Here is a 72,089-nt window from a genome sequence, read left to right as displayed (position 1 = left end):
TACATCTGATTCACACTCATATATTTATTCAATTGGAGAAAGGGGTGTTGCAACAGTGTTAATGACTAGTGGTATGTTTCCATAACTTGTTGACCCTTATTCTATCACCGAGGCTATGTCATTTTCGCGAATAAGAGGTTTTGGTCTCTTGATGCTTGAATCATTGGCAGGTGCAATGCCAATCTCTATTGGTACCCTGGGTCTCTCTTCTATCATTGAGATAGTAGCCATTTCTTGAATAAGGGGTTCAAATCTACGGACACTCGATTCATTAGCAGGCGCAACACTGGTCTCTATTGATATGTTGGTATGAGATGATGACACGAAAAATCATCATTGATGAGTTACTTTGATTTGGGGATTTTGGATCAGTACTTCTACCGACAGAATGTGGTGTTGTTGGAGTAGGCATATTCAATATAACTGGGGTACTTGTCTAGGTATTGGTCTTTATGCCACATTTCCATATCCCACGCCTCGATTTCTTGGATTCCTTGAAGGTAAAATCGGTTTTATAATCCCTTGACCTTGTGCTCCTAGGCTTGTTGTACCATTGTAACCATGCCTTTGCAACATTTTAAAACCTTTTCCATACTGATATAAGGGTATTTGATTGGTGGATTGTCTTCCTCCTTTGTGTACAACCATTTGTTTACATCTTCATCAAAATATTCCTCATTTAATTCTTCCCATCTAATGAAAGTGCATGAGGAAGAATATCTAACCACTTATTTTCCTTTGTTTTGGTTAGCAGGATTGTGTAGTGGTCTCTCGAAAGATCTCGGAGAGAGAGATAATTGCCCAACAGAGTGCGTCCGAATAGGAATATTCACCACGTCCTTCTTCTTTGATTTGTAATGGTGGTGTAGTAGGTGTGTAAGATGAAGATTCTTGTGTATCTACTATTGTCAAAGATTCCAGTTGGGAGGTGAGAGGATTTGCTTGATTGCTAGGGACTTGGTTATCAGTGCTTTCTCTTAGGTTATTTCAGTGTTGAAATGGGTTTGGATCACCTTGTATTGTGATCTCAATGTCGTTATATGGAAATTTAATGCATTGATGAAAAGTTGACGACACGGGCTGCATGGAATGTATCCATGAGCGACCTAGCAGCATGTTATCCTAATCCTCTATCCAGCACTTGGAATGTGACATTTGTAGTGACAGGTCCTACTTGCATAGGTAGAGTAACCACACCTTTTGATGGGAGTTCTTCATCATCGTAGGCTTTAATATTTATCCTTTTGGTAGGATCGATGTGGGGATGTGAATATCCCAATGCTTTGATCAGATTGAGAGTGCATATATTCAGACTAGCTCTGCCATCTATCAACACTCTCCTAACTTTTCTCTTATGAACAAAAACCTCTAGATGTAGTGGGTCATTATGCAAAGGTTTGTCTACTGGAACATCTTGCTCTGTGAAGGCAATATGCGGATCAACAACTAGATTTTCAACCATGACTTGGAAGGTGTTCTCATCTATGTCTCTGGCCACAACGGACTCATGAAGAGATTTGTCTAGGATTTCTCTATGATTCGAGGAAATGTTGAGCATCTCAAAAAGTGATATTTGTGCTAGAGTTTTCTTCAATTTGTCAACAACATTGTAGGTTCCCATTGGCGAAGTAGGATTAGAAGGAATGTAACTTTTGAGCGGTGGGTGATGACTGCACAATCTCAATTTCTTGGGTCGACAGTAATTGTGGCCAGTGTCTCATCACCTGAAATGAGATTATTGATTGCATAGTCATAAGAAACCTTAGTGTAGTTGTCTTGGTTGTCCTGTGAACCTAAGCTTTAAGTTTTCCCTTTGTCATGTTTGATAAATGGATCATTGAATATTATGTAATCAGTATTGGAAGACCCTTTATTGTTGTCTATAGTGATATCTCCTTGGTCAATGAGGTCTTGATTCAAGTTTTTGAGCTTATAACAACTTGACGTTTTGTGGCCCTTAGTGCAATGGCAATCACAAAAATCATTATCGTTCCATCAAGTCGGTTTGAAAGGACCTGGTTCATATGGCTTGACCTCTGGTAGAGTTATGACATTTGTCCATATCAATTTCTTCAATGCTGACTCAATTGGTTCTCCAAGCGGTGTGTAATTTTGCTTTGGTGGGTTATTCCTTGGAGGTTGGGAGTTACTAGGTTGTACTGCATTTGTTGATGTATTGTTGTCTTGAGACTGATTTTTCTTTGGCACAAAAGAATTGACTAGTCCTTGTAGTGAGACTATAGGTTGAGCTTTGTTCACCACACATGCATCCACAACCCCATCACTTGTAACCTTTTTTTTCTGCCAGAATTTTGATTTCTCATTGTTTGTATTACTAGTCGAACCACTTTCCTTATTGTTCTTCAAAATTCCCTTTTTAACTTGAGACCCTTCTCACACTTTAGGCCTTTCTCTACATGATTTGTTTGAATGTACTGAGACACTACATTTGTAGCGAGAATTTGACTTGAGGAATTAGATTTTCTATGAAAATATCCACTTGTTCTACTTCAAGAATGTGACATGGACATCTACGAGCAAGGGATATCCAATGTTGCAAGAGTGAAGCAAAATTTTCACCCCCTCTTTGCCTAGCAACACATAAATCCATTAGAGTCACGGGGTTGTCTATGTTATGGGAGAAGTTCATGATGAACAACTCAACTAATTAACCCCATGATCTTATCTTTGGTGGTAAATGAGAGAACCACTCCAATGCCTGACTACCAAGACTCTTAGGGAATAGGCACATTAAATCTGTATCTTCATCAGCTACCTCAATGCAAGTCGTAAAGACTTCCCTAATGTGAACTCTTGGGTCACCTTTTCCTCTGTACTTATCAAATTTTGGCATTTCAAAATATGGAGGAAAAGGTGGCAGGTACATTGTCCAATCAAAAGGATACAGATGAAGATATTCCATGGTATAACTTTTCTTTGCATTCCCTCATTGCATATCGGTCATATGCCTTTGTAAATTTTGGACTTGTTGGAGGAGAAAATCTGTTTGAGTTATGGGCACATTTGATGTGTATGTGTTTCCCACAAAAGGGTTAGTGTTGGTATACACTGGAGCTTGTTGGAATGTTGATTGATTGTGAATTTACGTGCTATGAGTCCCACAGGGTGTAGTAGTTAAATTGTGTGTTGACGCTAGGTTGGGTTGCACCAATTGGATTATTGGGGTGCAGTAACAAAATGCATGCAAAACAACTAATGGACACATGCGAAACAATATTAGAATGAATGTGAAATATTATTTGCATGAATACGAAACTGTATTAGCACGAATGTGAAATCAAGTTCTGTGTAAAATAAAAAAATAAAAAACTCGTAGACAGATCAATCAATTTTTCACAGATTCTTATTAGAACCTCATATGCATCCCTTGTATCATATTATAGTTTTGTATGTAGGCTAGGAGACATCTTTGATACTTAAGGTATGCGATTTGTAGTTCCGGCTCAACCAATAGTTGATTTTCTCGTTGTTGGTTAAAATTTTTGCAAACTCAATAAGTGTACAAAATTGCAATTTCAGTTACAGTACGTGAGATTGAATCTCTCATAACTTCTAATGGAAGACACCCCCTTTAACTTTCTACACTATCTTTCTAAAATATGATACAACTTTCAATTTCTAATATAAACTTGGGTGGTGCATCATCCTATCCTCTTTTTCAGAATAGATGTTATTCTTTCCTCTTTCTTCAGGAAATACTTTACAATGTAGAGAAACAATACTTCTTACAATTTTAAAATTACAAATTAACTCAAACTGCAAGAATGATCAAGATACAAATAAGTAAAGAAGCAAAGTTTCTATAAAGGCCCATTGAACGTAGGGAATTGTTTCAAGGTTCTAGTTGTCCTAGGGAATGATCAAGATTGTCTAGATACATTGAACCTAGGGAATTGTTTCAAGGTTCTTGCTGACCTAATAATGTTTTTAAGATGTGTGATGAGGTATGAAGATATATATGAGTATGAGCTTGAATGTATGAAAGATCATTAGCGAATTTCGTATTTCTGATAGTGCGATGATTAGAGGAGTTAAGAGATGAAGTATATGTGATGTTGTAATATTTTGAAGCAGATCTTATCAAACACTGAAGGTGTTATACTCAGATCATTTGTACTTGTTGTCCCCCTAACAGTTGCAGCAAGAAAATCCTCTCACAAAGTCGCTCCTTACAGGGTGCAATCAGATCCTAACAGGTTTGATCATTAAATCCTCTAACCACGTGACACATTAACTTGTGTTTGCAAATCCTAGTAACTTGGGTAGCTCCTAACAAGGTTGGTCCTCATAGGCCTTATTGTACATCTCTTAACTGGGCTTAGAAACTCCTAACAAGGTGTGCCCCTAACCGGGTGGTGTAGACCTTAACTGATCAGAACTGTATACTGCAGATAGTGGATCTTTGTGGGTACCAAATACCACCGTGGTTTTACCCATTTGGGTTTTCCACATATAAACTCTTGTGTCATGTGGTTTATGATTTATGTGGTGATTGCATACTTGGTGTTATTTCTTATATGCCTATTGAGTTTCAAGTTGGTGAAATTGATAATTTGATTTGTATTGTTTTTACTTGCACTAATTCACCCCCCCTCTCAATGCCTTATAAGTTCATCAATTGGTATCAGAGCCTAACTTCCTTAAGGATTAACCACTTGGAAGAGATCTCTAATCCTAAGAAAAATATGGGGGAAGGAATGAGTTACCGAGAGATGGCTAAGGAACTTGCAGAAACCAAGGAAGATCTAGAAACCTTAAGAGGCAAGTATAAGACATCACTAGCTAAAAGGAAATAACTGACCGAACAATTATTGGAGATCAATGAAAGCAACTCTTCTGATGGAGCAAACATAGATGCATTGGGTGAGGAAGTGGAGAAACAAAATGGTGAGAAACTTAACCTAAGGAGAGAACTTGAAGCCCTTACAATCCAGATGAGTCAAGAACTTGAAGCTAGGAGGGAAGCTGAAGACAAGATCAAAGAGAAAGATCATGAGATCTATAAGGTAAATCAAGAAAATGGCATTCTATATGCACACTGGCTTGAGGAGAAAGAAGAGAAAGAAGAAATCAAAGTAGATCTTGATATGGTAATGTCTCTTAGAGAGACTCTTATGAAGCAAAATGGAGATCTTACTAAAGAGATTGAAAGAAGCTAATGAGAAGCTTGCAAAATTCAACAAGAGTTCTACCATGTTGGATGAACATATCCAATCTCAGAGGATGAATGGTGACACATCTGGGTTAGGATATAATACATTTGGGAAAGGAGAACCTTTTGGTACCAAGAGAAACATGCATGAACATAAAACAACTCCTAAGGCTCATAAACCTACTAGTACGAAAGCTTACAAACCTGTTTGTTTTAATTGTCATAAACTAGGACATACTGCTAATGTTTGTAGAAGCATATTTGATGCTAATACTGGTTATAGACCTAATACTAGATATGTGACTATAAAATTTGAAGGTTACTGTTATACATGCAACATGTATGGGCATAGATCTATCGAATGCAAGTATGAAGCTAATTATTCAACACCTCATATGAATCCAAGAACTGATGGTGATCATTGGAGAAGGAATTTCAATGACCGAAGAAGCACTAATTGGAAAAGACCCTATGATAACCGGTCTAGTCCTTATGAGATGGAGAAAAGAATCAATGTGATTTATTCAATATGCAACAACTTTGGACATGTGACAATGAACTGTAGAAGGACATGTAGAGGCAATGTAGGACCGTGGAGAGCATCTGGAATGACATTTTATCATTGTAACAAACCGGGACATATTTCTAAGTTTTGCAAAACACAGAAGAACCAACCGGTGAATCATTCTACAGACCGGAAAGGAAAGCAGAAAGTTGATATTGAAGAAACTAGAGCTGAGATGAATAAAACATAGAAGAAGAAGAGTGATGACAAACCAACCGAGGAATCAAATTCTTCACCTAGGGTGGAGAATCCATCACCGACAAACTAAGTTGTTTCTACAACTTGGGGTGTACATAATGTCAAATCTTCAGATGAACCCCTGGATGAAGTACTGTAAGTTAAATCTATATATTCTGATGCATTTTGATGTTTATAAGTCTTTTTGAATTATAACCGGTAAATATCATTGAAGTTTTAGCAACCAGTAATATGCTTAAAAGTGTTTTAAGGTGTTTTAGGGTTTTGTCGGTTAAAGCATTTAATGTGGTAGTTTGAAAGCAAATAAAAAAAATATTTTGAATTTCATTTGTCACATTGTGATCTTGAGAGCATTCAGTGAGCAAGCAGAGAAGAAAAAGTTTGTGATTGTAGCATTCAACGTGTTTAGTAGAGATCTGAGGTGATTGGAACTGCATTTTGTATCGGTGAATGGTGTTGAAGGTTTTGACAGTGTAAAACCCTAGTTCAGAAGCAGGAAAGGTATTTATCAATAAATCTTACTCTTTGCTTTGAAATTTTACATATTTTAGTATGGATAATCCGCATCTTCTTGATGTGACCGTGAGGCCACGACTGGAATTCAAACATCATCTATTCAAATCAGAAGAAACAGACCCTGTCGGTGCCCTATCCAGTGTACCATATGGAGTTTTGCATGTCAAGGATGCCAAATATTTTTATCACTGCAAACTGGAGGACATGGGTGTACCGGTTATTCATGACCAATATAGATCATTGTGTAATAACAAGGGGGTATTGAAAGAATAGTTTAAGAGTGTCACCAAGAAAGGGTTCCATCATGTAGTCAACTTCATTAATGATTTTGATAATGAGTTAGTTAGATTTGTTTTGAGTCGCATTCATGATCAATTTATATGGTTGGATCGACCGTATAAAATAACTAAGGAAGTCATTCATGCAGTAACTGGATTTTGCTCAACCGATGAAGTACCCTTACTAAGATCAGTACCCAAGAATGATGTTGAGAAGTTGACAGGATCAAGATGGGATGGTAGAGTCATGACAATAAACAACATCAATGATCCAGCTGTGAAATATGCCTCTATGGTGATCGGGTACAATATTTACTATTCAAGTAGAATGAACGACATACCGACAACAACTATTCATATTGCCTACCGGATGGAAAAAGAGAATGTTAATTATGATTTGGTTGAAGCACTAAGAATTCAACTGATGGTGAATCTAAAAGCTGTGAAGAAAGACAAGAAGTTGAGATTTAAAGTTAGACAATTGATTTTGGGGTTGTTTTTCTATTTCCAAAACATTTTCCCCGGTATTAGAGATGTTCAATGGATTGAAGGCACCCTTGCACTACTATAGATGAAGAACAACATCAGGATGCTAAAGGAAAAGTTTGATAATATTTCATGGGGTTACTTCAAGGAATTTCAAAAGAAAATGCATGCTAGAGAGCTTATACCAACAGAAGTAGTCAACTGGTATGATAAAACAATATGTTTCATGGTGGATACAAACACTTGTATGATGGAAGCAGATATCCCTAGAACCACATGGGTATTACCTATGGGATATGGGGTAGACACAGATCTACTCATTGCTTATGTTAATCATCCGTTAGAGCAATCAGCAGATACCACTGCAGAGAGATTTGGGACTTACAAAGAAAAATCACTACAAGTTCACTCTGAGCTGGATAGACCAGTGATTGCAAAAAAGATAAGGAAAGAGGTAGAATCATTCATTGAGCAGGCAAGATTTACAAAAGAACAGATAGCAACAATAAGGGCCAAGTATGCGATAGAGCAAGGTGAAGCATCAAGTGTACCTACTGGTACCCCTACCAGTACCCCTACTTGTAAGACTAGACCTACAAAAACCACATCAACAGAAAAGAAGATGGAAGAAGACAAACCGACTGAATCATAAAGAGGGAAACTATCTAAAATTCAGTTCTAGAGAAAGCATAAAACTGTTGATCCACCTACTGCACCCGTACAAACCAAAAAGAGGAAGAAGCAACAAGCTCACAAACCAGCAAATGATGAAGAGGCTAATGAATCAGATGAGGACAAAAGGGCACTTAGAACAAGTGTTAAGAAGCCTAAGGCAACCGGTAAGGGCAAATCACCTAAGAAACCATTTACATTAGAAGACACTTTCAATAGAATGGTTCAAATAATTAAGGATTATGGAATATACAAAGGTTTGAATACACTGTTTATTCATTTATCTGAAAGTCAATAAAGGGAGATTGAAGATGCAATCATCTTCAGTATGAATAAATTTAGTAGAGCCCTCATTGAGCTACAAGGGCAGATTCCAAATTCTTTGTATAATCTTATTGATGCAAGGTGGCAGGCTGCCATTAGCCAAGACAAATAATTTGTTGATTATATCTTTAAGCACCTACAACCGGAAGCAAGTGAAGAGGAGATTGAAGCAATAAAGGTTAATGCAAAGGCATCATTCAGATCCAATAAGAGATTAACAAGAATGTTAATAGGAGAGACTGAATCAATCCAGAAGGAGACTGAGATGTTGATCAAGAAGCCTTTAGGTCTCATCTTGGATGAAGAAGAGGAAAAACAAGTTGAGGAAGATAGTTCTGAAAAGTTCAAGTTAGAAGAACTTCCTAAAGGTGTTAAGATCACATATTTTGAGCCCGATAACAAGTATATGCAAGATGATCCGATTGATACTGAACCGATATTCAATCCCGATGATAACACTAGAGACAATGTTGATAATACTATTGGTAATATAGATGTATTTGATGTTGATGTTCAAATGTTTGAACAACATGAGCAGCAAGAGGAACAAGTGGAGAAGAAAACTGAAGAAAAGAGCTCTGATGAGCCAACTGTGAACGCACAAGCTATTGAAACTCAAACCCTATCAGTAAGTGTAAATGTTGATGATAGTCAAAAGGAAAAGACTGATGAGGAAGTACCGGTGAATGAACAAAATGTGGAAGCTCAACCACCACCGGTCAAGCACACCACAGAAGAATATAGGGCCAAGAAGGAGAAAACAAAGAAAGAAAAGACAGAGAAAAAGGAGACAAAGGAGAAGAAAATAATTGATGATGATGATGATGACTCGGTGAGCATTAAAGGACCTATTGATATGGATAATCTGAGTTCTTCTCAATTGATGGAGATTGCAACAACAATGCAATCTAGAGCTCAAAAGAAGAGAATGAAGGAACAACAAAGAGAGGCAGAGACAATCAAGATAACAGTTGATATTTTGTCTAGTCTCCCACCAGAGACTAATATTGAAAGCTTTGTTACTCCCATTGATAAACCTGGACATTTGGTTACATCCTGGAGATCAACTCAAAGCTTTTGAAGATGCAACATACATATCAGTTGAAAAGGACTACAAGAAGAAAAGGACAAAACACCTAATGTTTGAGATAGATTTGTTGAAGAATGCACTGGAAACCAGAGAAAATATTTTGGCTACTATTTCAAAATTTTCACTGTTTTGTGTTGACTTAAAGGAGAAAAGGGAAGATGCTAAGAAAGAACTTGAAATTGAGTGAAACATTTAGACCCCGGAATGACTGAGCTATTCTTTTGGGTAGATCAGTTGTAGACTTACACCACAAACTTGAGATGCATGGACATGAGCAGGTCAAATGGGTAAGATCATTGAAGGAGTTCTAGACTCAACTAATTCCTAAAGTGGAAATTTTATAGCGAGCATACAAGAAGACGAAGGCTATTTTGGCTACATAAGAGATTAGCATAGTTGATGCAATGGAGGAATTAGCAGGACAAATAAAGACACATGTTGAGATTACCGACACACTGTTAGAGACATGGGATAATGATCTCAAATAGTCGAAGTTTCATTTCAGTGACGCTTTTTTTAAAATTGCTTTGTAAAACTTTATGAGTCTTATATCCATATATGCTCTGATGCAAATTTTGATGTAAAATGTATATATCTTTCATGTATTTTACTTCTTTATTTGGCATTGTTGTTAAAGGGGGAGTAATAGTTAAGAGTCAATCAAAATTTTGTATGTAATGTAAAGGGGGAGCAACTGCTAAGGGGGAGTACATGTCATGTAGTTAATTTTTGTATTGCACACTTAGTTGACAAATTTTTTTACTAAGTGTTGTCATCAATGCCAAAGGGGGAGATTGTTGGCATTTGATCATTTGGTCTAAACCGGTAATTGTTTGTTTACTCAATGCAACTGGTACATGTTTGATTAGATTGTTGTATGATGACTATGTTGTATGTTGTCATTGATGGAAACTATGTTTTTACAGTAATGAAAGTCTTATAGGGAAACCGGCAAGGCTCAACCAATAAGCAGAGACAGTTTTATCAGAACCGGTATTTAGGACTTTAACTGGTAAAAGACAAACAAAATAATATTCCGACAACTGGTACAAGAAATCTATGAAGAATGGGATGATGCGGTTTTGCATAAGCAACGAAGGCTGTTAGATGAAGTTATGTTCGTGACCTCATGTGCAGATTCGATCAGGTAAACGAGATTTGATTGACAGAGCAGGTATTCTGGTCGAGACTTAACCGGTAGTGATGTAAATCACTCAGATCGGTACAACGACACAAAATTGGATTTGTTATGTCGGTGACCAACATAACTAAGGTGTGTAATGCAAGATTGTCTAGGTATATTGAACCTAGGGAACTATTTCGAGCTTCTAGCCAAGATAATAATGTTTTTAAGATGTGTGATGAGGTATGAAGATATATATGAGTATGAGCTTAAATGTATGAAAGATCATTAGCAAATTTTGTATTTATGTTAGTGCGATGATTAGAGGAGTTGAGAGATAAAGTATATGTGATGTTGTAATATTATGAAGTGGATCTTATCAGACACTGAAGGTGTTATACTGAGATCATTTGTACTTGCTGTCTCCCTAACAGTTGCAGCAAGAAAATCCTCTCACAAGGTCACTCCTAACAGGGTGCAGTCAGATCCTAACAGGTCCGATCATTAAATCCTCTAATTAGGTGACACATTAACTTGTGTTTGAAAATCCCAGTAACTTGGGTAACTCCTAACAGGGGTGGTCCTCACAGGCCTTATTGTACAGCTCTTACCGGGCTTAGACACTCCTAACAGGGTGTGCCCCTAACTGGGTGTTGTAGACCTTAATCGGTCAGATCTCTATATTGTAGATAGTGGATCTTGGTGGGTACCAACTCCCCCGTGGTTTTTCCCATTTGGGTTTTCCATGTATAAACTCTTGTGTCATGTGGTTTATGCTTTATGTGGTGATTGCATACTTGGTGTTATTTCTTATATGCCTATTGAGTTTCACGTTGGTGAAATTGATAATCAGATTTGTATTGTTTTTACTTGACCTGATTCACCCCCCTTTTCAGTGCCTTATAAGTTCATCAATCTCTATCTCACGCACCTCATATATAGGAGATACACTACAAGAAACTATCAAATGGTATTATAAAACCATGGACTAAAACCACCCAATAAAGTAGAGCCGACCTTATCTCCCTTCTATATGCCCTATGACGTGTTAAAACACACATCAACATATGTCCCTCCCTTTTACATCTCATTTATGTGTCCAATACATTTTATATTTCCTATTTCGAGAATACAAACTTCCGAAGGCCATAAGTTGAGAACCGTGTGTCCTATTGACGAACTGTTTGAAGCATCAAAAAGATCGTGAAGTTATCTATTGCCTCGTAAGACACTACACCCTTATGACCACTTTTAACGACATTTTAGGACCTTTAAAGTCCTCAAAATTAAATTTAACCTTTCATTGCACCCCTCCAAAACGGAAACTAATATCTTCAAAACTAGTTGTGATCTTGCGACGTAAATTTACCAGAACACTTATCTATCCAACCAGAAGCTTCGGGGAGAATTTTGCACCATTTTGTGCCCAAATGAAAACTTACTATAATTAGTAACCTCATGTAAATTCAAGGTTGAGACACCATTTTCCCAACATGTTGCTTCTCTCGGATGGGAAATAATGTTTAAGCTCAAAGTCTTAAAAATTACTATTGTTGTATATACCTTTCTTCAAATAATTCCCTTTCTAACCCATGTTATCAAATTGAGATATTCAAAGTAAAGCTCAAAGTCTTTATCTTAATATCCTATTAAATTTTTTTATCAATATATATATTTTTTAAATGATAAAATGAAGCTCAAAGTCTTCAAATTAAGATTCATTTCCCGAGATGGCACAATAAAGCACAAAGTCTTCAAGGTTCTATCTTACCATAGTTTAGCTAATTTTAATCTTGAAAGTACCAATAGAAAGCTCAAAGTCTTCAAAATGATATCACATTCACCAATTCCTAATTCTATTAACAAGAGCTGAAATATGACACAAAGCTCACAAACCAATAATTGTTTCTACTCTTTAACAATATTTCCTCAACAACACCTTTACTTGAGAAAAATAAGAGTTTATAACAAGAATGACATAAAAACACTTTCACCATAAACCACAAATGAATCCAACACAAAGTCTAGATGCCAAAGTTTTCTTCTTATTTGATCAAATTTGTAAAATAACAATAGGAACACAAAGTTTCACTTTTTTTCTTCACTTCAGCAAAGTTTTGTTGCATATAGATTAAAAATTCTAGATCCATATTACAATTAGAAACTCCATATATATAAGTGAGGTGCATTGAGAAAATCTAGGAAAAACTATGACTAAAACAATGAAAAGTCCTATTTGACTTTGGACTCATGCATTCCCTAAGTGCAAAAACTTTAATACAAAATGACACTTGAAATGTCAAAGTCTTATTAAAAAATGCATCTACAACTTCTAAACTATAGAAAATTCTAAGTGTCACTAGGCATTCCATTTTGATCATGTTTCATGAACTCCTCAAACTTCTGCAAAATGTCTATCATCTGTTCTTGATCAGGTCCTTTAGTGTGACTTGTGATAACCTTGACCCAGGTAATAGAGTCTTCGAGGCTAATGAAACATTTCTTGTGCTTTTTCAGAAGAGAGGCTAGATCATCCGGATTTACTTAGATATCTATCAACTTTTCTATTGAAGATAATGAGAATACCTATTTTTCAACCTCTTCTCCAACAAGTAGACTAAATTATTTAATAATGAAATCTTCATGAAAAGGTTTTTTATTCTCATCCAGGAAAGTGCAAGGGAATGCTAATATCTTATCAATGATGTCCTTCCCTATTGGCAGTATTGTCATTGATGACAATCGATGTCAAGAGGTTGCAGTGAAGAAGACAACAATCATGCATAACACAAAGACAAGAGAAGCCATGTAAAGCGCATAACATGCAGGTTATGCAGTAATGTTGTAGGATGCAAAAGAATATGGACTATAGAGTGCAAATTAGTGTTGGAGCTGATCTACATATGCCTCATAGTGCGTTGGATGCATTGGGTTTGATTCTTGAGAACTGCAGATTCAAATATGTTATTTCATGGCAATTTGAGCAAGAATGGTGGTTCGAATCGACGACCTCTATCACTTATCAGAGTATTGCGTTTAACTGGAAAGGCCAAGTTTGAGTCGAGTAGCCCCCATTTGTCCTTGTGTTTTTTATTCTCATCTAGGAAAGTGCAAGGGAATTCTAATATCTTATCAATGATGTCCTTCCCCTTATCATTACATTCCTTTTATGCTTTCCTCATATTTTTGATAATTGCCTCTAAGACATTCATCTGATTCTCGAATACTTCTCTTTACTCAATGTACATATCCCTTGAAGGGAAAACTGAATTATCAACTAGAACATCTAATTGGAAATCTTCTAACTTCAACCAAGAGTCGAAGTACTTCTCATATGTTTCTATTTCATTTGAAAATAAACTCAAAGTTTTATCAATCTCAGCCTTTACCTCTTCTATATTGTTCATTAGAGTGATCACTGAACATAATCAATGAGCTCTTTAGATTAGCAACCTATCCATCCACTCACCGACTGGTCTTCCATGAGAATTGACCTGTTCAACTTGTTTAATGATCTGCTTATCTATAGATGAAGTGACAGGATCAACTATCTCTAATGACTTAGTTATCTTGATCAAAAATTTTGTGATCTTATAAACTTGTTTCTTCAACCTGTCCTTCTTGACCTTTTCTTCATTGTACATTGTCACAAGATGCTGAAAAGAAGTTTGAGCATCCTCCACTGTACCTTCATGTGTTTTCTTACCTAGGTCAATCCTTTTGATGACATAATATGTGGGTTGCACTCTATCAAAATCTGTGTTTGGAGGAGGAATTGTCATTTGTACATATTTGTTCTTTGATTTATCTACCTTCACCCTAGACAAATTTTTGGCCTTCTTGGTACCCTTGGGCTTAATAAGCACCAACTGACTAAAATCAAATTCATCTAGGGAGATGGTTTGCTTCTTTCTTTTAGGAGCGTTACTCATTAGTCAAGGTGTATCATTATCCACTCCAACAGTCGACACTTGTAGTAACAATAGGTGGAGTAGAGGTAACAATGGCAGGTGGATTTTGAGCAATAGATCAAAAAGTGTCTTCTACACAAGTTGCCACTCAAATCTAGATTAGTTCAAAAAATCTAACAACCCACAATTGAAACCAAAGGTGATCAAGCTCTGATACCACTTGTAAGGAAGTTAAGTAGCAGAACAACTTCATACACTAACCTTGAGAGGAGGATAATGCAAATTTTTTTATAGATCATTATAGCAGTTACAAAAACTCAACATAAATAATCAAAATATCATGCATACCACAACACAACACAGTGATTTACGTGGGGAAAACCCTTTTGGGAGAAAAACCCAATAGTCCAAAAGCAGCTCAATATATTATTCAACAATCAATAACAGATTACAATATAATTGCAAAGAAAGCTCTTCACAAGAGTACCACTAATCAAAGACTCAGAGGTAACTCAATTGCCATAAGACTCTTACATACAACCTCTATCTCATGCACCTCATATATAGGAGATACAATACAAGAAACCATCAAACGGTATTACAAAACCATGGGCTAAAACCACCCAATAAAGTAGAGCCAACCTTATCTCCCTTCTAGATGCCCTATGACATGTTAAAACAAACATCAACACTTGTCCCTCCCTTTTACAACTCATTTATGTCTTTGATACATTTTATATTTCTTATTTCAAGAGTACAAACTTCTGAAGGCCATAACTTGAGAACCGTGTGTCGTATTGACAAACTGTTTGAAGCGTCAAAAAGATCGTGAAGTGCTTTATTGCCTTGTAAGATGCTATGCCACTTACACCCACTTTTTAGGGTATTTTAGGGCCTCTAAAGTCCTAAAAATTAAATTTAAGCTTTTCATTGCACCCCTCCAAAACATAAACTTTAATATATTCAAAACTACATGTGATCTTGTGACATAACTTTACCAAAATGCTTATCTAGCCAAGCAGAAGCTTCGAGGAAAATTTCACACCATTTCATACCCAAATGAAAACTTACTATAAATAGTGACCTCATGGGAATCCAAGGTCAAGTCACCATTTTTCGAACATTCTCCCACTTGTCGAACACCTTGCAAGAGGAAAGGGAGTATCAATACAATAAATCAATTGCTAGAGGCCATGAGGCCCATAGACTCCAAACACCATCTAAACTTCTATGTGCTCACAACCTTAATTAAAGCATCTACAACATTCATCAAAGTTTCTACCTTAACCAACTTTACCTTGCCATCTTTGACCATATCTTTGACAAAATGATACTAAACATCAATATGTTTGGTTCGGGCATGAAATGTCGGGTTCTTAGCTAGGCAGATCGCACTGTGACTATCACAATAAATTGTCATTGTACCTTGTTTTATTCCAATATCTAAACACAGCCTCTTAATCCAAATGGCCTCTTTATAAGAATGAGTAGCTACCATATACTTTGCTTCAGTAGTGGACAAAGCAACCACAACCTGTTGCTTACTCATCCAACTAATTGCACCACCAAATAAAGTAAATACATAAGCACTAGTGGATCTTTTGCTATCACGATCACATGCCCAGTCTGAATCCACATAACCATGAATATCAATGGAAGTCATGTCTCCAACCAAATTACCATGATAACACAAAGAATACTCTAAGGCACCCTTCAAATATCTAAAGACTTTTGACTGCATCCCAATGAACTCTACTAGGATTAGACATATATTTGGAAAAACTTCCACTGCTTGGGAAATGTCCGGTCTGGTACAAACCATAGCATACATCAAACTTCCAACTGCACTCTGGTAAGGGACTATGCTCATGTCTTCCATCTTCGATGGGGATGTAGGACAATCCGAAGTAGAAAATTTCATTCCAACTACAAAAGGAACACATAATGGTCTCCAATCCTGCATGTTGAACCTCTACAAAACTAAATTAACATACTTACTCTAGCCTAGTCATAGATTTCTATTCACTCCATATCTTCTAATTTCCATCCCAAGAATGTGCCTTGCTACACCAAGATCTTTCATTTCAAATTTAGCAGCGAGCTGAGACTTTAGTTCTGAAATCATACCTTTCCCTTTACCAATGAATAACATATCATCAACAGACAATGCAATGTACAGGAAATGATCACCATTAGGTTTATAATAAACATAGTGATATGATTTAGAACACTCAAATCTCAAACTCAACACATATGTATCAATTTTTGGTACCACATCCTAGGACTCTGTTTGAGCCCATAAAAATATTTCTTTAATTTATAGACCAAATTACTTTTTCCTTACACCACATAGCACTTCGGTTGTGTCATATAAATATTCTCCTCTAAATCACCATGAAGGAAAGCAATTTTCACATCCATTTTCTCAACCTCTAAATTATAAGCAGCAACAATAGAAAGCAAAAATCTATTGGATGTCATTTTTGCAACAAGAGAAAATATCTCACCATAATCAACACCCTCAACCTAAGAGTAGCCTTTTGCAACCAAATTTTTTTAATACTTCTCAATGCTTCCATATGAACCAATCTTTTTCTTGAACACCCATGTACAACCAACAAGCTTCCTTCCTTCAGGAAATGGTACAAGATCCCATGTATCATTATTTTTCAAAGCTACCATTTCTTCTTCCATCGCAATATTCCAGGATTATGCATCACTCATACCTAATGCCTCTTCTACAGATCTAGGTTCATCCATATTGGTATTCTAAGAAAAAATACATATCCAATCATTAGGTGTATACCTTTTAGGTGGTTATCTGTGTCTTGTAGACTTTCGAACAAGCTGAGTTGGAAGTTCTTCCTCCTCTTTTGAATATTTAGAGCTAGATGAGCTCTCCTCAACTTTTTTCCTATCAAGTGGTCTGGATTCAACTCTTTCAAGTGTAGAAGGGAATTGAATCACATCTTTATGTTTAGTCTGTTTTGGCTACAATGTAACAAAAGGAGACTTAATTTCTCTAAAAATAACACTTCTAATATGAATTACCTTTTGTGCAATAGGATCCTAAATCTTATATCCTTTAAAACCATAACTGTAACCGATAAAGATACATTTCACATCCTTGTTCTCTAACTTTGTCTACTTCTCATTTGGTACATATTCATATGCCTTGCAACCAAAAAATTTGAATGTCTCAATGAAGGGTTTTGACTGAACCATGCTTCCATAGGTATTTTTCAACAAGAGCTGATGTAGGAGACTTGTTAATCAAGTAGCAAGAAGTGGCAACAACTTCAGCCCAAAAAAATTATTCTAGACTAGCACCACTCAACATGCTCCTAGACTTCTCCACCAGTGTCATGTTCATTCTTTCTGTAACTTCATTCTGCTGTGGAGAATACGGAGTTGTCTTTTATCTGTTAATACCACAATCTTTACAAAATTTATTAAAATCATTAGAGAAAAATTCACCACCATTATCAGTCCTCAAACATTTAATTTTTTTTCCAGTTTGCAACTCACCATTTCTTTAAATTCTTTAAAATGAATGAAAATTTCATATTTACTCTTTAGAAAGTATACCCGTGTCCTACTAAAATCATCAATAAATGAAACATAATATGTGGATTTTCCAATCGAAGGAACATCTACAGGACCAAACACATCAGAATGAATAAGATCCAAAACACCACAAGATTTATAAGAACTCGAGTAAAACTAAATGTGGTTTTTTTTTCCATAAATGCAATTCTCAAAGAAATCAAAGTCAAGATTACAATCATTCAAACCTTCAACAAGGTTTTTATTTTTCAAGGTCCTCAAACCCTTTTCTCCAATGTGGCCAAGCCTTTGGTGCCATAACATGTTCTTCTTTGCAGGTAACTTCTCTTTAGAAGAAAGAGCAACCTTAGGTGAAACCCTCAAATCTTTCGACGAAGTATCCACATATTTACTTTTTATATAAGTGCTATTACACTCAATAGTGTATGCCTTTAGCACAGAGTTTCCCAGACACAATCTGATTAGACCCTTAGCTTTTCAGTCCATAACACCTCGAATCTAACACCTCTAACAATCACCATAACACTCTTAATCATCTTACAACCTGCATTAGAAAAGACTACTTGCACACCCGCGTCTATCAATTTGCTCATAAATAATAAATTTTATTTTAAACCATGGATATGCAACACACCGCTAATCCTTTTTATTCTACCATCAAGAAACCTGATCCTAACTTTACCTCGACCAACAATGTCTAAATGTGAATCATCACCAAAGTACATCTTGCCTCCATTAAACTCTTCATTTTCAGAAAACCAATCTTTATTGGAAGTCATATGAAAATATGTCCCTGATTCAATTTAGCATGCATCATTACCTACATGAGTAGCCAAAGCTGCAATGAATGCATCACCATCTTTCTTCTTGGACTCAGAATCAGAATCAAACTTCTTCTTTTTCTTCTTTGCAGTCCTTATGGATGTGACCTAGTTTACCACAATTCAAGTATATGAATTTGGACTTTCCAGGAGATTTGGATCTCCCTTTGGATTTGGACTTATTGTGCTTCTCACTCTTCTTGCCTTTTTCCTGAGGTCTTCCATGAATAGTTAGGGCTTCCTTCAAACTGATGGATACCTTCCTTCACATATCTTCACCAAGTAGGGAACCCACCACATCTTTAGACTTCAAAACAACAGAAGTACTACCGATAGCCATAACAAGAGAATCCCATGAATCAGGCAAAGAACAAAGCAAGATCTAGCATTTATCATGTTCGTCCATTTTAACACCAACAAATACCAATTGAGCCACCAACATATTAAATGCTTCTAAGTGATCTATAATTCGTTCACCCTCTTCCATCTTCAAGGATTATAATTTGTTCCTCAAGAAAATCTGATTTAATTAAGATTTGGCTTGATACATCTCACCAAACTTAGTCCATAACTTCTTTACAATGTTCTCTTCGTGGGCATTGATCAGAACAGAGTTTGCCAGACACAATTTGATTAGACCCTTAGCTTTTCAGTCCATAACATCATACTATGCAACTACAGTAGGATCTGCAGATCTTGAGATATTCACATCAATAGCATCCCACAAATCTCGATCTATTAGCAAATCTTCCATCTTCAGCTTCCACATCTCAAAATTACTACTATTAAATTTCTCCATATCTATTCTCCCTGACTAACTTGCCATCTGAAAATTCCTGTAACAAGATCAAAAAGTGTCTTCTCCACAATCTCCCACTCAAATCTAGATTAGTTCAAAAAACCCAACAACCCACAACTAAAACCAAAGGTGATCAGGCTCTGATACCACTTGTAAGGAAGTTAAGTAGTGAAACAACTTTCTACACTAACCTTGAGAGGAGGATAATACAAAAACTTGTACAGATCATTACAATAGTTACAATAACTTAACATAAATAATAAAAATATCATTCATACCACAACACAGTGATTTACATGGGGAAAACTCTTTTGGGAGAAAAACCTCACACTCCAAAAGCAACTCAATATATTATTCACCAATCAATAATAGATTACAATATACTTGCAGAGCAATCTCTTCGTAGAAGTACCACAAACTAGAGACTCAGAGGTAGTTGAATCTCCATAAGACTCTTACACACAACCTCTATCTCACACACCTCATATATAGGAGATACAATACAAGAAACTGTCAAACAATATTACAAAACCATGGGCTAAAACTACCCAATAAAGTACAACCAACCTTATCTCCCTTATAGATACCCTATGACCTGTTAAAACGCACATCAACACATGTCCCTCCCTTTTACATCTCATTTATTTGTCTGATACATTTTATATTTCCTACTTCAGGAGTACAAACTTCCGGAGACCATAACTTGAGAACCATGTGTCCTATAAATGAATTGTTTGGAGCGTTGAAAAGCTTGCGAAGTACTCTATTGCCTTGTAAGAAACTACACCTCTTATGAGCACTTTTTTGGGTATTTTGAGGCCTCTAAAGTCCTCAAAATTAAATCTAAGCCTTTCATTGCACTCCTCCAAAATGGAAACTTTACTATCTTCAAAACTAGTTGTGATCTTACGTAACTTTACCGGAATGCTTACCTAGCCAACCAAAAGCTTCAAGAAGAATTTTGCACCATTTTGTGCCCAAATGAAAACTTACTATAAATAGTAAGCTCATGTAAATGCAAGGTTGAGACACCATTTTCCCAACACGTTGCTTCTCTGGGATGAGAAAGAATGTTTAAGCTCAAAGTCTTAAAAATTACTGTTGTCCTATCAATCTTTCTTCAAATAATTCCCTCTCTAACCCATGGTATCAAATTGAGATATTAAAATTAAATCTCAAAGTCTTTATCTTAATATCCTATTACAACTTTTTATCAATATATATATTTTTTTAAATGATAAAATGAATCTCAAAGTCTTCAAATTAAGATTCCTTTTCCAAGATGGCGCAATAAAGCACAAAGTCTTCAAGGCGTTATCTTAGTATAGTTCAACTAATTTTAATCTTGAAAGTACCAATATGAAGCTCAAAGTCTTCAAAATGATATCACATTCACCAATTCCTAATTCTATTAACAAGAGCTAAAATATGACACAAAGTTCACAAACCAACAATTGTTTCTACTCTTTAACAATATTTCCTCAACAACACCTTTACTTGAGAAAAATAAGAATTTATAACAAGAATGATATAAGAACACTCTCACCATAAACTACAAATGAATCCAACACAAAGTCTAGATACCAAATATTTCTTCTTATTTGATCAAGTTTGTAAAATAACAATAGGAACACAAAGTTTCACTTGTGTTCTTCACTTCAACAAAGTTTTGTTGCATATAGATTAAAGATTTTAGATCCATATTACAATAAGAAACTTCATATATATAGGTGAGGTACATTGAGAAAATATAGGAAAAACTATGACTAAAACAAAAAAGAGTCCTATTTGACTTTGGAATCGTGCATTCCCTAAGTGAAAAAATTTAAATACAAAATGACACTTGAAGTGTCAAAGTCTTATTCAAAAATGCATCTACAACTTCTAAACTATAGAAAATTCTAAGTGTCACCAGATACTCCATTTTGATCATGTTTCATGAACTCCTCAAACTTCTACAAAACTGCTTTCATATGTTCTTGATTAGGTTCTTTAGTGCAACTTGTGATAACCTTGACCCGTGTAATAGAGTCTCTGAGGCTTATGAAATGTTTCTTGTGGTTTTTTAGAAGAGAGGCTAGATCATTTAGATTTACTTGGATATATATCAACTTCCCTATTGAAGATAATGAGAATACCTTTTTCAACCTCTTGTCCAACAAGTAGACTAAATTCTTTAATAATGACATCTTCATGAAGAGGTTTTTGATTCTCATCCAGGAAAGTCAAGGGAATGCTAATATCTTATCAATGATGTCCTTCCCTATTGGCGGTATTTTCATTGATGTCAAGTGATGTCAAGAGGTTGCAGTGAAGCAGGCAACAGTCACGCATAACACACAAACATGCCATGTGAAGCGCATAACACGTAGGTTATGTAGTAATGTTGCAGGGTGCAAAAGAATATGGACTACAAAGTGCAAATCATTGCTGGAGCTGATCTACATATGTCTCAAAGTGCATTGGACCCATCGGGTTTGATTCTTGAGGACTGTAGATTCAAATATGTTATTTCATGGCAGTTTGACCAAGAATGGCAGTTTGACTCGACGACCTATGTCACTTATCAAAGTATTGCGTTTAACTGGAAAGGCCAAGTTTGAGTAGAGTGGTCTCCATCTGTCCTGGTGTACGCACATGTACATGTGTTTGTGGCTCAGTGGTTTACTCAAGCTATGCTATATGTCTGTGCAGGACCCATTGTGCATGTGTTGGCATCCCGCTACCCCGTGACGTTGAAAAGTGAGATGCACTAGTTGTGCGGGATAAGAGTTTCATTGAGGTCGAAGACCCCCTTGCTATCCTGCGACATGATGAATAAGAGTCTTGTGACCATGGGGAAAATAAAAAGACAAGGGAAATGCATCCCCTGCCATACCGCACTGCTAAAGACCAAAGAAAGTTGGTCCTACGAGATGAGAAAGTAATGAAAGGACAGAGGCTCCTTGCTATCCCCTAGTGCTAAGAAGGATGATATGATGGTCATGTGGGGTAACATGAAGATAGTGGTAAATGGTTCTTGCTATCCCGCACGAGTCAAGATGGGTTTGGGATGGTTGTGTGGGACAAGATAGTAAAGCGAGAGAAGAATCCCTCTATCTCGCAGCTTGCAAAGGGATGAAAAGAGGACCCTGCGAGGTAAATGGAGAACAAAGAGAATGTTGAAGTCTCTTATCTCGCATGAGTTAAGAGGTCATGCTGAATGTCGTGCAAGATAACAAAAGGTGAAGGGAGACATGTTCCCCGCTATCCCGCGATATCAAAGACCATAAGTTAGAACTCTTGTGGGACAAGAGAAATTGAATATTTGTGCATCCCGCCATCCCACATGGGTAATGAGAGCTCGTAAATGATGATGCAAGATAATGAAAAGAAAGAATGAGGTAGCCTGATTGGAGCCGATTATCCACGTGGTGGTTGACCAAGGCTGACCTGATGACTTGGATGTTGATAAAAAAGACTTTTGATGGCATTTGTGCATGCCAATAGTCATAGAGTTTTAACTAGAGGCTGACCGACCTTGACTGAAGTAATCTGACAAAGAAAATGGAGACATATGGCTCCTTGGCTTGTCGATAAAAATATTTGATACACAGAAGTCGGTGACATTGAATCTATGTGTGGTAGTTGTCGATCTTTTCAGAGTAGGTCGATAGAAGATGGAAAACACATTAATGGTGACCAAGTTGCAGACGGTTGAAGGGCTCAAGGTGATCGACAGAGGCAGAATCAAATATGTTGGATAGATTGAGCTTGCTAAATATAGCAACCCAGTACAAAGCACTTTTAGAAAATCAAAGAAGAGCCATTTAATGTAGATGGTTGATTCAAGAAAGAAAATCCAATTTACTATAGACTGAATCCCAGAGAGAAATAAATTAATTTTAAATTGCATATTTGGAGGGAAAAAAATTCCTCTATGCAGAGCTGATTGTACAGGGTTGTAAGTGTGATTCAATGTTGGTAGGTGTGGCCATTGGGGCAAAGATAGAGGTGGAAATAGAAATATCTCAACAAGTTGACTGTGAAAAAAGTGTGCTAAGTAGAGTGGGTGTGCTGCATAGAGTAGTGTTGCTGCTGAGAGAAGATAGAGATATATACAGAAGTAGAGAAAGTAAGCACAGAGAAAGAACGAAGAATATAATGAAGTTGAAGCTGTAGTGAAAAGTAGAAGACAACCAGATAGAGGAAGAAGAAGAAACAAAACAATAATTTCAGCAGGCAGAGAGTTGCATTCTCAAGATATGAGAAATTTGTAAGTGTTACAAAACTCATTTGTAACAAGGCTTTATAACTGTATTGAAATTTTTTTATAATCATTGTAAATCTCTTAATGGGTGCTCAGAGCAGGGGTAGGTGCTCCTTTGAGTAGGTGCTCATAAAATCAGGGGTTGGTGGTCCTTGGGTTGGTACCCTAAACTTTATAATCTATTATTTACTATGAGGCTGGATTGGAGCAGTAGACTCCAACAACTATTCTCACTGAGGTTTTTCTCACATTGGATTTTTCGTCATATATTTTGTGTTGTGATTTGATTTGTGTGTGTGTATATGTTCTTAATTAATTTGCAAATTTAGTACTTGCACACATAGTTAAAAGTTTTAAAATAAACTTATTTACCCCCCTCTTAGTGTCCATTTGTGTTCTTCATTTGGTATCACAACGAGGTTCCCGTACTGTAAAGCTTTCTCTAGCTTGGGTAGATCATGTCTTGGGAACACAATGGCTAGAAATGAGTCTTCCTCCAAAGCACATATGTTTGATGGCACCAACTATGCCTTTTGGAGTAGAAAAATGGAGACATACATGTCTTCTCTTGGGTTTGACATATGGATGTCAGTGAATAATGGATATATAGTTCCATCCACTCCTCCTACTGATCTTGATACTAAATGGGAATATAAGATCAATGCAAAGGCCAAAAATGTTATCTTAAGTGGTATGTTTGATATAGAGTTTGTCAAAGTCATGCACTGCACTTTAGCAAAAACATGGGATAAGATACAAAGATTATATGATGGAGATACTAAAGTAAAAGAAGCGAAACTGCAAAATTTAAGAACTCAATTTGAAAATTGGAAAATTAAAGAAGAAGAGAAGCTAGCTATTTATCTACAAAGAGTGGATGAGATTGTGAGCACAATAATAGGACTTGGAGAAGAAGTCATAGATGAATTTATTGTCAAAAAGGTCATGAGATCATTGACTACAAGGTATGACACAAAAGTTTCTGCTATTGAAGAAGCTAAAGATCTGAAATCTTTCTCTATGGATGAATTGTTTGGGTTTCTATCAACTTATGAGATGAGGACAGTAAGTGTTGAAGTTTTTAAGAGAGAGGTTGCCTTCAATACCACACAAAAAGGAAAAGAACAAGCTACAAATGAGGATGAAAATGATTCTGATGCTACCGTAGCAAAATTTGTAAGGAAGCTCAAAAGAAGTTCAAGAAAGTACAAAGGTAAGTTGCCCTTCAAATGTTTCAACTATGGCAAGATTGGACACTTTTCATCTAAGTGCCCTTATGGAGAAAAGGATGAAGGGAAAGGAAAAGATGAAAAATTGTTACAAGCCAAGGAGAAATTTTAGGAGAAATAATAGTCTTTACACATTTGAAGATGATGCCTCTAATGAAGAAAGTGTCTCTAAAGATTGTTGCAGTGAAAGTAAAAAAGAAGTCAATCTCTTCACGACACAAGGAGAATTATTTGTTGAACATATTGTTGATGATGAAGAAGAGGAAATTGAAGTTGAAGGACCTTGAGGGTGAACTTGTGAGTGCACTAGAATAACTTAGAAATGTAAGGAAGGAATATAAAAAGTACTAGAATGTTGTTGCTGAAGAACAAGATCTACTAAAAAATCACTTGAGGAATCAAAAACAATAATTTCTAATATGAGAATCTAGTTGGAAGAAGCCACAAGTATGTATGAAGTTACAAAATCAGATTTAGAGAAGAAGGATAAGGAGTGTCTAAAATTGAAAGAAGACCTTGTAAATTTAAGAAAGGAATTGGAAAAGAATAAAGATGAACTTAACATGAGGATTAAGTATGGTGGCAACACTAAAGCACTAGACAAAATGTTAAGTAAGCAAAAGCACAACAAGGACATCAATGGTGTTGGATTTGAAAATGGAAAATATTCTAACAGTAAAGATTCATTAGGCAAGGAGATACACTTCACATCTTCAAGTGAAAGTGAAGTCAAACAAACATTCACTGTTAGCAAGTCCAATGAGAAGAAGACGTGTTACTGCTACAAAGAATCAGTCAATGAACCAACATGTTGATCCTAGAAGAAAAGCAAATGTTAATGATGGAGGCTTCACAAAGGTCAAGAATACAAGAAATAATAACTCAAGAAGACCAAACTATGTTGCTCCAAGGAGACCAATGAGAAGCAAATTCAATAATGATTGGTATGTACCTCAATTCCAGGGCTACTCCTATAAATGTAACACTTATGGTCATAGAATTATTGATTGTAATCTTATGCATAGGTTTCCATCTAGTTTTGAAAGTAGAAATCAATTTGTTGCTCTTAGGGATATGAATGTTATTTGTTATCATTGTAATGGGTATGGTCATAGGAGTTATGAATGTAGGAGAGATGTATCTCAGTCCTACACTAGTTTTTCAAATTCATCATTAAATGTAAATGTTAAATGTTATCATTGTCAAAACTTGGGCCACGTTGAAAAACATTGTAAGCAAAAGACTGCCAAGAAAAATAAGGTAGTATCAACCTTGGAACCAAGTGTCAATTTAGGTCAGGAAACAACAACAAAGAGCAAGAAATAATCAAACAAGCTTGGGTATAAAAGGAAAAGGACAAGGTTGAGTCAAGTTTGATTGTTCAAACTACCCTACATGATGAAAGGAAAAACTTATGGCTATTAGACAACGACTGCTCCAACCACATGACTGGTGATAAGAATAAATTTATTAAGTTTGAAGATTAGAATGGAGGCTCAGTAAGGTTTGGAGACAATTCATCAATCAAAATCAAGGGTAAAGGTACTCTAAATATAGATGGCCAGCTGAAAGATCATGGTGTTTATTATGTGGAAGGTCTGAAACACAATTTGCTAAGTGTGAGTCAAATGTGTGACAAAGGATATAGGTTTTACATTTGATTCCAAGGGCTATGAAATCAAAAAAGAGAGTAATGGTAAACTAGTTGTAGAAGGTAAAAGAATTGATGGAAATGTATACAACTTAAAGGAATGTTATGAGTCTCAATACATGATGGGACAAGTTGATGAGAGCTGGTTATGGCATAGAAGACTAGGTCACATAAATTTTGATAACCTTGTTAAAGTGAGCAAGAAAGGATATGTAAGACACATAAACCTACAAGCACTTTTTGTGATGAATGTCAAAAAGGAAAACAAACTAATGCTAGCTTCAAGACAAAATAATACTTAACTAAAAGACCTCTTGAGCTTTTGCGTACTAATTCGTGTGGGCCTACATGAACAAGATCCCTAAATGGAGAAAGATACTTCATGCTTCTTACAAATGATTTTTCAAGGATGACATGGGTCACCTTCTTGCAAGACAAGTCACAAGCACTTGAGAGATTCAATGTCTTCAAGAAAATGGTTGAGAAGGAAAGTGGATACAAGATGAAATGTCTGAGGTCAGATCATGGAGGTGAGTTTAAATTAAATGAGTTTGAAGACTACTGTGAGAGACATGGAATCAAAAGACAATATTCAACCCCTAGAACATCACAACAAAATGGTGTTGTAGAAAGGAAAAATGGAACAATCAAGGAAATGGAAAGAACTATGTTAAATGAAGGAAACATATCTGATGTTTCTTTATTGAAAAGGGGAATTTCACACAACGGTATAGACCTTAAACAAAGTACAACTAAGGGTGAACAACAATTTGACACCTTATGAACTATGGTATGATAGGAGACCCTGAGTCAAGTATCTCAAGGTGTTTGGCAGAAAATAATACATCAAAAGAGATGAAGATGGATTAGGTAGCTTTGAATCAAGAAGTGATGAAGGTATCTTCTTAGGCTACTCTACTCACAACAAGGCCTATAAATGTTACAACAAAATACTAATGAATGTAATTGAGAGTGTACATGTGAGAGTTGATGAAGATGTGTACAAAGTAAATAAAAAATCGATAACTTAGACTGAAGAACCATATGTCAAAGATGAAGATGAATCTAAGAGTGAACATGAAGAAGAAACACCAAATAAAGCCCCAAACAGATATGTGAAAAAGAATCACCCTAAAGATCATATTATTGGCAACAAGAATGATGACGTGCAAACTAGAAGGAGAGCAAGAAACACTGAGAAAGTAAATTTTTGCCTTATGACTGAGATGGAAGCCAAATCATATGATGAAGCCAACAAGAGTGAGAAGAGGATGAAGGCTATGGAAGAAGAGCTGCAACAGATGGAAAAGACAAAACATGGGAATTGGTTCCTAGACCTGCTAACAAGAATGTTATTGGTACTAAATGGGGCTACAGGAACAAGATGAATGAAGAAGGCAAGGTAGTAAGGAACAAGGCAAGACTTGTATGCAAGGGATATGCTCAAGTAGAGGGCATCGATTTTGAAGAAACTTTTACACCTATTGCAAGACTTGAGGCAATAAGAATGTTCTTAGCATTCTCTACGTTTAAAGGATGTAAGGTATACCAAATGAATGTCAAATCTTCTTTCTTAAATGGTAATCTTGGGAAAAAAGTGTACATAGAACAACCTAAAGGGTTTCAACTGCATGAAGATGAGAACTTTGTTTGCAGATTGAAGAAAGTATTATATGGTCTAAAGTAGGCACCTAGAGCATGGTATTCTAGGTTGGATAAGTACTTATATCTGTTGTCATTTGCATGAAGATTGCATTAATGATATGTTATGTTGTCATTGATGTCAATTGAACCGGTAATGATATTAATGATGTTGTTAATATCTTTGTTATTGTTGATATCATCTTCTAACCGGTAGGAAGAGTTTTGTGAAGGTTATTGTAAACCACTATGTAAGTTTGTGAGTTGAACTGGTAATCAGAGTAAAAGGTTAAACCCTTTCTATGTTATGTAACTGGTAAACCCTACCAGTTGTTTTTGTTAAACCCTAACCAATTAAGGTTGTTGAATTGGTCATGTTGGTTGAGCGGTAATGATGGTGACACGCAAGGTCATTGTATGAAGACACATTCAAAATGTTTTGGCGCGTTTGTTTGTCTAGGGAATAAACAAAATGTATTGCATCTAATGCAAACCACGTGATGAGATACTAAAGAGGTAATCAAGGAGTGGTTGAGGTTTTCTTGGTTGATGTGTAGAGATTGCTATGAAATTCAATGGTCATGCTTGTACCAACTTGTTTGTAATCTTGATGAAAGGATTAGATTTTTGTTGTGTGACCGACCTAATTGATTTATATTTAAGGTCAATGAAGTTGTTTTGTTTTTGAGTTGTCATGTGTTGGCAGAAATCAGTTGAGTATGTGATTGTCGAACCGGAGTATGAGTCTGCAGTTTGAGTAAAGGCAGATATAAGCTTAATTGGATCTGATCAAGCAAATGTAGTGTTATTCAGACAAATCAAGAAACTCTTGTTGTTTTCTAACAATTACATCAGAATTGAAATCCCCTAATCGGGTAAGCTCTAACAAGCTTGGTTACTTATTAAATCCTCTAACAAGGTGGTCCATTAGATTGGATTTTCAAATCCTCTACTGAGGTTACTCCTTAACAGGGTATTTGTTTCTAAAAAGGCATTTGTAGTCAATCCCTTAACCAGGTGATTCCTAATAGGATTAGTTCTTAACAGGACTTATTGTAAAGCTTTAATAGGTTTAGCTCCTAACAGGGCAAACTTCAGAAGAGATTAGATAGTTATCCTTGTGAGTCTCATCTCATTGTGGTTTTTACCTATTTGGGTTTTCCATGTATAAAAATTTGTGTCAAGTGGTGAATATTTTTGTGATTATGATCTTATTTGTTGATTTGATTAACTTCTGATAAGGCATGATAACTAGAAGCATTGAGAGATGAATATGTTGAGTTATGATTAAGCATTGTTGATGTTTACAAGATTGAAGTTGTTTATTGCTAAGTTGTCATAACGGTCAAACCGGTTGATGTCAAGTATTCTTATGAATATTGATCTTGAATGAGATATGTTTACTTTGTGTGATTGAATTTGAGTTTGGGAACTTTGTATCAATTTTTAAGTATACTGATTCACCCACCCTCTCAGTATTCTACCAGATAATTATTCTTTCATCATACCATCAATTGGTATTAGAGCATTTCAGGTCCTCTTTAATCTAAAAGCATAACAACTTGAGGAAAAGATCTTGTAGATCATGATGAATAAAGAAGGTCCGAAGTTCAACAAAGCTAACTATAGAATATGGAGCGACATAATGAAGATTTACATTAAGAGTCTTGGTAGATAGTATTGGGATCATATAGGAACTAAGTATATTACACCTACTAGAATCCCGACTGATGATCATAAGAAAGAAAAACAAGAAAATCACCAAGCATTAAAGGCTATTATCAATTCCCTGTCTGATGCTGAATATGTAGATGTTCATGGTCTTGAAACTGCACATGAAGTATGGCAAAAACTTGAAGAGATTTATAGCGGTGATGAACATGTTAAGATTGCCAAAGAGGAGAGTTTAAGAGGAAAGTTTGATGACATGAGAATGTCTGAAGGTGAGAATATCCAGCAATATGGTCAAAGGATTAAAGAGATAGTTGGTGAAATAAAAAGTACAGGAGGGAAAGTGGAAAAAGCCATAGTAATTAGTAAGGTTCTGAGAACCCTACTACTGGTCCATGCTATCCGAGTTGTAGCTATTCAGGTGCTGAAATCCATTGACAAGACTAAGGTAACTCTTGACTCTATTATTGGCAAACTTACTGCTTTTGAACTAAATGGCTATAATGGTAGTGTATAAAAATCAGAATCTACATTCAAAGCTTCTGTGTCTAACCCATATGTGAGAAGAAGTAGAGATATCGGCCATGGTTATGAATCTAGATCCAACAGAGATGTTGATGATGAAGACAACTTAGTGGAACTTGAAGCATTGTTGGCAAAATGACTGCCTAGAGGCACTGGTAAATATAGAGGTAAGATACCTTTAAAATGCTTTGCATGCAACAAGATTGGTCATATAGCAGCTAATTGCCCTAATGGTGAAAATGAATACAAGAGAGACAAATTGAAGAAGTATAAGGGTAAAGGCAAGAGAGATTATCTTGTAGCTATTGACAATGGTATAACTGATGAAGAATCTGATGATGATGCTAGTGAAGATATTGTGTTTGTAGCTATTAAGGAAGAAATATCATATCAGAAGGCACTAGTATCCAGGATGGATAACTCTGATGATTGGATCATTGATAGTGGTTGTTCACATCACATGATCGGTGATGGGAGAAAATTTCTTTCCCCAAAGGAATTTGATAGCGGTGTTGTCAAATTTGGAAATGACTCACCCTGTATGGTTAAAGGTAAGGGAGTTATTTCTCTTAATGGGAAGAGCAGTGTTGATGATGTCTATTGGGTTGAAGGCCTAAAGCACAATCTTTTGAGTGTGGCACAACTTCACGACAGAGGATACCCAATGGATTTTAGAAATGGTATGTGCAAAACATTTGACAACAAAGGTGAATTGATTGCAACCGGGAAACAAACTAGAGGTAATATATTTCATCTTAATCCTAAAGTTAGCAACTGTTTGATTGCAAAATTAGATGATAGCTAGCTTTGGCATAGGAGATATTGTCATATAAATTTTGACAATATTGTTAAAGTAAGAAAGTCTAAGACAGTAAGAGGTCCGCCTCAGGTAGAAAAACTGGTTAATGCTCTTTGTAAAGAATGTTAGTTGGGAAAGATGACTTCTTCAACTTTCGAGAGAAAGTCCTTCTCCTTGGAGCACTTGTTAGATTTGGTTCATACAAATCGATGTGGACCAATAAGAACAAAAAGCATTCAAGGTGACAAATATTTTATGATTCTCACTGATAATTGCTCAAAGATCATGTGGGTCACATTCTTGAAGGATAAGACTGAAGCTTTTGGTAAGTTCAAGGCATTTAGGGCCTTAGATGAGAAAGAGAGTGGTAAGAAGATAAAATGTCTAAGGATAGATCAGAGCGGTGAATTTACTTCTGAGGAATTCACTAGGTACTGTGAAGAGCATAGTATCAAATGGCAGCTTTCTGCATTAAGGACACCACAACAGAATGGTATTGTAGAAAGGAACAACCAGTCAGTTGTTGAAGCTTCTAGGACATTGTTGATACAAGGAGGTGTAGTAAAAACCTTTTGGAGAGAAGTTGTCATCACAACTGTCTACACAATGAACTAGGTTTTGGTAAAGAGAGGTAAGGAAAAGACTCCTTATGAATATTGGTATGGAAGATCACCCGATGTTAGTTATTTTAGGATATTTGGAAGCAAATGTTTTATTAGGAGAGGTGATTACATTAGAAAATTTGAGGCTAAGAGTGATGAAGGCATATTTCTTGGCTATTCCACCAAGAGTAAGGCCTAAAAATGTTTTGACAACTGGACACAGAGAATTGTTGAGAGTGTTGATGTTTGAGTGGATGAATTTCCTGAAGTCTCAAAAGGAACCAGTTCAGAGAAAGAGGATGGAAATCCTTGCATTTTGTTTTTGGAACCAGAAACTGTGAAATCAAAAACCAGCAAAGCAAATTCTGATGCACCAGTTCAACCGGAACAGAATAATTCTAAAGAAGATGATGATAATGAAGAAGCTGAACCTGAATATAATGATCATGTTATTCCTAGAGATATGAGACTAAATCACAATCATGAGTAGATTATTGGAGATAAGGATGATGGAGTACTAACCAGAAGAAGAATCAGAGAGAATTCTTGCATGATCTCCACCATTGAATCAAGAACTGCTAAGGAGGCATTTGGTGATGATCATTGGGTTAAAGCTATGGAAGAGAAATTGGATCAAATTGAGAAGAACAATAGTTGGACCCTAGTACCCCGACCGGTAAATAAGAATGTTATAGGTACTAAATGGCTATAGAAGAACAAATTGAATGAAGATGGTGTTGCAGTTCGCAACAAGGCAAGATTAGTCCACAAGGGTTATGCACAAGAAGAAGGAGAAGATTATGGAGAAAATTTTGCACCAGTAGCAAGACTAGAAGGTGTCAGAACTTTACTTGCATTTGCAGGCCATAAAAACTTCAAGGTATATCAAATGGATGTTAAGTCTGCATTTTTGAATGGGATATTGGAAGAAGAGGTATACATAGAGCATCCAGATTGTTATGCTTTGACTAATGAGAAATACATGGTATGCAGATTGCATAAGGATTTATATGGATTAAAGCAGACACCCAGAGCATGGTATGAAAGGCTTCATACACATCTAATGAAGATAGGCTTTCCGAGAACCAATGATGAAATACTCAAGTCTAAAGGAGATGAAATATTGGTCAATGAAGTATTTGTTGATGATATTATATTTGGAGGTAATGATGTCATGAGAAATAGTTTTGCAGATGAAATGAAAAATAAGTTTGAAAATTATTTAGTAGGGGAAATAAAAAATTTCATAGGTTTGCAGATACATCAAATGAAGAATGGTATTTTCATTACAGAGTCTAAGTATGTGAAAGAGGTTTTGAAGACATTTGGCATGAGGGACTGTAAACTAGTTGGGACACCAATGGTTATAGGTTCTAAGTTGTCCAAGGAAGATGAATCTAAGTCTGTTGATGAGAAGGAATAGAGGTCAATGATTGGCAAATCGCACTATGTTGTTCACAACAGACCAGACATAGCCCATGTGGTTGGCATAGTTACTAGATTTTAGAAGAATCCAAAAGAGACACACCTGATAGAAACCAAGAGAATCTTTAGATACTTGAAAGGTACTGTTGACTATGGATTATGGTATCCATATGGAAGAAACTTTGATTTGAAGGCATACACAGATGTTGATTGGGCAGGAAATGTTGATGACCAGAAAAGCACAACTGGTGGAGCATTTTTTTCTTGGAGGAAGGCTTGTTTCATGGAGTAGTAAAAATCAGAGTTGCACTTCACAATCTACTGCAGAAGCTGAGTATGTTGCAGCTTATATGAATCGCACACACACTATTTGGATGAGGCACATTTTGGAAGGTTTTAAGATGAATATTTCAGAATGTATAAAGAATTTATGTGATAACACAAGTACCATAAATATTTCCAAGAATCCTATTTCGCACGCACAAACGAAGCACATTGAATTGAAGTATCATTTCTTGAGGGAAAAAGTTCAAAGCAAAGATGCTATCTTAGAGCATGTTTCTACCAAGGAGCAGCTTGCAGATATTTTTACCAAACCTCTGCCTAAGACTACTTTTGAGTATTTTAGAAGTCAGTTAGCGGTTGTCCCTCTTCATGAAGTCAGTTGAACATGATGTTGACTGCATTAGTCCCTGAAACACTTACAAAAATTTACAAGGGTTGATGTAGAAGTGGATGTATTCCACTGGGGGAGCATCAACTTGCAGTATGTTGTTGATGCACAGTGTAAATTTAACTTTACATGTTTTACTTTCAATTTGGCATTGTTGTCAAAGGGGGAGAAGAACTATGTGATTATGGGAAGGAAAACCAGTGACAAACTAAAGACAGAGAGAGCATGTGAATACTTGGTAATGTAAACCAAGATTCCTATTCATAATCATAATAGTAAAGCAATGGTGTTGATATTTTGTAGTGCCATCAATGCCAAAGGGGGAGATTGTTGGAATTTGCATGAAGATTGCATTAATGATATGTTATGTTGTCATTGATGTCAATTGAACCGGTAATGATATTAATGATGTTGTTGATATCTTTGTTATTGTTGATATTGTCTTGTAATCGGTAGGAAGAGCTTTGTGAAGGTTATTGTAAACCGGTATGTAAGTTTGTGAGTTGAACCGGTAATTAGAGTAAAAGGTTAAACCCTTTCTGTTATGTAACCGATAAACCCTACCAGTTGTTTTTGTTAAACCCTAACCAATTAAGGTTGTTCAATTGGTTATGCTGGTTGAGCGGTAATGATGGTGACACGTAAGGTCATTATATGAAGACAAGTTCAAAATGCTTTGGTGCATTTATTTGTCTAGGGAATGATCAAAATGTATTGCATCTAATGCAAAACACGTGATGAGTTACTGAAGAGGTAATCAAGGAGTGGTTGAGGTTTTCTTGATTGTTGTGTAGAGATTACTGTGAAATCCAACAGTCATGCTTGTACCGACTTATTTGTAATCTTGATGAAAGGATTATATTTTTGTTGTGTTATCGATCTAATTGATTTGTATTTAAGGTTGATGAAGTTGTTTTATTTTTTAGCTAGCAAGTGTTGGCAAAAATCAGTTGAGTATGTGATTGCCGAACCGGAGTATGAGTATGTAGTTTGAGTAAAGGCAGATAGAAGCTTAGTTGGATCTGTTCAAGCAAATGTAGTGCTATTTAGACAGATCAAGAAACTACTGTTGTTTTCTAACAATTCCAATAGAATTGTAATCCCCTAACCGGGTAAGCTCTAACAAGCTTGGTTACTAATTAAATCCTATAACAAGGTGGTCCATTAGATTGGATTTTCAAATCCTCTACTAAGGTTACTCCTTAACAGGGTATTTGCTTCTAACAAGGCATTTGTAGTCAATCCCTTAACCGAGTGATTCCTAACAGGATCAATTCTTAACATAACTTTTCAAAAAGCTTTAACAGGCTTGGCTCCTAACAGAGTGAACTTCAGAAGAGTTCAGATATTATCTTGTGAGTCTCATCTCACCGTGGATTTTACTTATTTGGGTTTTCCACCTATGTGTCATGTGGTGAATGATTTTGTGGTTATGATCTTATAATTGATTTGATTAACTATATCTGATAAGGCATGATAACCGGATGCATTGAGAAGTGAAGTATTGACATATGATAAAGCATTTGGATGTTTACAAGTTAAATTTTGTTTATTGTTAAGTTGATGTAAGAGTCAACCGGTATTATTATGCGTGTTGATCTTGACAGTGGTATTTCATTGATAAGATTACTTTGCATGCTTGAATTTGAGTTTGAAGAGTTTGTATTAGTTTTTCTAGTTACTGATTCAACCCCCCCCCCCCTCCCCCCCCCACTCTTAGTAATCTACCTGATACTAATTCTTTCATCATATACCATCAATATCGGCAAGGCTTCAAAAGGGGAAAGGCTGACAACAACTTGTACATAAAGGTGGATGGAGACCACATGAGCATATTTGTGGTATATGTAGATTACATAATCTTTGGAGGCAATAAAGTTATTCTATGCAAATAATTTGTTGATCAGATGCAATCAAAGTTTGAAATGTCCATGCTTAGAGAGTTATCATATTTTCTTGGTTTGCAGATATCACAACAAAATAAGGGGATATTCATTTCTCAAACTCAGTATACTAAAGAAATTTTGAAGAAATTTCAGATGGAGGATAGCAAACCGGTTGGTACCCCCATGGTGATAGGATGCAAGTTAAGAAAAAATGATGAGTTGCCTAGTGTAGATCAAACATTGTATAGATCCATGATTGGAAGCCTATTGTATCTTTCAACATCAAGGCCTGATATAGTTCAAGTAGTTTGCATGGTTGCAAGATTCTAAGAAGCTCCTAAGAAATCACATGTCAATTTTGTTAGGAGGATATTCAAGTATCTGCAGGGAACACTCACTTATGGCTTATGGTATCCAAAGCAGGGAGATTTCACCTTGTGAGCCTATACTGATGCAGATTGGGTAGGATGTATAGATGATAAGAAAATTATCAGTGGTGGAGCTTTCTTCCTTGGAGACAAGTTAGTTTCATGGCATAGCGAGAAGCAAGAATCAATTTCATCACTAACCACTGAGGCAGAGTATATTGTAGCTACCACATGTTGTTCTCAAGTTTTGTGGATGAAACAAACTCTAAAGAACATTCAAGTAGAGTTTTCCAATCCTATTCCCATTATGTGTGACAACTCAAGTGCAATCAATATATCAAAGAACCCTGTCATGCATTCTAGGACAAAGCACATTGCAATCAAATATCATTTGTTTAGGGAAAAAGTTGCAGAGAAAGAGGTAAAAGTTGAATATGTGTGCATCGATGAACAAATTGTTTATATATTCACTAAGCCCTTTCCTAAGGGCGGCTCTGAATATCCAAGACATAAATTGGGTTTTCCTCTACCTCCCTTCATCAGAAGAGTTTTTTTATAGTTTGTAGTTTAGGGGGAACATATCCGCCTTGGAACCTCATGTATAGTCTCAAGGGGATTTCTGAAATTTTGTAAGAAATATTTGTTGGCATTTTGCATATAGATTGCATTAATGATATGTTGTCATTGATGTCAATTTAACCGGTAATGGTATTCATGTTATTGCTGATATTGTTGTTCTTGATATTGGCTAGTAACCAGTAAGAAGGGCTTTGTGGAAGACATTGTAAACCGATATGTTAATTTTGTGAGTTGAACCGGTAAATCGGTGTAAAGGGTTAAACCTTTCTATGCAATGTAATCGTTAAACCATATTAGCTATTAAACCCTAACCGATCAAGTTTGTTGGTTTATTATCTGATGAACGGTAATGATGAAGACACGTGTGATCATTGTATAAGGATGAGTTCAAATTCTTTTGGCATGTTTGGTTATTGTCTAGGGAAGGAGCAAAGTGGATTGCATCTAATGCACTACGCGTGATGAGTTACAAAGTCCGATGAAGCAGTGATCATGGAGCGGTTGGAATTTTCTTGAAGAATGTGAAGAGATTGTTATGATTTCTAACTGTCAAGATTGTGCTGACTTGTTTGTAATCTCAATGATGAGAATTTGGTTTTTGTTTTTTTACCGACCTAATTGATTTGTATTTAAGGTCGATGAAGTTGCTTGTAAAAGTTGTTGGCAAGATTGGCAGAAACCTATTGAGTGTGTTGTTGCCTAACTAGTGAATGGATATGCGCTTTGAGTGAAGGCAGATTGAAGCTTAAAAGGATCTGATCAAGCCAATGTAGTTCTATTCAGACAGATCAAGAAAACTTGTTGTTTTCTAACAATTATAGCAGAAGTGAAATCCCTTAACCGAGTAAGCTCTAACAAGCTTGGTTACTCATTAAATCCTCTAACAAGGTGGTCCATTAGCTTGGATTCTTAAATCCTCCAACAAGGTTACTCCTAATAGGGTATTGTGCTTTTCATCAAGGCATATTTGTAAATCCCTTAACTGGGTGATTCCTAACTGGAATTAGTTCTTAACAAGACTTATTCTAAAGCTTTAACAGGCTTGGCTCCTAACAAGGCGAACTTCAAAAGAGTTCAGATAGCTATCCTTGTGAGTCTCATCTCACCGTGGTTTTTACTTATTTGGGTTTTCCACGTATAAACATTTGTGTCAAGTGGTGAATATTTTTGTGGTTATGATCTTATTTGTTGATTTGATTAACTTCTTATAAGGCATGATAAGTAGAAGCATTGAGAGATAAATATGTTGAGTTATGATTAAGCATTGTTGATGTTTACAAGAATGAAGTTGTTTACTATTAAGTTGTCATAATAGTCAAACCGGTTGATATCAAGTATTCTTATGAATATTGATCTTGACTGAGAAATGTTTACTGTGTGATTGAATTTGAGTTTGGGAACTTTATATCAGTTTTTCAGTATACTGATTCACCCCCCCTCTCAATATTCTATCAGATACTTATTCTTTCATCATACCATCAATTGGTATCAGAGCGTCTCAGGTCCTCTTTAATCAAAAAGCTTATCAACTTGAGGAAAAGATCTTGTAGATCATGATCAAGAAAGAAGGTACGAAGTTCAACAAAGATAACTATAGAATATAGAGCGACAAAATGAAGATTTACATTAAGAGTCTTGGTAGTCAGTATTGGGATCATATAGGAACTAAGTATATTACACCTACTAGAATCCTGACTGATGATCATAAGAAAGAACAACAAGAAAATCACCAAGCATTAGAGGCTATTATCAGTTCCCTGTCTAATGTTGAATATGTAGATGTTCATGGTCTTGAAATTGCACATGAAGTATGACAAAAACTTGAAGAGATTTATGGCGGTGATGAACATGTTAAGATTACCAAAGAGGAGAGTTTAAGAGGAAAGTTTGATGACATGAGAATCTCTAAAGGTGAGAATATCTAGCAGTATGGTCAAAAGATTAAAGAGATAGTTGGTGAAATAAAGAGTGCAAGAGGGAAAGTTGAAGATGCCACAATAATTAGTAAGGTAATGAGAACCCTGCTACCGGTCTATGCTATCCGAGTTGTAGCTATTCAAGAGCTGAAATCCATTGACAAGACTAAGGTAACTCTTGACTCTATTATTGGCAAACTTACTGCTTTTGAACTAAACGGCTATGATGGTAGTGTATAAAAATCAAAATCTGCATTCAGAGCTTCTGTCTCTAACCCATCTATGAGAAGAAGGAGACATACCGGCCATGGTTTTGAATCTAGATCCAACAGAGATGTTGATGATGAAGACAACTTAGTGGAACTTGAAGCATTGTTGGCAAAATGACTGCCTAGAGGCACTGGTAAATATAGAGGTAAGCTACCTTTAAAATGTTTTAAATGAAACAAGATTGTTCATATAGAAACTAATTTCCCTAATGGTGAAAATGAATACAAGAGAGACAAATTTAAGAAGTATAAGGGTAAAGAAAGGAGAGATTGTCTTGTAGCTATTGATAGTGGTATTAATGATGAAGAATCTGATGATGATGCTAGTGAAGATATTGTGTTTGTAGCTATTAAGGAAGAAATGTCAAATCAAAAGGCACTAGTATCCAAGATGGATAACTCTAATGATTGGATCATTGATAGTGGTTGTTCACATCACATGACCGGTGATCGAAGAAAATTTCTTTCCCCGAAGGAATTTGATGGCGGTGTTGTTAGATTTGGAAATGAATCACCTTGTATGGTTAAAGGTAAGGGAGTTATTTCTCTTAATGGGAAGAGCAGTGATGATGATGTCTATTGGGTTGAAGGCCTTAAGCACAATCTTTTGAGTGTGGCCCAACTTTACGATAGAGGATACCCACTGGAGTTTAGAAATGGTATGTGCAAAATATTTGATAACAAAGGTGAATTAATTGCAACTAGGAAACAAACCAGAGGTAATCTATTTCATCTTAATCCTAAAGTTAGCACCTGATTGATTGCAAAAATAGATGATAGCTGGCTTTGGCATAGGAGATTTTGTCATATAAATTTTGACAATATTGTTAAAGTAAGCAAGTCTAAGACAGTAAGAGGTCTACCTCAGCTAGACAAACTGGTTAATGCTCTTTGTAAAGAATGTCAGTTAGGAAAGATGAATTCTTCAACTTTCAAGAGCAAGTCCTTCCCCATGGAGCACTTGTTAGATTTAGTTCATATAGATCTATGTGGACCAATAAGAACAAGAAGCATTCAAGGTGACAAATATTTTATGATTCTCACTGATAATTGCTCAAGGATCATGTGGGTCACATTCTTGAAGGATAAGATTGAAGCTTTTGGTAAGTTCAAGACATTCAAGGCCTTAGCTGAGAAAGAGAGCGGTAAGAAGATAAAATGTCTGACGACAAATCAGGGCAGTGAATTCACATCTAAGGAATTCACTAGGTACTGTGAAGAGAATGGTATCAAAAGGCAAGTTTCTGAATCAAGGACACCATAATAGAATGGTATCGTAGAAAGGAACAACTGATCAGTTGTTGAAGCTGCTAGGACAATGTTGATACAAGGTGTAGCAAAAACCTTTTGGAGAGAAGCTGTCAGCACAACTATCTTCACAATGAACTAGGTTCTGGTAAAGAGAGGTAAGGAAAAGACTCCTTATGAATATTGGTATGGAAGATCACCCGATGTTAGTTATTTTAAGATATTTGGAAGAAAATGTTTTATTAAGAGAGGTGATTATATTAGCAAATTTGAGGCTAAGAGTGATGAAGGCATATTTCTTAGCTATTCCACCAAGAGTAAGGCCTACAAATGTTTTAACAACCAGACACAGAGAATTGTTGAGAGTGCTGATGTTTGAGTGGATGAATTTCCTGAAGTCTCAGAAGGAACCAGTGGTGGAGCTTTCTTCCTTGGAGACAGGTTAGTTTCATTGAATAGCAAGAATCAAGAATTGATTTCATCATTAACTACTGAAGCAACGTATATTGCAGCTACCACATGTTGTTCTCAAGTTTTGTGGATGAAACAAACTCTAAAGAACATTCAAGTAGAGTTTTCCAATCCTATTCCCATTATGTGTGACAACTCAAGTGCAATCAATATATCAAAGAACCCTGTCATGCATTCTAGGACAAAGCACATTGCAATCAAATATCACTTTATTAGGGAAAAAGTTGAGGAGAAAGAGGTAAAAGTTGAATATGTGTGCACCGATGAACAAACTGTTGATATTTTCACTAAGCCCTTGCCTAAGGGCGACTTTGAATATCCAAGACATAAATTGGGTTTTCCTCCACCTACCTTCAACACAAGATTTTTTGTGTAGTTTGTAGTTCAGGGGGAGCATATCCACCTTGGAACCTCATGTACAGTCTCAAGGGGAGTTCTGAATTTTTATAAGCAATATTTGTTGGCATTTTGCATATAGATTGCATTAATGATATGTTGTCATTGATGTCAATTGAACTGGTAATGGTATTCATGTTATTGTTGATATTGTTGTTTTTGATATTGGCTAGTAACCGGTAAGAAGAGATTTGTGGAAGACATTGTAAACAGGTATGTTAAGGTTATGAATTGAACCGGTAAACAGATGTAAAGGGTTAAACCTTTCTATGCAATGTAACCGATAAACCCTATCAGCTGTTAAACCCTAACTGAACAAGTTTGTTGGTTTATTATCTGATGAATGGTAATGATGAAGACATGTGTGATCATTGTATAAGGATAAGTTCAAATTGTTTTGGCGTGTTTGGTTATTGTCTAGGGAAGGAGCAAAGTGGATTGCATCTAATGCATTGCATGTGATGAGTTACAAAGTTCGATGAAGTGGTGATCATGGAGCAGTTGGAATTTTCAAGAAGAATGTGAAGAGATTGTTATGATTTCTATCGGTCAAGATTGTACTGACTTGTTTGTAATCTCGATGATGAGAATTTGGTTTTTGTTGTGTTACCGACTTAATTGATTTGTATTTAAGGTCGATGAAGTTGCTTGTAAAAGTTGTTGGAAAGATTGGCAGAAACCTGTTGAGTGTGTTGTTGCCTAACCAGTGAATGGATCTGCACTTTGAGTGAAGGCAGATTGAAGCTTAAAAGGATCTGATCAAGCAAATGTAGTGCTATTCAAACAGATCAAGAAAACTTGTTATTTTCTAACAATTACAGTAGAAGTGAAATCCCTTAACTGGGTAAGCTCTAACAAGCTTGGTTACTCATTAAATCCTCTAACAAGGTGGTCCATTAGCTTGGATTCTTAAATCCTCCAGCAAGGTTACTCCTAACAGGGTATTGTGTTTTTCATCAAGGCATATTTGTAAATCCCTTAACCAGGTGATTCCTAACCAAAATTAGTTCTTAACATGACTTATTGTAAAGCTTTAACAAACTTGGCTCCTAACAGGGCAAACTTCAAAAGAGTTCAGATAGCTATCCTTGTGAGTCTCATCTCACCATGGTTTTTACCTATTTGGGTTTTCCACGTATAAACATTTGTGTCAAGTGGTGAATGTTTTTGTGGTTATTATCTTATTTGTTGATTTGATTAACTTCTGATAAGGCATGATAACTAGAAGCATTGAGAGATGAATATGTCAAGTTATGATTAAGCATTGTTGATGTTTACAAGATTGAAGTTGTTTACTGTTAAGTTGTCATAATAGTCAAACCGGTTGATGTCAAGTATTCTTATGAATATTGATCTTGACAGAGATATGTTTACTTTGTATCAGTTTTTTAGTATATTGATTCACCCCCTCTCTCTGTATTCTACCAAATACTTATTCTTTCATCATACTATCAGTATTGGCATTGCTTTTTATATTGTAATAATATTTCATCTAGCTACAAACAACAGAGGTAGACCAACATGAAGATAGGACATCTTTCAAGAAGTTGTAAAGGAAATTTCTGATGTATTGCAGATATGTCATGATTGAAATTGGAAGTTCAATTGATTACTATAGAAAATAAAAGGGGGAGAACATGAGCAGTTGGTCGTTTCACCCTTTGCCATTGTTGTCAAAGGGGGAAAAAATGGAGAAATTGTCTACAAGTGTGTTGACATCAATGTCAAAGGGGGAGATTGTTGACAATATTATCATTGATGTCAAGCAATGTCAAGAAGTTGCAATGAAGAAGGTAACAATCATGCATAACACGAAGACAGGAGAAGACATGTGAAGCACATAACACGCAGGTTATGCAGTGACATTGTAGACTGCAAAAGAATATGGATTACAAAGCACAAATCAATGTTGGAGTTTATCTACATATGCCTCATAGTGCATTAGACCCATCAGGTTTGATTCTTGAGGACTACAAATTCAAATATGTTATTTCATGGCAGTTCGACCAAGAATAGTGGTTCGATTCTACGACCTTTGTCTCTTATCAGAGTATTGCATTTAACTGTAAAGGCCAATTTGGATTTGAGTGGTCCCCATATGTCTTGGCATACACATATGTACACATGTTGGTGGCTTAGTGGTTTACTCAAGTTGTGCTATGTTTGTGCGGGACCCGTTGTGCATGTGTTGGCATCCCGCTACCCCGCGACGTTCAAAAGTGAGATGCACTAGTCATGCAGGATAATATTTTCATTGACTTCAAAGACCAACCCCCCCTACTATTTCATGGCATGATGAATAAGAGTTTCATGACCATACAGGATAAGAAAAAGACAAGGGAAATGTATCCACCGCCATCCCGAACTACTAATGACCAAAGAAAGTTGGTCCTGCGGGATGAGAAAGTAATGAAAGGATATAGGCTTTGTGCTATCCTATAGTGCTAAGAACAATGAGATGATGGTCGTGTGGGGTAAAATGAAGATAATGGTAAATGGTTCCCACTATCCTGCGCAAGTCAAGATGGGTTTGTGATGGTCGTACAAGACAGGATAGTAAAGTGAGAGAACAATCCTGCTATCTCGCAGCTTGTAGAGGGATGAAAAGAGGACCTTGTGAGGTAAATAGAGAACAAAGAGAATGTTGAAGTCTCTTATCCTGCATGGGTTAAGAGGTCATGTTGAATGTCATGCAGGATAAAAAAAGGTGAAGGGATACATTTCCCCTGATATCCCACAATATCAAAGATCATAAGTTAGAACTCTTGCAGGACAAGAGAAATTGAATATTTTTGCATCCCACTAGCCCGCATGGGTAATGAGAGCTCATAAATGATGACGCGAGATAATAAAGAGAAAGAATGTGATAGCCCAATTGGAGTCAATTGTCCACATGGTGGTTGACCAAGGCCTACCTAGTGACTTGGATGTCGATAAAGAAGACTCTTGATGACATATATGCATTTCAATAGTCATAGAGTTTTACATGGTGGCTCGTCGACCTTGACCAAAGTAATCTGACAAAGAAAATGGAGACATATGGCTCCCTGGCTTGTCGATAAGAATATCTAATACACAGAAGTCGGTGACAATGAATCTAAGTGTGGTAGTTGTTGATCTTTTTAGAGTAGGTCGACAGAAGATGGAAAACACATTAATGTTGACCAAGTTGGAGATGGTTGAAGGGCTCGAGGTGATCGACAGAGGCATAATTAAATCTGTTGGACAGATTGAGCTTGCTAAAATAGAAAACTAGTAGAGATAACTTTTAGAAAATCAGAGATGAGCCATTTAATGCAGACGGTCAATCCAAGAAATAAAATCAAATCTGCTACAAATTGAATCCCAAAGAGACAAATTAATTAATTTTAAACTGCATATTTGGAGGGAAAAACATTCCTTTGTGCAAAGCTAATTGTACAAGGTTGTAATTATGATTCTATGTTCATAGGTGTGGCCGTTGGGACAGAGATAGAGGTGGAAATAGAAATCTCAACAAGTCAACTATGAAAAAAGTGTGCTAAGTAGAGTGGGTGTGTTGCAGAGAGTAGTGTTGTTGCTGAGAGAAGATAGAGATATCTACAGAAGTAGAGAAAGTAAGCATAGAGAAAGAACAAAGAATATATTGAAGGTGAAGTTGTAGCAAAAAGTAGAAGACAACTAGATAGAGGAAGAATTTCAACAAGTAGAGAGTTTCATTCTCAAGATATGAGAAATTTGTAAGTGTTACAAATCTCATTTGTAACAAGGCTTTATAACAGTTTTAAATTTTTTTGATAATCATTGTAAATCTCTGAATGGGTGCTCAGAGAAGCGTAGGTGCTCCTTTGAGTAGATGCTCATAAAATCAGGGGTTGGTGCTCCTTGGGTTGGTGCCCTAAAGTTGAGGGGTTGGTTCTCCTTGGGTTGGTGCCCGAAACTTACTAATCTATTATTTACTGCGAGGATGGATTGGAGTAGTAGACTCCAGTAGCTATTCTCATCGAATTTTTCCCACATTGGGTTTTCCTCATATATTTTGTGTTGTGATTTGATTTGCGTGTGTGTATATGTTCTTAATTAATTTGCAGATTCAGTACTTGCACACATAGTTAAAATTTTTAAAATACATTGATTCACCCCCCTCTTAGTGTCCATTTGTGTTCTTCATTCCCCTTATTATTACATTCCTTCTATGCTTTCCTCACATCTTTGATGAGAACCTCTAACACATTCAGCTGATTTTCTAATACTTCCCTTTGCTCAATGTACATATCCCTTGAAGGGAGTACTGGATTATCAACTAGAACATCTAATCGAAAATCTTCTAACTCCAACCAAGAGTTAAAGTACTTCTCATAAGTTTCTATTTCATTTGAAAATAAACTCAAATTTTTATCAATCTCATCCTTTACCTCTTCCAAATTTTTGATAAGAGTGACTGCTAAACATAATCAATGAGTTCCTTGGCTTAGCAACTTATCCATCCACTCCCCGAATCTTCTTCCATGAGAATTGACTTGTTCAACTTGTTTAATGATCCACTCATCTACAGATGAAGTGACAGGCTCAACTATCTCTAATGACTTGGTTATCTTGATCAAAACTTCTATGATCTTATCAACTTGTTTCCTTAATCCATCCTTCTTGACCTTTTATTCATTGTACATTGTCACAAGATGTTGAAAAGAAATTTGAGCATCCTCCACTATACCTTCATGTGTTTTCTTACCTAGATCAATCCTTTTGATGACATAATATGTGGGATGCACTCTATAAAAATCTGTGTCTGGAGGAGGAATTTCTATCTCTACATATTTGTTCTTTGTTTTATCCACCTTCACCCTACACAAAGTTTTGGCCTTCTTGATACCCTTGGGCTTAACAAGCACCAATTGACTAAAATCAAAGTCATCTAGGGAGATAACTTGCTTCTTTTTTTTAGGAGCATTAGTCATTAGCCAAGGTGGAAAAGGTTTATCTTCATGCACTCCAATAGTCAACACTTGTGATGCCCAACTCCTAAGGCTGAACACTTGTAGTAACAATAGCTGGAGTAGAGGTAACAATGACAGGTGGATTTTGAGCAATAGAAACTCTAGGGGGAACCTGAGTTTTTGACATAAAATTATCAAAGTCTTCCAACATGGAAGAAGTTACCTCAGACAAATTATGAAGGAATACAGTATCGAGATTGTCATGAGGTGTGTCAAAAGTGGATTCACTAGGGGATGTGGAAGGAATGACATGAATTTTAGGAGCTTGGGATGAAAATGAAATAGTATAACCAAAAGGAACAGTGTCAGAAACTGTGACTGAAGTAGTGCCTATTACATCTCATGATGCAGGAGGAATACCTTCTTGTGTCACCTGAGACTGGGAAGTACTTGGGATTTCAAGTAATCCCTCCTTGTCAAAATCTTCTACTTCATGCTTCTTTTGAGGTTTATCTTGTTTTTATAATTCTTCATCATTTCCCTCATCGACTTCATTATTAATTTGAGTCTCTTGGTGGTGCAGGAGCACCTAGTGAAGCTCATGGAGCACTTCATCAAATTTTGGTTTGAAATGGCCTATGTTGGTCTCAATTGAATAATGGACTTGTCGTATGTTAAAAGGGTGTTTTTAGTGTGTTTAAGTGTCCTTTGTGCCTTAGTTTTGTTGTTTGTTGAGTTTTTGGTCTATTTTTGACATTTTATGCTTTGTAAGCCTGGAATAGGCAAAATATGGAAAAATGGTCAAAATGCCTTATAAATCCTTGTTAGGAATTTAAATATGTTTGTGTGGTTATAGTAAACCATTTCACATGGTGGAGTTAAGTCTATTTGGCTCACAAGTCAAAAGTGCTCATTGTACTAAAAATTGTCAAAGTTGTCAAGCAACATTTTGACAATTTTTGGAAAATTTGTAAAAATAAGGCAAAAGGTGGTTGTTGGTCCATACCTAGGCATTATTTGGGTGGTGAGTGTCTATTTAAAGCCTCACAAAACTTTTTATCAAGTTGGCATTCGAAGAAAAGAATATTTCAATACAAAAACTCAAGATTTTGTCATTTTTCTTAAACTTTTTTGGCTCCAAATGGTATAGCAGTCTGTACTTACTGAGTATTTGGTTGTACTATTTTTATTTGGGAATTTGTGCCATGTTGTGTTAAATATTTATCACATGGGTTTGTGTGCTGGTGTGGAGTTTTAGTATTGTAGCAAAATTATTTTGTTTTTGCCCTGTTCTCGGTCGAGTAAGGGTTTGGCTTCAATAATGGAAGCAACTTTATTTTCTTTGGATCTTTCTCCATGGAATCTGAGATTAAAGTTTATATACATATCCTTCTTTTACATACAACTTTTTTTATTGGCAATGGCAAAGAAAGTGGTTTTTGTTGCTAACTAGGCGAGCTCCCATAGCCCGACTAGTGAACTTTCATGGTGAAAACAATGTTGCTCTACAAACCCAAACCAAGTGAACCTTATTTTGGTTTCCAAAGGTGGAATGAAGTTTTATCAGAGATTTTAATCCATATGGAAGAGTGTTCCAATGAATAATTAGTTGAGAAATGCATTTTGAGCAGCCAAAGTATTGAAAAACAATGGTTTTTGAGCACTTTTTCTCTTGAAACTTGGTTGCACATCAAGTGTTTGTCTTTATTCTTGTAGGGAAGGAAGTTTAAGGCTTCATAATGATGGTAAAAACCTTCTCAAAATATTTTGTGGTCTGAAGAAGAGTTTGGAATGGTGATAAGGTGTTTCAAGACTTAAAACCCTTGAAAACCCTTATTTTTTAGGCACATTTATAGGACAATAGTTGTACGGTCTTGTCAAACCTCCTCATATAAAATTTTTTAAATATCTCCATAAAGGGTATCCATAAATGTAAATTTTCGTGAGGTGTTTTGGCAGTTTGTGGAGTTATAAGCATTTTAGTAGTTTTGGAGGGCTAATTGGGGCTCTTTTCTTGTAGCCCTGTTTTGAGCTTTTCTTCAAATCGGGTAAGAAGACAAATTGAAAGACCATAAAAACAAGTTGAATTAAGACTAAGAGGATGCTATAAAATGTCCTTAACCTCGTGAAACTCTTGGTGAGTGATCTTAGTGTTTGGAGCTAAGAAGCTAAGTTTCATTTTTGTGAGACTTGAGAGCAAGTTTGAGTGAAAACAAGAATTGAAATGGTAGGGAGATCTAAGGGTTGATATGAAGCTTAGAGAAGGAAATACATCAAAGAAACAATACCTAAACAAGTGACAAAACCTTCAACAATTACCTTTGAGGGAACTTGCAACCCAAATTGATTGTAAACACACAAATTGAGCCAATTCTTGAGTATCTCCCTATCACTTGGGCAAACGACTCACCTTGATTCTTGCTCTTTCCAAATATGAATTTGAACTTTGGACATTTAGGAGCCATAAGATCTTTTCTATTCTTTGTCCTTAGCTTAGAAGTCTTTCCCATAGGCCCTGCAATGTCATCCTCGGATCCAGCATTGAAAGGTTTTAACTGAACACCATGCAGATTTAACCAAACATTAGTATTAGAAAGGATGTTCTGGAACCTAGCCCTTATTGAAGTGTTTTGCTTTTGAGACCAGTGGATAAGAGGCAAAGGTGATCCAACAACTTTGGTCTTCTCATACATAGGATCTAGGATGTCTCCATCCTCTTCAAGATCCTCAAGAACATTAGCAAGATCAAAATTCTCAATTTATTCTACTCTCATAATATAGTAGTCTAGTCTTTAGATGTCTTCTTCAATTCTACAATCAATCCACACATCTTCAATCCGTTGGACATGAGTGTAACTTTTCTTGATTTTATTCTTTATACTCTTGTAGTCAAAATGCTTTCTGGCCTTGAATAATTTCATGGTCACTCTCATCATTTCCTCCTCCATGGCACGGGCCTTATAGATAGAATTGATGGAGTATCTTTCAATGATAATGAAGAACTTGAGGCCCATCTTATGAGCTTTATATTGGCACTCATGGATTGATCTCATCTGACGAGCCATCTCCATGAGAATGATCTTATTTGATGGATACTAAAGAGCCATAGTTTTATGTTTCTTTTATAGATATTTTGCTATCTTTAAGACTCTTATATTTTGATGATGGAATTTATAAGCATACCTTAGCTGACCTTATATACCTATTTTTATAAGCATATCCCCTATAGTTGGAAACCTTTATTTTGACAAATACCTTGAACTTTATGAATGTAATTATTTACTTTTTTTTATGTGACTCATAAATGTGTACAAATGAGTGGGCATGAAATATAAATAGAATGCTTGCTCTAATTCTTATGTTGCAGCTGCATGGAAATAGTCTTTGTGATGGAACAAGGCTTCATTCATAACAACATGGAAACGTGGGCAAATGATGGACAACAAGGCGAGAAGATTTCAAAGATCTATTGTGACCCAGGCATTGTTGACAAAGCTCATTAAGGAATCTACAGATTAGTAACAATCCTTTAATGAATTATGTTGTTGGTCATGACATATGTTAGAGGAAATATAGGAAATATCTACAAATGTTCAAAGAAAAGGTTGAGTCATAATTGTCTTTCCTTTCCTATATTTCATAAGTTCAAATAAAAGCTTCTACCTAGATATTGGGAAGTGGAGCGAATGTTTTGGGAATTGTTGTGAGGATGAATGTTATAAATTCCTCTCTAATTCCTTAGATAGTTAGTTCTTGATTTTTTATTAAGTAATGTTGTGTTGGTGAACTAGTTTCTGAATAAGAAGAATATCTATTTTTTGAAGCAACTTATGGTGTTTTGATATGGGTGTGTGAGCTCGATTAGTTAATTTCTGTTGTAACTCTCATTTCAGGAGACTCACCCAAGGGGGCCCACTTGGTGAGGCTTCTGTTTAATTGTCTTTTATTTACTTCATCTTTCAAGTTACTTAAATCTATTCTATTAATGTGTTCATTGTCTGCTCCTCCAGCCATAGACTATTACACTGTGTCTCTTCCTACAGCCATGACAGAGCAGTGTAGTTGTTTCTGCATAAGCTAAAAGAGTTTACATTTTGGTAGTAGAAGTTAGCACTATCTTTCTAAGTCATGATTACAAAGCAATTTCCTTTTCTATAAATATTTATCTAGCACTCCTATTTTCATAGAATAAGATAGACTTGTTCCTAGAAACTCTTAGTGCAAATATTTTGCAATCCCATTTCAAATTGTACATCCTCGGATTGATAGATAAATGAGTTAGAGTAATGGATTTTGGATAGCTTCTCAGTGGAAACTTGTGTCTCTAAGTTGAGTACCAAGATATGTGAATATATATTGTTTTGCACCGACATTTTTGGTGTCGTTGTCGGGGATGGTGACAAACTGAGAGTTTATGAGAACATAGGATTTCACTTGTCAAGTCATTTTTTTAGTAGTACTTTACTTTATAGAATAGAATAAGTTATTCATGCCATTCATGTAGGTCTGATGTTAGTTTTCCAATATATATATGCATAGAAAAAGAGATCCCCTTGGGAGATTCCTTCCTAACCTGGACCACTTTGAAGAAGATCCACCTAGAAAAAATGAGCCAGAACTTGATCATTTTGTACAACTCTTTGCAGACCTAGATAATCACATTCCTCCACCTAAACCATCACCTGAAGAAAATCTATTTTTTGCATTAGTAATTTACCAAGGCAATATGGCATGCATGGGTGGTGGTGGTGGTAATAATCCACCCCCACCTCCTGACCTAACCTTCAAGTTTCTTATTCCACCACAAGGGGCCAATGACAATCTAAAAAACATCCCTCATGCTGCTTTCCCTCACTTTTATGGCCTTGTTATAGAAGATCTAAACACCTTTATCTTTGAATTTGATGTCATATGTAGAATTTATGACTACACCATAGATGGACACCAACTTAAGTTGTTCGTATCCACCTTGAAGGATTCTGCTATTCATTGGTTCATGTCCTTAGCATAAGAATTTGTGACTGACTAGGATACCAAGAAAGAAAAATTTCTTAACAAATACAAGGACTATTGTAGAGGAAGTGACATGAGAGGAGATGATATATTCAGGATTCAACAAAAAGATGATGAGTCCCTAGAATATTATGTAGGATGGTTTCTCTTCAGTCTGAAGAAATCCAAACATAATCAGTTGACTGAAGATTCCCAGAAATTGCTCTTCCTAAGTTTAATTATTGAAGAATGTATTGATGCTCTCAACCTCATGGGAGTAGGTGACATTACTCAGGCTACATGGAGTGACATACAAAAACTGCCAAAATTATTCAAGAGTTGCATTGAGAAATCCCAAAGGATACAAGTATACATCATCAAGAAATAAAGCCACCTCTAAAGTCTCAAAGATGGAGTTGACCAATCTACTCAAATATTTTCTGCAGGATATCATCAATAATATGGCCACACAAATTGACACTCTTCAAGTGAAACAAAAGCAAGATGTTTCCAAGACAATATTATTTGAATTCTATCCCCATTGTAGATAGAGGAAGGAGTGTAGATGCAAGAAGCTGGCCAATATTGACAACAAAATTCATCAATCATAATTTCATCCCATTGAGGATGATGAGGGATACATTTTCTTTCTATCCCAAAGGAAACCATGGGTCCCAAGTCAAGGTATGCCACCTGATCCTTTATCTTTTAATGGTCCATATTCTTATGCAACCACTAATTAGTGGCAAAATCAATATCCTCCTAATTTTGGTAATTATGGGAACCCACAATGGAACTATCAACCAAATTCCTAGTCTGGACCTCAAACCCAATGGCAGCCCACTCAAGGAAACTAACAACCCCAATAGTCTAATTGGTCTCAACAATAGCCTTGGAGAGGACAACAATGGCCTAATCAGCCTAATCCACCTCCTATCCAGCCAACTACTATGTCACCTGCCAATGCCCCACCAAGAGCTACTCAACTACCTACACAACCTACACCTAATCCTAACAATAAACCACAATAACCTACCTATTAAGTGGAATTCAATCAATACGCTTCATATTCATTTAATATCAGTGATGCTCATCTTAGGTTAGGGAAAACGTTGCAATAACCAGCTACTCTAGTAATCACAAATTTATCCAATGAAGAGGAACAACCAGTTGAACCTACTCCAGATTTGTCAATTGATGAACCTAAAGATCTAGATCCTCCATTTCCTCAAAGATTAGATAAACCAAAGCCTATCATTGAGCCAACATTTGATTTCTTCGATCATCTTAAGAAAGTATCCATTAAGATACCTCTCTTCCTAGAAATTAAGGATATATGTATATATAGCAAGGTTATTAGAGAGTCTTGTTTAAAGAAACCTGGCAGGAAGAAAAAGGATCCTATAATAATTCATGTCATGGGTAAACTAGTTGACATTATGTTGGGAAAAGTAATCATGCCTAAGTACTCAAACACTAGCAGCCGAGTAGTTGCAATAATGATAAAAGGGGTGATGGTTCACAATTCTCTCATAGACCTAGGAGTTTCTATCAATGTAATGACCAAAGAAATAATTCAAAACCTAAATTTGGCCAAAATTAGACCTACTCATACAGTCCTTCAATTAGTTGATAGTTCTACTGTCAAGTAAGATGGTATGATAGAAGACATTGTGGTATCTCTTGACTCTTGGGAGCACCTAGTTGATTTTATGATTTTGTCTCCTAAGGCTACCTTAGGGGGATATCTAGTTATTCTAGGAATACCCTAGTTGGTTACTATAGATACTTACATTGGATGTGGGTCTGGAGATATGACTATTTCCAATGGAGATAGTACAAATAAGTTCACACTTTACCCACCTGCTCAACCACATGAGAAATCAGAACACTTCATCTGGCCTCACTTAGGTGATGAGCTTGAGGAAGATGCCAAGTCTATGATCAAAATAATTGTTCTTGATAGAGGTCCTCTTCTCCATCTCTATGATGAAAACCAAATCTTGACGCAAGTATTGAATAATACATTTGCACAAGGGGCTACAATGAAAGGTATTGCTAATAATTTTGAATATCCATTAAAAGAACTATTACCAACATCTGATTTGATTAATCCAACACTTCTTCATACTTTGATACCCCATGAAGTGAAGCTACCTATTTTGAATGAAGCTTCAATGAAATAAATGAATAAACAGATTGAAATGGTACATGAAAAGAAACTCATTATAAATAGTCAACTTTCTATAAAGCAAGAGCAGTCATTGAAGGAATTGTTACAAGAAAAGAAATTTGCATTTTCTTGGGACTACACTGATATGGTAGGATTAGATCCCACACTAGGTAGTCATAGGATCTATATCTAGGAGCACACTAAACCAATCAAACATCCTCAGAGAAGGATTAATCCAGCTCTTAAGGAAATTGTCAAGACTAAATTACAAAAGCTACTAGATGCGGGATTTATCTACCCCATCTTAGACAATCAATGGATCTCACCTTTGGTAATTATTTTGAAGAAGAATGTAAAATGGAGGGTATGTGCAGATTATAGATAATTGAATAAGGCTAAAAAGGATCATCTCCCACTTCCTTTCATTGATCTGGTACTAGCTGATTCTATGGCATGAAAGAAATACTTTTCATTTCTTGATGGGTTTAGTGATTATAATCAAATTAAAATTTCACCCGAGGACCAAGACAAAACCACCTTCACATGTCCCTGGGGAACCTATGCCTACTCCGTACTTCCATTTAGATTGTGTGATGCTCCAACAACATTTCAAAGAGCAGTTTTAAGTATTTTTTGTAGATATCTCACACAGTTGCATGGAGATTTACATGGATGACTTCACCACATATGGTGATGAGTTTCAAGAGGCAGCTGATAATCTATCTAAGGTGTTGCAAATATGTTGGGATCATAATCTTTCTCTCAACAGTGAGAAATGTTTTCTCATGATGCAAGAAAGAGTGGCCTTAGGTCATTATATCTCTGCTAAAGGAATTCAAGTAGATCTTGCTAAAATTGAGGTAATTCAAACTCTTCCAATCACAAACAAGAAAAAAGATGTGCGTAGTTTTTTGGGACATACTGGTTATTATAGGAGATTTGTCAAAAACATTAGTACCATTGCAAGTCCTTTGTATGGTCTCTTATTAAAGGATGTGGACTTTCAATGGACACCAGCATGTGATAAAGCATTTCAAGAGCTCAAAATTGTCCTAACTGAAGCACCAATCCTCCAAGGACCTAAATGGAACCTACCTTTTTATATTTATATTGATGCCTCTAACCATGTTGTGGGAGTAGTTCTTGCTCAAAAACAAGGATCCATTGAAAATGCCATTTACTATATAAGCAAGAATTTGCAAGGAGCTGAATTAAATTACATTGTAAAAGAGAAGGAGATGTTAGCAGTCATATATGCTCTCAACAAATTCAAGCATTATATCACAGGGTACCAAGTATATGTTTATAATGATCATACAGCAATATGGTACCTCATGAACAAACCAGTTATTTCTGCCAAACGAGCAAGATGGTTACTTCTGATGTAGGAGTTTGATATTACTATTATTGATAAGCTAGGTAAAGCAAATGTTGTGGCTGACTTCTTGTCTAGACTTACACATCAGCCTAATGAACATATAATATATGATTCTATTCCAGATGAACATCTATTTGCTATCATTGTACACATACCATGGTATGTTGATATAGCCAATTATTTGGTTACTAGTAAGATGCCCTCATACTTCTCCCTAAAAGATAAGAGGATCCTTATTGAGAAAAGTTTTCCATATACCTGGGTCAATGTATGTTTGTTCTATACTGGACATATAATGTTATGAGAAGATGTATTAGGGAAGATGAAACATTTGACATCCTCCATGCATTTCATGACAAACCTTGTGGAGGTCATTTTGTAGCCAAAAGAATAGTAATGAAAATACTCAATACGGAGTATTATTGGCCTACCCTCCATAGGGTGCAATCAACTATATAAATAAATGTGACAGATGTCAGAGAATGGGTCGCCCAACAAGGTCAAATGAGAAGCCATTGCATCCACAAGTAGTTGTCACACCTTTTGACAAATGGGGTATGGACTTCATTGGTCCAACTAATCCTCCATCTAATGGAAAACCATACATCCTAGTCTATACAGACTAACTTACCAAATGGGTTGAAGTAAGATCAATGAAGCATGCATGAGACAACAAGGTTGTAGAGTTCCTATATGAGGATATATTTACAAGATATGAAGTTCCCAGAGAACTTGTTACAAATCAGGATGCTCAATTCACATCTAATCTGATTGATGCTATGGTAAAATAATATATTATCTATCATAAAAATGCAACACCCTATTATCCCCAAGCCAATGGCTAGGTAGAAGTGACTAACAGATAAATTGAAGCCATATTAACAAAAATAGTTGCAATCCATAAGAAAGATTGGGCAAATCGACTTCCAGAGGCAGAGAACATCCTGGAAAAAAACTACAAGGTTTACACCCTTTGAGTTGGTATATGGTAAACATGCAGTCATCCCTATAGATTTTGAGCATAAAAATCTACGTACTAAAATAGAGTTGGGAATGGACTTGACAACCTCACAACAAGATAGAATACTACACCTCAATTAGCTAGATGAATTGAGGAAATCAGCATTACAAGATACAATTTTAATCCAACAACATCGAATGAAATGGCATGACAAATATATTAAAACTAAAAAATTTCATGCAAGTGATTGGGCTTTACTATATTATTCCATATTTAAAGACAACCTGGGTAAATTGCAAACATGGTGGCTTGGTCCATATGAAATTGAACAAGTATTTGATAATGGCACAGTCAAACTAGAAACTATTGACAATGCACGCTTCAAACTTCTAGTCAAAGGCAATAGACTTCAGCTATACCACAAACCCAATACTGAGGAGAAGTTTATGCAATAGTTTGAAGAACTACACAACAATCTTGCAATCACTGATTGTGATCCTTTGGGTCCACCATCTGCTTGATCACAAGTTGTCATCAATCATAATAAATAACTCCATGTCTAGGTGGAGTTGATTTCTCCGCTCCATTCCACGTCATTTCCATATCATACATACTTCTTATCTTTCACTTCAATTCCGCAACCACACTCATTATTTGAACATTTCAGAAATAACTCTTTCATTGCACGTGTCAACAGTCTTGTGAGTACGTTGCAATCATCTTTCCAGTCACGTAAGTACTTTCATCGCTTTCATGATTATATTCTTTGTGTTTCACATTTTATGTCATTTCATTAATTGTAAATATTTATGATTGCATTCCCCTATCCAACTTACCTGCATGTGTGGAAACTTGTGTTTAGCTTCAGTTGGGGGGGAGGATAGGTATGATATAAGATATTGTCGTTATTAGGATTAATTTCAAATAAGTATGATAACTCAAGTTGAGTGTTGAGTTAATTTTAGCAAAATGTTTTCTCACCAATGATAAAAGTTTAGTCTAATCCCATTTTAGCAAAATTAAAAAATTTCTCTGAGCTAAGCCTGTGCGAAGCCCTCTCAACTACTTTTTTCTACAACAAGTTTTCTGTTACAATTGGGAAATTTGTCTTAATATATATTGTCTCCTCCTGGAATTTGGGAGATGAAAGCTTCATAATTGGAGTTATATTAGAAGAGGTTTTCTTGAAGACAATAACAGTTGCAGTCAATGGGGGGTCCTCTGATCAAAAGAGAACCTATAGAGCATAGTCTAATATTAAACAATAAGAATTGTGAACCTTTGTTTAGAGGTTGTGGATGGTTAAACTATTTTTTGAAATTACATGCTTATGATGACAATGTAGCTCTAGAATTTGCACAAGCTTTGAGGGATGATATGGTCATGGTGAAGGGATTGAAGGTTCATATTATAGAGGAACATGTTGCTCAATTTTTTGGTTTTCCCATGAACAGTGAACCTTTTCCAGAAACTAAGGATGCTAGGTGTGCTCGAGCTTAATTCACATAGCATGGTGACCCTCCTTTGAATGTCACTAAGCAAGGAACTAGCAGGTTGTCTCTTCCACCTCTCTGGGCTCATAGGGAAACCTATGTTACTATGTATATTACTTGCGAGGGAAGATAATCTCAGTTGCACTCTGTACACTTTAAATTGTTAAGTCATTTGAGGTAGGGTAGATGGATGAATGTTCCCACTTTTCTCTATAACATGCTGAAGCAGATGGCAGCTCAGGTACAAAAAGGTAACCTTCAATCTATGTCTCACCATTGTTTAATTCAGTTGTTGATTGAGCAGACCCTGGTAGAAACCAACCTTGGGATGCAATGGAAGGACTTTCTGTTATTGTGAGGATCCAGTTAGTACTGAGAGGGGGGGGGGTGAATCAAGTTTAACAATAAACTGCAATATGTCACCAATACAAAAAATACTTCTAAAAAATAGTTCATAACCAGTACCGGTAGTTGATCAGATAGTCTCTAAATCAGATTTACCAAAACATTACCGGTAGCTACTGAAGTGTTCATCATTAAGAAAATATAGTAAAGACATCAAATGAATAACTCAACAATCCATCCACAACATGAACACGGAGATTTTCATATGGAAACCCAAATGGGAAAAACCACAGTGGTAATTGGTACCCACAAAATATTTGCACTCTTTCAGAATGTGCCTTGTTAAAGGCCTAGCCCAGTTAGGATCTTTATAATAATTCCCCATTAAGAGCAAACCCTGTTAGGAGTCACCCGATGAAGGCATTTTAACCTGAGCTTTGTTAGGAGCTCTACCCTGTTAGGAGTAACATTTCTAAAGGATTTAAACCAAGTTAATGAGCCACCTGGTGAAGGGATTTACAAGATCAGGCCTGTAAGGACCTACCTAGTTAAAGGATTTTAATACTATTACAAGTGTTAGGAAACAACAGATAAATGATTTGGTCAACGTACTCTCTACTTGCTAGTACAGATCCATTTTAGCTCCAATCTGCTTCACACATGCAGACATCTCAATTTGGTTCAACACACTCTCCTTCTCTGATCATCGACACACTAAACCTTCTCAAACTTGACCTAAATACACTTTTCAACTAGGTTAGTTACAAAACCCTAACAACATTCATACAGATCATTACAACAAATTTTAAGACAATTACAATCGTTGAATGATCATAACAAATCACCGCACATCGATCTGATAAGTTGTCAAACCCTTAACACATTCTGCTAAGCACTTCATTGTTTTCCAAGAAATATGATCCTTGTACATGCTTAAATGCAATCTTATCATCACACATAGTTTCTAACATGTCACCACTAAGTAATGAATGTGATAAGATTCACCGCCAAACCATAAAACATCACCGATCAAAGGATCTTGTTACCAGTTCTCAAACCCTAGCTAAATATACAAGAGTCAATTACAAACATGATGCTGTTCATGGCATAGACTCATTACAATGTCATAATCACACATTGAAAACTGCAATACTCAACTCAATATGGATCTCTACCACAACCATCTCCTTCACTGTTCCTGCTTACTAGTTCACTATCAACTTTAGCAAACATTCCATTACCGGTTAGGCTTAGATAACTTAGATAACTTAAATGATATACCAAACATAAACAAACATGGTTGCCATCAATGAAAACACAAATAATTGATCATAATTATATCATCACCAACAATCCTTCAATATATCAACATCATCCTTTACCAGTTGATCATCATCTGTATCCGTTATGCCAATATGCCAACACTTTCTAGCCATAAGTGGAGCATGTCCACTAAATCAAATTCCCAACATTGGAAAGGTTGTAGGTACTTCATCCTCTAGACCAACTGAAAATCATAGAAGAGAAGGTGAGGATGCCTCTTCGAATATTTCTTAGGAAACCCTAGTGGTTTCATCCAAGGGGAAGAAGAAAGAAAAACCAGCACAGGAAGCTAAGGTTGAGGAAAAGAAGCAAAAAGGGAAAGAATCTGAAACCCCTGCTAAAACATGGAAAATGAAGAAATATGCTATAGGGGAGGGTCAATCTACTCAAAAAATGAAGAAAACCGAGAAACCTTTTACAAGAAAATGACCTACAAGAACCAATCACCAGTTGAAAAAGAAATTCAAGGGAAAAAATTGTTGCAGGAGAAAGAATTGATATTCAGAGCTTGGATTCTGGTGAGGAAGAACCTCCTCCAAAACACTCCTTTGGGATGCCATCTCAACCCTCTTCCTCTCATAAAGAAGAAGAACAGGAACAAGAAATATCTCATTCAGAGGAGTTCTTAGAAGGAGAGACAAGAGAAGATTTAGGAGAAAAAGAGGAATTAGGAGGAGAGACATTTTATGAAATAGGAAATATATCTCATGATATGGTTTTGACCAATCCAGGAACAGATAAACAGAAGAAGAAAAAGAAGAAGAAGAGGAAGAAGAAGAAGAAGAATAAGTGTTGGTCCATTCTAGATAAATCCAAATCAACCTGAACATCGAACACAATACTTCTAACCCTCAGTAAGCCCGTCATAGCAAACTTAATAATGACAAGAAAGTTATTGCATCTAGGCTAGAAAACTTAGTCGAGGCTACTGAGAAAGTGGATCAAGAGGAACACAAAATAAAGTTTATTGTAAAAAAATACAATCCACCCTCTTTTCCTAGGCTTCAAATGCTCTTGAGTTATTAAAATTGTTAGAAAATAAGGAGGAAGAATGGAAAAAAGAAAAGGAGGAATTCAAAGGAAAATTGCAGGAGAAAGATGTAACAATAAATAGGCTGGAGGATAGAATAGATAACCTAGCTACTATTTTTCCTCAGGTAATAGATTTTAGACTACTGACCTGGAAGGGAAATTAGAAAACCTCTGCAGGGGAAATATTTGTTGGTGGACCAGCAAAGCCCTCAGTTGGGGGGCATGATGAGCCATAGTTTTATGTTTCTTTTATAGAAATTTTCCTATCTTTAAGACTTATATTTCAATGATGGACTTTATAAACATACCTTAGCCGACCTTATATACCTATTTTGATAATCATATCACCTATAGTTGGAAACCTTTATTTTGACAAATACCATGAACTTTATGAATGCAATTATTAGTATTTATTGTTTTTATGTGACTTATAAATGTGTACAAATGAGTGGTCATGAAATGTGGATGGAATACTTGCTCTAATCCTTGTGTTGCAATTGCGTGGAAATAGTATTTGTGATGGAATAGGGCTTCATTCATAACAACATGGAAATATGGGCAAGAAGATTTCAAAGATCTATTGTGACTTGGGCATTGTTGATAAAGCTCATTAAGGAATCTATAGATTAGTACCAATCCATTAATGAATTATGTCATTCATCATGACAGATGTTAGAGGATATATATAGGAAAGATATAAAAATGTTCAAAGAAAAGGTTGAATCCAAATTGTCTTTGTTTTCCTGGATTTCAGAAGTTTAAATAAAATCTTCCACCTAAATATTGGGAAGTGGAGTGAATGTTTTGGGAATTGTTTTGAGGATGAATGTTATAAATCCCTCTCTCATTCCTTAGATAGTTATTTTTTGATTTTGTATTAGGTAATGTTATGTTGTTGAACTAGATTCTGAATAAGAAGAATATCTATTTTCTGAAACAACTTATGGTGTTTTGATATGGGTGTGTGAGCTCGATTAGTTAATTTCTGTTGTAACTCTCATTTCAGGAGACTCACCCAAGGGGGCCCACTTGGTGAGGATTCTATTTAATTTTCTTTTATGTACTTCATCTTTTAGGTTACTTAATTCAATTCTATTAATTTGTTCGTTGTCCGCTCCTGCAGCCATAGACTATTACATTTTGTCTGTTTCTGCAGCCACGACGGAGCAAAGTAGTTGTTTCTGCATAAGTTAAAAGAGTTTAGAATTTAGGAGTATAAGATAGTATTGTCTTTCAGAGTCATGATTTCAAAGCAATTTCCTTTTTTCGTAAAGATTTATCTAGCACTCCTATTTGCCTAGAATAAGATAGACTTGTTCCTAGAAACTCTTAGCACATATATTTTGCAGTCCCATTTCAAGTTGTACATCCTTGGATTGATAGATAAATGAGTCAAAGTAATGGACTTTGGATATCTTCTCAGTGGAAACTTGTGTCTCTAAGTTGAGTACCAAGCTATGTGAATATCTATTGTTTTACACCAATAGATACCTTGGTAGCATGAAGGGTTATCCATCAAAGTATCTAGCCATGAGATATGTAAATGTGAGGAACTACAAAAAGATACAACCATATTGATTTACTACATTCCAGACCTCATCTGACACTCTTCTTTTAAAGATCTTTGTCAAACATACACATGTAATGGGCAAAGAAAGCATCATTGACCCTCCTAAAATAATGTAAACTCTCCCTGAGAGTTAACTAAGTGAGGTACTAATAAACAAGAATCCAAATTCTATCACCTGTGGTAGATAATCCTAGAAAGTTCCTCATTGAGGTGGTTGCATAGACAAGATATGAAGTCATGTAGTACTTCAAGGTGGTTGGCAGTTTGATCAATTGCTCACACAAAGAATCTATAGTTTTCTTTCCTCAATAGATTTGCTTCTTGTTTTTCCCGATGATGTGAATCCACTGATACATCCACTTGTGATAAGTGTTCAAAGTTGGGAGCCCCTTTACTCTACTTAGAAGAGTAATCAGATCATTGACCTCCTTAATGAAGTCACTGCGAGGAAGATTTTTCGAGCCACCTTACAATTGTAGACCTAGGAGTCTTCAACCAATTCTCATTGATATTTTTTTGTACAGTTATTTGAGTTATTATCATAGTAAGTCACTGCTAATTGCATGTCAATGTTAGCATATTGATATATGGTTGGATACTTGAAAATGGTATCAAAGAAGTCCTCATCAAGCTTGATGAGAGTCTTTTTCCCCTTTTCATCCTTCACTGATCTAGTTGCAAGAACATATATGTTAGCTAGGGCTAACACAAAGTTGGGGTTTTGTGTTGATGATGAGCCAAAATAATGGCTCCATTTTGTCAGATTTTGTCATAAAACTCTTGCTTTGGTCATATGTTTGGATAATGTTTAGGTCATAGAACTCCCATGGTTGATGTCTTTTTAGTATTATTGGATCTGATTTATCTTGGACCTAAGGTTTATATCTAATGAACTTTATAATTAATCTTAAATATGGTTTAATTTATGTTATGCTAGCATCAATGGATACACATGCTTTTGTGCACATTAACACCATGGTGTAGGGTCAACCAAGATGAGAAGATGACTAAGCTTGCAGTTAAAGAGACACATCATCATGTCGATGGATGTAGACCCAGTCAAAGTGGAGTAACGATGAAGGAGCTCGTGACCAATTGATCGCTTCTTTAGAAAAGTGATTAGTGGAGCATTCATGATTGTTGCTGATGAAATGTAAATCTAGGAAAGAAGGTTGTGCTATATTTTCTCAGTAGTAGGATAGTTGTTTGTTCTACACTTATGCATTGACTTCTTTTTTTTATGTAATAAATCCTGCTCACCTCTTCCCTTGGGATGTGGGATGATCAGTTGGAAGTTTGTTATAAGTTTTTTATCATAAATAAATGTCTTTATCCCCTCGTGGGGGTAGATAGAATGACCATAGAGTTAGTATTATTTTGGTTTCCAGACTTATGTATTCTGAAATCAATTTGAAATAAATAAGATGATGATATTCTAAGCTTATCAATTGTTATCTGAGTGTTGGATATACTCACTCAAGGAGGCCCACTCGGTGAGTAGTTCTTGTGCATTTTTTAGTTAAATTCCATTTTGTTATAGTTGTTGTTTTGGTATTTGACTATTCCTGGAGCCACTGGAAACAATTCATGTGTCTGTTCCTGCAGCCAAAGTAGGCAGAGTAGTCTATGTCTACTGACTAGAATATTTTCATTAATAGCAGTTGCTTAAGCTGATTTTAATTGTAGTTTTGATAAAGTGTTAATTCATTATGTTTCTACATATTTCTTTCAGAAAATTTCCTTTTCCTACAGTAGGATAGAATGGCTTCAACTTGAGCTTAGTGCACCTACAGTGTCATCCCATTTCAAGTTCACAACTCTAGTTGATAAATTAAATGAACCCTTTCCACAAGAGAGGTAGCTGCTCAGTAAGGATGTCCAATTGTTGAGCTGAGGTTTCAGAACCCAGTTACTCTTCCAATTGGGAGGACCAACAGCTGACATGGGAAAGGCCACAACCAAATAAATTCCACTATTAATGGTGGGCTCCATCTCGTAGGACACTAGCGGATTTCTAACTCTTTTAAAAAATTCTTCAAGATTTACATGCCCAATTTCCGTATCTTTGATATTGTCAATCTTTGATTATACGGAAGGAAGAAAAATGGATGAAGCTCTTGCTTTTTGAACTTCATTGTTCTTTTGCTCGGTGATGGCTCCAACATATGAAAACAATTGCACTGCGATATTGCAAAGATCATCACCATATTTGAATTGATTAGCCTCCAAAAGAATTCCATTTGATAGAACAAAAGCCTTCGATCAATCACAAATTGGTTAAAAATTTCCAATTTGTAAGTGTGTGAATCAAGTGCAAATCAGACTTATAAGTTTGATTAGCACTTAATATAGTGAAGAAAGAAAAATCAATACATATCGGACTTATAAGTTTGATTTTCACTTGGGAAAAAACAAAAATCATAAAAGGAGTGCATATTAAACTTATTTGCTCGATATACACTTAGGAAAGATCTCAAACAAAGAGGTGCATATCGGGTTTATAACTCCGATATGCACTTGGGAAAACCAAAATATGAAGGTGCATATTAGTGTTATAAACTTGATATGCACTTCATATCACCAAAATGCAAGTTAAAATAGAATGGTGCTGGTCAGGTTTATAACATCAACTTGCACCTAGGAATATCACTTTGGGTGCAAGTCGGGGGTAAAACTCCAACTAGCACTTGGGGACAACACTTATAAAAAATAAAGGTAGTATGGGGTGTAAGTTGGGGTTACCATCCCACCTTGCACCAAGGAAATGAGAGCAGTGTGTATGATGGGTTCGCAACCCCGACATGGACTATAGAGAATAGACTCTGGTGCATGGTGGGATCACGACACCACCATCCAATGAACAAAGGACATTTCAAACATATAAAATGAAAGAATGATGTGGTTCGGGTTTGTTATCCATGAAATTTAACTTTTTCCACCATGTCACAAGTCTTTCCATGTCTTGAGATTTTTTTGTGGGGTCTCCATTCATTCACTTTAATAATTTGAATCCTAGGTCGCGACTTTTATGCATTTTCAAACTTAGTCACCACTCCCTTGCATTTTCTTAACCTTGTCATGAGGTTCTAAGGTTTCGTAAGTTCCCGACCACTCGACAAGGTTGCAAAAACTCATAAATGACTGATAACTCTCTGTGAGAACTCATAGAGGGTCAAGTTTCTAGTTGATTTATGAACCAATTCTAAAGTTGTGAATCCATCTGATTCCCCCACACACTTTGTTTTATCATCGGATCTGGTGATTTCATGAAGTCTTCAAGGGAAAGCTTGTTGGCAATTGACACTCATCCGATGATTTTAGGTGACTTCTAGTGGTTGATTGTTTGTTCAGGGTTGTCATTGATGGAAACTCTTTGTAATTCTTCATGGTGATTTGATCCGGAAATCGTGATTCATCTTATCCAGAAGTTGGTGTTAACCGATAAATCAGGGTATTTCGATAACATATTGGTCTGAAATGATTTCCGATTATTGCAGTGTTTTCGGTGATTTTGATCTCGGTGATAGGGAAGACCTTTGGGAAGCGTGTGATCATAATCTTTTGGTCTGGTGTAATGTTTTGTTCAAGATTGAAGCTGACTTTGAGCTAAACATTACATCTCTTGAAGCTGACTTGAAGGAGATTGTTTTTATGTTATGACGGGATATATAAGATCGATTTAGCAATTGATTTCATGATGTTAGAGATGCAGTGATCCATTTTGGTGTGATTAAGCATAGTTTCACATGCGCATTTTGCTTTCAGACCAATTGGTAGCTAATTGAGACAAAAACAGAGAATTCAGTAGTGCAGAGACACTCGAAAATTTAGAGTCTAACCAGAACTCATTTTTGCATAGTCAGATGTTGATTAAGAGTTAATTTCATTGTATTTACTCATTGTAATCAAATTGTAAGTCAGTGAGACTTCCCTGAGGGTTGTAGACCTCCAGACAATTTTATTTGAGTTGTGATCTCTAAGCAGTGAGCCTGAACAAGTGCATTCCCCATCTATGTAATATTTATGTACTCCTAGCCATAGTATATGAATATTGTGGGTTTTAGCCCCACTGTGGTTTTTCCCTTTCCGGGTTTCCATGTAAAAATTCCAGTGTTGTGGATTTGTGTATTCTTTGTTTCATGTTTATGTTCTTTTCTATTATGCATTGTTAACTGGTGGATTAAGAATCAGTTTATGGTTTTAACTTCTGGTAGATCACTGATTCACGCCCCTCCCCCCCTCTCAATGATCTTTGATTTTAACAATTGGTATCGGAGCCTAGTTTCTCTGAAAAGATTAATGGCTTGAGGAAGATCTAGGAGCTTGATTCAATGGATTCTGATTTTCAGAGACAACTCAATGTGGCACTTAAGGATCTTGATGCAGCCAGAAGTGAGGTTTGTACCTTGAAGAAGAAGTTGAATGCTGCTAATGAATTCATTAATGAGCTAAAGGATCAAGCAAGTGTCTATAGAGAAAAGATGAAGGAATTAATGGACAAGCTAAAGGAGAAAGAAGATCAGATCATGAAATACTAGGACAAAGCTGATGAGGTTAACAAGCTTGAGAGAGATAATTTTGCTTTGAAGAATGAGATGCAATCCATTGTGATGAGACTGGCTAAAGAAATTGAGGATCGGAAGAAGAATAAAGAGAATTTGGCACAATCATTGAAGAAAATAGTTGATGAATGCTTCAGGCTTACCTATGAGAATGATCAGTTGAAGCTTGAGTTGACTCAATCAAGGAATAATGGTCAAGAGATTGAAAGACGGGTTGCTACCTTGAGGGATGAACTTTCTACTGCCAACGAATACAAAGACAAATTCAAAGATATTTCAGCAAGACTTGATGAGATGCTGGAAATTCAAAGACATGGAAAGGACATGCAAGGTCTAGGATTTGAGAAAGGTGAATCCTTTGGATTTGGACAAGGCAATGCTAAACTTGATCAGAAGAAGAGCAAGAATCCTCTGGTAAGAGAGCCTAATGCTCATAAATTTAAAGGTAGATACTTTACTTGCAACAAATTTGGTCATATGGCGAGTCAATGTAGAAGTAGGATGAATAATGGTATGATTAACAGCATGAATAATGTTCCTACTTTTACCAGTTAGTGTTTCATATGCAATAATTTTGGACACGAGTCAAATGTGTGTAGAGCAGTAATGAATAACTTTAAGAATAAAATATGTTATGCTTGTGGAATGTTTGGACATATTTATAAATAGTATAGGGTAAGGCAAAATCATATGAACTTTAGAACTATGAAGAATAATGTTGTTTGTCGAGCATGCAACAAAACCGGTCACATTGTAAAGTACTACAAAAGCAAGAACAGTGCTTCGGTAGACAAGAACATATCAGATGATAAAGGAAAATCAAAGGTAGAAGAGATCAAGGAGAAGCATGAGAAGATGTGGGTGAGAAAGGATGAATCCAGAGTTGACAATAGGTCTGCACCCAAATCTGGTGTTGGATCTTCAACCGACAACTAGGGCTTTATGCCTTAGGGGGAAGCTTTTCATGCAAATTCTAAGAACCCCCTCTTTGGTGGTCTGCAATCAATTCCGGAAGGTTGTAGAGGGACTGAATCATATGTGCAAATGATATCTGGAAGTTTCTAAAGGATCTTGTGCTCCAGTATGAAATTTACTGAAGATTGTGATAACCAGTTGTTGCATTTATTATAGTAAAAAATTAGGTTTTCAAAGGATAAAAGTGCATTTTAAGACTTTATTTGTCATAATGCGGTCAAGAGAGTAAGATCAGGGAGAGCAAGAAACTTGGTGACCTTATAAGAGATTTTAGCAACTTCTGAGTGAATTCTAGCACCTGATTGTGAAGCAAGGTACTTATCTATTCAAAATTTTAGCTTTTCGCAAACCCTAGGATTCGAAATGGCTTCAGTTTCTGGTATTGAGACTCCTTTGGTGGTTGAGATCAAAGATAGGACTCATCCAGTATTCAAGAAACATCCATTCAAATCGGTCGAGGATGATCCAACATGTGCATTCTGTTCTCTCTGGCATGTTGCACAACAAGGATATCAAGGCCTACATTCGTTGTGACCTTGAAGAGGTCAGGAATGTTGATATGTTAGACCCCTACAATGAGCATTTGGCTGACGGTTTGGGAAATCTCAAAATCGGATACAAGGAGTTGCATGATAAGGGTTTCTCACAATTTGTACATTCCCCGCTATTTGATGAGGTAGAGTGGATCTGCTACATCCTAAGTAGCGTGCATGACAAATTTATATGGATTGATAGACCCCACAAAATCACCAAGCAAGCGATCCGTGTTGTAACTAGTTTAGTTGAAACCAGTGATGTGCCCAGTCTGAGAAAGTTATCAAATGATACCATTATTGCTTCCACTGGTTCAAAGTTTGATAGAAGAGCCATGATTATAAATGATATTTTGGAGCATGATGTAAAGTTTTCTTCAATGGTAGTCGAATACAAGGTCTACCAGTCTAGCCAATACAACTCTATATCTAGTACTACCATCTACTCCACATATTAGATGCTTAAAGAGGATAAGAGGTATGACCTGTGCACAGAAATTTTGAATGATTTATTGATCAATCTAAAGAAAATTAAGTAGGACAAAAGGCACACTTTTAAGTATGGTGCACTCCTTATTTTCCTGGCACTATACTTCTTGCAAGAGATACCTGATATAAATGGCAATGTTCAATGGGCCTATGATAAACAAGTGGCCATGTAGATCAAGGAAGGTCTGTGGGGAATTGGTGATGCTACTATGAGGATATCTTCCCTTTAGGGATACTTCAAAACCTTCCAAGCCTCAATGAAGAATAGGGAAAGGATTCCTAAGGAGGTGGTTGAGAAGTACGAGCAAACCATTTGCTTCATGGTGGATAAGGATCAATGCTTGATGGAAGTAGTGGAGCCCCAAATAGTCTGGATCATGCCCATGGGTATGATGTTTACTCTGTTACACTTGAAGTGTATGCACAACATCTTTTGATTCAACCAGTAGATCCCAAAGAAGGGTGATTTGAGACATTTCAAGAAAAGGACCTTAGTTTGCACTAGTAGTTCACTGCTCCTGCTCAGAAGAGAAAGGTGACCAAGATGGTAGAAGAAGTAGCTCCTTAGATGGGCTTCACCAAGGAGGAGGTGAAGCAGGCCAGAGAAAACTATACTCAAAAGGAGCCAACTAAGTCTACTCCTGCTCCAATGGCACAGCCTGCAAAGCCTACTCCATCCAAAAAAGGTGTGTTGAAGCAAAAGGAAAAACCCAAAAGAACTTATGTTGTTGTATATCTGGTGACCTCAGAAATAGAATTTGAGGAAGAGGTAGGAAGAGAGAAGAAAAAGGATGAATTTTTCCGATAGGTGAGGAAGCCTCAATCTAGTAGAGCACAACCCAGCAAAAAGGCCAAGTTAGATCATGCTCCCTCCAGAAGACCCCAAAGAAGCAGATAGGTCAAAATTCAATTGGACAAGGACCTTGAATCTCAAAATATAGAAGAAAAGTAGAGGAAGTGGTAGTATTGTATTTAGACAATTTAAGTAAGACATTGATGGAATTAGAGAAGTCCATTCCAAAGGACCTATACAATATAATAGATGCTAGAAGGATGAATGTGAGTAAAATGGATAGAGAAATGAAGGAGAGAGAACTTGTAAATAGATGTACATGTATCACTCGTGATGAAGTTAATAGATTGATTGAAGAATCTAATAAAAAGGAATTTAGAAGTAAGATCAAAATAAACAGGTTGATGATTGGTAATGTAGATGAGGACAGAAAATAAACAGAGAAAATATGGAAGAAGATTATTTAGAATGACCCTTTGTATAACGATGCCTTTAAATCATCTCAACCAGAAGACAAGCAAAGTGATTCTGAAAGTCAGAAGGTTGAGACTCGGTCTGAAGATCAACCAGAAGACCAAGGAAACATCACAATTGATGCTGAGACCAGTGACAATCCTCTGGTGACTGACAACACTGCAGCCCTTGATATTCAATAGATGGATATTGAGGACAAGGGTGAGAGGAAGGATGTTGAGTCTAGAGAAGCTGAGGTATCCAAGGTGAACAAAGGTAAAGGTATTTCTGATCCAGCAATTGCCACTCCTCTAGTAACAAGGATCCCTCCTCATATAAATCTTGATGGGTCAGTTGATCTTGGCAAGATGTCTCTTGCAGATAAGCTTATGCTTGCTGCTGCAGTCCAAGCCCAAGCCAACCAAGACCTGGTGAAATCAGAAAATAAAGATAAGAAGTTAATTTTGATGTCCATTGATGTTTTGCAGAAGGTGGCTACCAATGTACAGTTAGATTCAAATAACAACCCCTCCGGTAAACTATTACATTTGATTAACAGTGTAAATAGCAATTTTGATTCTTTAGAAAAGATGGCTACTCAGAAAGTTTTGGACAGATTTAAGGAAGTCAGAAAACATACATTTTTGAAAATGATTGAAGATGAGAGGGTGACATTGAATAAGAGACCATAGCCCATTTATGGCACATTGTCAAAAGTCGATAAATTGTATAAATCTTGTCTCATTTTGCCAAAATTCACCATTGATATTGATCAGCAAATAAATGACTGCCAAGGCAAGCTTGCAAGTATCTCATAATATTTTGACCCTAATGTATCATTAACCAAAAGCATTGAAAGATAGATTATAGCCTTGAATGATTAGATCATCGACCTTCAAGCTGATAAGGAGAAAGTTTTGAGGAAAGTGGGTGAAATCTGAAACCTGATTGTTGTCCGGTTAGATACTATGTTGAGCAATAAGGTAGATTGTATGAAGGAAATGGCCTGACCTGTACCATTAGATCTGAGAGAGTTAGAAATTCATGCCATTGTATTCAATGCATTTATCACAATTTTGGATAACCTAAAGAGTGGGTGGGAAACTCACCTGGGATTTTTTAAGACCGTTTATGCTTACCTATTCAAATATTTGTAAAATATATATCATCTATATATCATTTTTGGGCAGCACCCCATCTTTGGCATTTCTATCAAAGGGGAGCAGATAAGGTGAAAAATGTACAGACTAATTGTGTATAGAGTGTATAGTCTGGTGTAGTGTAGATTCTTGGATTGTTGATCTAAGGAGGAGCCTTAGAATTCTTTTCTTTCCTCTAATGTATAAGTTTCATAGGTTTCAACGCTTAGCCATTTTTCACAAGTGTTTCCATCAATGCCAATGGGGGAGATTGTTGGTGATTGACACTCATTCAGTGATTTTAGGTAACTTTTGGTGGTTGATTGTTTGTTCAGGGTTGTCATTGATGGCAACTCTTCATAATTTTTCATGGTGATTTGATCCAGCGATCATGATTCATCTTATCCAGAAGTTGGTGTTAAGTGGTAAAACATGGTAAATCAGGGTATTTCGGTAACGTATTGTTCTGGAATGATTTTTTATGATTGCGGTGTTTTCGGTGATTGTTTTTGTGATCTCGGTGATAGGGAAGACCTTTGGGAAGCATGTGATCATAATCTTTTGGTTTGGTGCTATGTTTTGTTCAAGATTGAAGCCAACTTTGAGCTATATGTTAAACCTTTTGAAGTTGACTTGAAGGAGATTGTTTTTGTGTTATGAACGGATACATAAGATCAATTTGGCAATTGATTTTCATGATGTTAGAGATGCGGTGATCCATTTTGGTGTGATTTAGCGTAGTTTCATGTGCACATTTTGCTTTCAGGCTGACGGGTAGCTGACTGAGACAAAAATAGAGCATTCAGCAGTGCAGACACAATCAAAGATTCAAAGCCTAACCATAACTCATTTTTGCATAGTAAGATATTGATTAAGAGTTCATTTCATTGTATTTACTCATTGTAATCAAATTGTAGGTTGGTGAGAATTCCCTAAGGGTTGTAGCCCTCTGGGAAACTTTATTTGAACAGTGAGCTCTAGGCAGTGTGCGTGAATGCAAGTGCATTCCCCATCTATATAATATTTATGCGCTCTTGGCCATAGTATATGAATATTATGGGTTCTAGCCCCACCATGGTTTTTCCCTTTCTAGGTTTCCACGTAAAAATTTTGGTTTTGTGGATTTGTGTATTCTTTGTTTCATGTTTATGTTCTTTTCAGTTACGCATCATTAACCAGTGGATAAAGAATCAGTTTGTGGTTAAAACTTCTGGTAGATCACTGATTCACCCCCCCCCCTCTCAGTGATCTCTGATTCTAACAAAGCCACATACCTGACTTAGAAGATGACACGTTTCTCAATAAAAATGACCTAAAAGTTGATAGAGAAGGTCTGCTAAGGTGGTACCATGAGTATTGACAAGGGGTGAGTCATAATTAATTGCTGAAAAAAATTGATTAAGTTTATCTACCTGGTAAAGGCAGTCACCTCTATCATTACCAACTTCAATCCATCATTCCCCCATGCGACACACACTCTCCAAACAATAAACCAAATAAGATTTGTGAAGTACCATCATTAATGACATGTTAAGCAGTTAAGGACATGTAAGGGTGGCAACATGTGTTGTAACACTTGATACTATCAACCTTGCAGATAAAATTTAATACACCACCTTTGAAACTGGTCGAAGAAACATATATTATCATGAGCTTCCTTTGTCAAAATGGTTTTGCCCCATGATGATGAGCTGCCATTTGAGAATCCAAACTTAAATTGGCCGAAAAGTGAACAGGAAAATATCATCCGAGAATTATGGTCTTTTGCATGGAAGCTGCGAGCCGAATTTGGCGAATATAGAAAGATCGTCGCTCTATTAGAAAAAATCGTGGAGCAAGCT

At 36.2% G+C, this 72,089-nt stretch overlaps 1 protein-coding gene across 1 annotated transcript; it reads left to right on the top strand.

Annotated features, from left to right (window-relative positions):
- The first annotated feature begins 24,246 nt into the window (after window positions 1–24,246).
- LOC131035829 (uncharacterized) lies at window positions 24,247–25,113 on the top strand. Its single transcript, XM_057967559.1, has one exon. The coding sequence runs from the start codon at window positions 24,247–24,249 to the stop codon at window positions 25,111–25,113; it is 867 nt and encodes a 288-aa protein (XP_057823542.1).
- Window positions 25,114–72,089: the final 46,976 nt, after the last annotated feature.

This window comes from Cryptomeria japonica, chromosome 5 (genome assembly GCF_030272615.1).
Source record: "Cryptomeria japonica chromosome 5, Sugi_1.0, whole genome shotgun sequence".
Lineage (NCBI taxonomy): Eukaryota > Viridiplantae > Streptophyta > Pinopsida > Cupressales > Cupressaceae > Cryptomeria > Cryptomeria japonica.
Note: the sequence above shows the minus strand (reverse complement) of the source record. Positions and strands in the feature narration are given on the sequence as shown.

Excerpts from the sequence above, each read along its gene's own strand:
- LOC131035829 (XM_057967559.1), top strand. The coding sequence starts at position 24,247 with ATGGCTAGAAATGAGTCTTCCTCCAAAGCACATATGTTTGATGGCACC.